This window comes from Pinus tabuliformis, chromosome 1_2, assembly GCF_031772625.1.
Source record: "Pinus tabuliformis cultivar Carrire ecotype Pingquan chromosome 1_2, CPIR1, whole genome shotgun sequence".
NCBI classification, from domain to species: Eukaryota; Viridiplantae; Streptophyta; class Pinopsida; order Pinales; family Pinaceae; genus Pinus; species Pinus tabuliformis.
The window spans coordinates 1244611177-1244683265 of NC_142298.1; the positions used below are offsets into that span (position 1 = coordinate 1244611177).

Below are 72089 nucleotides of genomic sequence, written 5' to 3' on the forward strand. Positions count from 1 at the left end.
ACACACTTTACCTAACTCTAACCTAACTCTATGCTAGACCAAGTTGAACTTAACTATATCCTATGTGTCGGAATATCCTAACAAAAATAGATGCAAAAAATGTCACAAAACTAGAAGCAAAACCTGTTGTAAAACCAAATGCATGCAAATCTTGGTGTAAAATATGATGCAAAATTTGGTGTAAAAAATGATAAAAAATTTGGCGCAAAAAATGACGCTTTAAAAATTGTACAATAGAGCTAGATTTAGCGTCAGGCTGCTCATCCCAATGGAGAGAAAAATACACTAAAATCTGATACTAAATCTGGTGTAAATTGCCTGTTTTGTTGTAGTGATTGTTTAAGAGGAAAACTACCATATGTTATAGTAAAACAACAACCCACCCCATTTTTGTAATTAATTCCTAATATAATAAAAGATGGGTAGAATTTTTTTTCCACATTTTCTTTATTTATTTCGTTTCTCGTATAAACCCACTCTAAGAACTCAAAAGTCCTAGCGTTCCCAATGTTTGTGTGAAGTATGTTTTTTATACCTATGGCTCATAATGATAGTGGCCAAAACTTAGCGAACCATATAAATGGTCTACCTTAGAATAACCACAAAAGAGATTATTTTACATAAACCATAGTACATACAATAAAATTCAACATAAAACAATGTGCTCTAATAAGTCAAATATTTGGTATGTCTCCAACTATGGCCCACACTCCATGTCACCCTCACACATTCCTAAACTCCTCATTTTTTGGTGTGTCTCCAACTATGGCCCACACTCCATGTCACCCTCGCACATTCCTAAACTCCTCATTTTTTGGTGTGTCTCCAACTATGGCCCACGCTCCATGTCACCCTAGCACATTCCTAAACTCCTCATTCAAAAGATGTAAGGTACATTTATTGTGGACATATATTTTCACAACATTTATCGTTATTTTATATGTTAAGTTTTCTCATCGTGGAATGTTTCCCCAGCGATTTCTAAAGGAGCTCGCTATGGTGATGCAACCATCCACGTAAGCTTATTATGTGGGTCCGTCCCTTTATCCAACCATGTAAATTCATTTCTCCCTTTCGGCCGAAGGTATGAACCCCCTAGGTTTATATAGAGTAGCCTCATTTTGTTTTCTCTTGGATTTTATTGTCCGGATGACGTGGGAAACATGTCAGAAAGATGAGTCAGAAAGATGTAGCCTCATTTTGTTTTCTCTTGGATTTTATTGTCCGGATGACGTGGGAAACATGTCAGAAAGATGAGTCAGAAAGATGAGTCAACACGCCTATTTATCAAATTTTATGAGTGCGCCCAATGTTTTAAATGCATGTCATTTTTTACTCTTTGCCTCAGATGCAAAAACAGTCTACAGGCGTATAATTTCATTTCCATAATTAATACAAATTTTCAAGATTTATTACTTGTACTATGCAACTATTAATGTGCCTCAAATTTCTAATTGTCATTATGGTCTCATTGTTACAGTTCCCTGTATCCACTAACGCTGCAAGAATTACAGAAATGGGAAAGCTACCAAAGAAGAAACAACCAGCACAGAAACCATCCAGGCCAATCCTTGAAGCAGCTGATGATAAGAATCTGAATGCATTCCTATTTTCAGATAGAGATATTATCATCGACGTTGGTATTTCTTCATGGAGAAGCATGTATAATATCCTCGAGGAGGAATTACAGGGCAAGGTAATCTCAAATGCACCCGATGAATAAGGAGCTAAAGGCAATCTTGATACATCTTATCGATATGCTACAAAATCCTGCTTACATAAAGTAGTTGTGCACCCAATAAAACTCCCATATACTGACATGATACACTAGGCCATTGAATTTACAGATACCTCTAGGCATATAATTCTCTATCCTAAAGGCACATTGGTTGGCTCTTCTAGGCTTAAAAATATACAGGTTATGTATAAATTTCCCAAATTTAATATTTCATATAATGTTTACGAGAAATTTTTAGGCGTAAATCACAAGATAAATCATTTGTTGACGTTTGGAATTGTGACTTCCAAGTTGCATGACTAATTATTTTACTAGTAGACCACATGTACAACTTGTGTAATTGACTCTTTAATCATATAGTTAATTGTTGTATATGTATTCATTTTATGAAAATGAAACCTTGATTCACTATGTAAAATGTATTATTAGGTTATCAATGAATAAGATTTTTCTTTTTACAATAATAGAATGTTAAGATGACATGTAGCCAATAAAAAAAAGTCATTAAAACATAACATAAATAAAATATGAACAAATAACTAAATAGAAAATCAATTAAACTAAAAGTTAGGACATTAATTAACACATTATGCAAGTTAGGGCTAGTGTAGAAGAGTAAAATAAAGTAAAAAGTGTAGAATTTACATAATATGAAAAGAAAACACACTTATTACAAATATTTAAAACAATAAAAAGAAATGAAGCACATTAATATAAAGGGAAAAGCAAAAGTAAAATTTGAGTAATAAAAGTGAAATTTAAACAATATTTGGAAATGTGAACCCAAATGCCATAAACCATTCAAGGGGGACTTGAATAGCAAGGAAAATTCTTTATTTTATTGCATTTTCTTATCCCGGTACAATCCAAGTACATTTCTGCAGAGTGGGATATGCATCAAAATGGGAAGGTGATTCACGGTCGTTTTAAAATAGTCAACAATAAGCGAGAATATTAGATCATGCACAACAATCACAAGGTCAATACAAAGTTTAATGGTCAAAATGAAGGAAATGCATTGAAATATATTAACCTTTGTTGGGATATAAACAAATGAAGATTGCAATCACTTTCGAGGAGACACTCGAAAGAGGGATCTTACAAACTGACATTGACATCGTACAAGAAAAAGTCAGTTGCACCAAGAAGGAAACTAGAAATAAAATAAAGAAACCTTACTACTAGTTTCCCTCAAACCCAAATGGGCGGCATCTAGGTATGAAAAGGATGGAATCCCTTATTCTAGGTAGACTTCTTCTTTCTTTTATAGATTTCTTGAGGAAAATGAATGGTCTCAATCCTCATTGCATGGTCATCAAATGGAAGCTTGGTGGTTACATTCATTGCATTTGTTTAGCAAATGTCCTCAATCTTTTAATCTTTATTGTGTTAGGCTCATAGTTTAATGTCTTCCCTTAATACATATTTGAAGCATTTTTATTTAATAAATTATATATATGTTCCCTTCTGCTGTGGGGGCATCTGTAATTCTCTTTATAAGAAGAGTCGGTTACTCAATGTGTGGTTTGTTAGGTTAGGATTTTATTTAATTGGCCATGTAATTAATTAAATTAGAAAATTTGTTGCAATAGTTGTAGTTTTAGCTCAATTTTCCCAAATGGATCTTTAGATCCTATATTCATGGATCTGATCCAAAACTATATAATTCATATATTTCGTTTGTTAATGAAAAAAAAATGAGAGAGAGGAGAAAGAGTTTTTATGCATGAACCTTTAGCTTCAAGAGCTTCTAACTCACTTAACAAGTCCTTCTTTAATCTATTTTATTCTTCCAGTTATGTAAACCCTATATTTAATTAACAACCGTGAGAGTCTACATACATATATGCATCATCGTCGGAGTGTTGTAGGAGGAGTAGGAAGGGAAATAGTTGTTTCAGTAGGGTCGAAAGAAGGAGCCAAGTAGAGAGATCAAAGAGTATAGACGAATGAAAGGATTCAGAGGATCGAATCTAAGAGAAGCCGACACTTAGCCATTTTGTTTTTCAGAGGATTCTATCAAGTGCCAGGGCTGAGATCGTGGATCTCGTAATAGAGAACCAACACTAGGAACATCAGAATCTCGTAACATTTTAACATTATAGTTTATTTAAAGGTTCTGAGACTATCAAGTGATGGTGACAGAAGATATTTTCGTTCCACAGACTTGTTAAGTGTTGGGAGTGTGATTCTTTATAACATTGAGTGGGCCATATGGGAGGTCAGAACCTTGAAGGTCTGTTTAAATTGAATCTAACAAAACTCTCGAGACCCGATATCCGGAAGGAACAAAGTCCCGAGATTGCGAGGAAGTGAAGGTTTAGAGATCACTAAGAGCCGAGGAACCGAGACCCGAGAGGAACAAAGATCAAAGATCTGAGATCTGAGATCCGAGAAGCCCCAACAATGTTTTTTCCCTATTCTATTGGAAATTTTCCACTGTGATTAAGTTTTCCATTGTGTTTTTAAAATGGCTTTTGATGGGGGAAGTTGGAGGAAGCACCTACTAAGCGGAACCAACTCAGAGAGGGACCAATTCTAAGAAAATATTAGTTAGATTTGCATCACCTTCTCTCTTTTTCTTTTTCTTTTTTTTATTTTTTTATTTTTTTATTTTATTTTACAACAAAATCCGAAGACACCTTACATTATAAATCTAATTAGTCAGATCACTAAACAAAGAAGGCACATTGGTGACAACAGTCTTAAGTTTTGTCATCAATCATAATTTCATCTGTGAATCCCTCAGAATTTATACTATCTCTAAAACCATGAAAAGTAAAGTGATCTAACTTGTGGGTAAGTGCATAATTAGTTTCAACTGTTCCATTTTCCATCACATCACTTATTATTATGCCTTCAACAAATAAATAAAATTGTGATCACCTAAAGTCCAAAATACTAGAATTGATAAAGTTGATCCTAATGACAGGAAATAGTGGACCAAAAAGGTTCCTCTTAAGTACGTTCATGTCATGCATCACATGGTCTACCAAAAGAGGCTCAATAAGATTACCGTCTCTCTTGTATGCCTATAACAAAGCAGATGCCCATAACAAAGCATTCATTAGATTCAAGTAACATGAATACTATTAAAAATTCTATCCCTGCAAAACCCCCTTCCAAAAGCAATTTGCTATGCCAAACACCAAAGTCATCAAGATGTGAAATAGTCATTTTTATGAAGAAAACAAAAGAAACGATTCAAGGAAGTTAACTAACATAAGATATTTTTGCCACATACCAACGGTTGTGTTTGAGTGTCAGTGCAAAGGTTTGAATTTAGGAGACTTTGCCTCGTTTTTTATTGGAATCCATAACAAGACCCTCAATGAAATTTATAGAGGATTATGTGACTACTTGGGTGATCTAACAATTTCCTTCTAGTAGACTACTTTGACATCAGTACACCTCTGACCACGGTAAGAAAATCCTCCTTTGACAGCATTGGCTTCTGCCTGATCCAGAACATCATCAAGTAAAATTCATGGATCTTTCCCACCTAGTTCCATCTGAAACGGAATCATGCCAAGCATTTCGGAAATTTTAATACCGGTGTAACGCATATTGAAACTAATACAGCCTATAATCGGATGTATTAAGAGAGAGTCTCCAAAGTTCAAACCCCTTTCCTGTAACACAACAGATAAGACCCTTCGGGAATCTAGACAAATGGAAGCAACATACCACGAGCAAGGCCACTACTGCTTCCTTGGCCAAGAATTCTCACAATAAGAAATGAGACCTTCGGACCTTGAAAGCTTTTGCGGGTGGATTTCAATCTTCTTAATGTCGTCATGTAGATATATTCCCATATACAAATAGATAGCTGGAGTCTTTTGAAAGTCGACTAGCTCCTTTGGGTTCAAGAAGGTTGAGAAAAACTAGGAGTATTTTGGACCGTCAAATTGAGTACAACAAGCGATAGAGAGATCAATTATCGACGTTACTTCTCTTGATTGAAGTATTCATCCCTTCTTTTAATCCAGTCCCTCGTTTAAACTTAAAAAAGATAATGCCTTAAGATAGTGCCCCACATGAAGGCATGCAAAATGATGGTCCACAAGGTTGTGAAACTGCATTTTCTCCCTTAGCTTACCATTCCGGTGGTCTATATTCTCCTGTTAGCACCAGATTATTCGATGATGATAGTGCACACGAGTGCTCTCGAACCTTGACTAGAAATCTCATATATTTGTATAATCTTGCGAGTTAGATGGATGTCACTTCTTGCGCAGTTAGCATTTCACATATAATTTTGTTTGTTTTTATTTTTGTTTAATAAAAATAAAATCCCACATGGATATTATTAGGCATAAAATCTTCTATATATATAACATCATTTGCAATTAAATTTAGAAGATGAGGAAAAAATTTGAAGGTCGAAGGTTTTCGAATTATGTATTCCCATGTTGGTAAGAGCATATGAGTAGATACTACCAGTTGCCACTATTTTATTTAACAACGAGGAGGTTACTACCAGTTACCATTATTTTATTCAACAATCATGAGGTTTGTCGATGCACTTTGATGCTTTGAATTGGATGTTTATATAGCATGTGCGAGTGCATAAGCTTTGACTTGGATGTTTATGTAGCACGTGGGAGTGCATAATTAGTATTGGTTTTTTTAGGTCAACTCCAACACGATATATAAACTTGTTATTCAATGGTTCACACATACATCAATAACAATTAATGGGCCAACGGATCACAAGATTTTTTATGACAACTCCAACGATACTAACTCACTCCAATACGATATAAACTTATTATTCAGTTGTTCACACATATAACAATTAATAATGGGCCAAAGGATCACAAGAGCCTTACGGGAGTGGATTTTATGTCGACTCCAACTATAATAACTCACTCCAATAAGATAAAAACTTGTTATTCAGTGGTTCACACATATATCAATAACAATTAATAATGGGCGAAAGGATCACAAGAGCCTTACGTGAGTGGAGGGCAGAGTCAAAATAAAATGTTTTGTATAATAGAGTTGGCAGAGTCAAAATAAAATGTTTTGCATAGCATAGTTTATGGTGTTGTTAACGGGTCAAAATGTACTCCAACACGAGATGAACTTGTTACTCAGTGGTTCACACATACATCAACAACAATTAATAATGGGTCAAAGGATCACAAGAGCCTTACGGGAGTGGAGGGCGGAGTCAAAATAAAATGTTTTGCATAACATAGTTTATGGTGTTGCTAACGGGTCGAAATGTATCACCAACGACTAAGGGGTCTTCCTGGTGTGAAGTCCCAATTAGACCTCACATTGTTTGGGATAGAAGCCCCATCCACAATGTGGGCCCGACTGCCACCATGGATGTTTCTGCTCTTGGTTAGCAAATGAGAAGGTGTCAGAGTGGGACAAGAATGAAATGCTCAGGCAGTGAAACAAAATCAACCCAAGGTTGACAAATTGCAAAAAGAGGTACAAATAGGTCTCAGCAATAATAAGAAAAGATATACCATGAAGGGGATTAGTGAACTAAAACCCCATCAGACATAATAAACAGTAACATGCGAGAAGTCAATTATTGCAAAGTAGTTCACAATAGGTCATCGACATGGAAAGGAAAAGGTAGACACGGATTCAAAAGTGAAACATACATGCAACCACTATGTATCAGTGCATAACATATTGCGTATATGAAAGCACACAAAATATGGTGAAGTACCAAACAACTAATACAACCACCATGAGTAACCATGGGAATCAATGCGAAAGATAAAGAACATCTTATTGATATCGCCACAACTTCAAATACATATCATGCAATTGGTCAAAACCCAATAGTGGCACATGGAATGTTAATACCATTGCTTGATGCCAAAACCCTAGTCCCACTGTAAATCCAGTCTACTAGTTGCCAAGAGTTGAGTGGCTTTAGCTCTCAAGCATGAATCAACTATCTATCCTGGCCTCAACTCAAGTGCTAAAGTCCCCCTTCTAAATGAAGCCTAAGGGAACATTTATAGAGATGAGGTGATTGTTCACCTGTCGTGACCCTTGGCCTTCTCTCATGACCTTTTAGCTACCCTCATGACTCTTGAGATTACCCACTTCTTTCTCAAGCCAAAATGATTGTTACATGGCCACATCAGTCCTAACATAGTGGCTAATATAATGGTGGGTGATATTTGTATTATGATGAAGGAGAGAGAGGGAAGGATGTAGAGGGTTATTGGAAACCCTATAATTCTTGTTTCCCATATGTTGCAATGATGCGAATGCTTGGTCCTTGAACCAGCTTGTTCTCTTGCCACTATGCTTCGCCCGCATTCCTCAATCCTCTGGTGATGTGCCTTGGGGTTTCTTGAGGGATTCTTGAAGCTTGTAAGGGACCATCTGGCTTGCTATGCAAGCTTCATGATAAACTCTAAATCTTCTATATAGACCAATATGTTGCTACCTTCCTTCTGCCTTGGAGCTAGCTTGACTTCAATATCTGTTGTTGACCAAGATCATGCATTTCCGCAACATCGATCCCTTGGGTCATTTTACCAACAAATTTGGATCAAGTGTCTGCATAAATGCCAAGGATTTGCTTTCACCACTTCAATCCTACACATGTACAAAATCATAAATTAAGCACCAAGAAAAAATGTACTTTGATTAAATATAAGAAATAAATATCACAATTAATAACAAGCCATAATTCTTAGCCTTGACATCTCTTATAATTTCATGGTCACAAATTTGTGCGTTGATACGCTCCATGTCTTGGCACCAAGGTGGCATCAATCGATTTTTTCCTTGATGGGTTAGATTATCATTGTTATATCACCTTTCACGCTCCTTATCATCCTCATCGTACATGTTGGGAACTATTGAATTACGTTGTTTTTAAACATTTGCAAAGATGCTAAGTAAATAACCGGTTGAAGCCTATATTTATAGTTTTAGGTCGTGCATGTGGGGTCGCATGGGTCGCAAGGCGTGATATAGGTTAGCATGCGACCTTTGCGATCCATGCGACCTATGTGGCTTGTGCGACCGTTGCAGCCTGTGCAACCTATGTGACCTGTGTGACCTGTGCGACTTATGCAACCCGTGTGACTCATGCAACCTGTGAGGCCTATGCAACCTGTATGACTTGTGTGACCTGTACGAGTTTTGTGACCTGTGCGACCTTTGCAACCCGTGAACCTATGTGACCTTTGCGACCTGTGCTATTTGTGTGACCTTTTCCACCTGTGTGACTTGTGTGACCTATGTGACTTGTGCGACATGTGCGACCTGTGTGACCATCGTGACCTATGTGACCTTTGTGACCTATGCTATCTGCGCGACCTATGTGACCTTTCCGACATGTGCGAGCTATGCGAATTATGCGACCTGTGTGACCTGTGCGACTTGTGCGACCTGTGCGACTTGTGTGACTTGTGTGACTTGTGCGACCTATGTGACATATGCAACTTGTGCGACCTGTGTGACCTATGCAACCTTAGTGACCTATGCGACCTTTGTGACCTATGCGACCTTTACGACCTATGCGACTTGTGTAACCTCTGCGACCTGTGTGACTTGTGTGACCCGTTGATTTGGCTAGGTCGCATGGGTCGCATGGTTCTCAAAAGAGAATGGAGTTGCGACTTGGCAACTAGAATGGCCTTTGTTTGGCTTATGAAAGAGACATCAAGATTTTCTAGACTTTTTTGGGGTTTCTCGGCTTCTGAGTAGGCTCTAAGGATGGGCAATAGCTACAGAAAAGGTGAAGGGGCTCCAAAATTTAGAAGAGTTGGAAAATTTTGGAGGGGTTGTGGCAACGATGTTGTGGGGAAAAATGCCTATGCAGGACGATCCTATCCACCTAAGGTGTGACAGTGCCTTAGCAACAAACAGAGACAGCTATTCTGGTTTCTTCCTTTATGAAATGTGAAAGAAGAGAGATAAATAGACTTACCAGTGTCTTCCGTTTGTCCCTCGATCCGGTCTTTCTTCTCTTTGGGAGTTCACAGCTACTTGCCTTCTCACTCGCCCAGCTTCAACAGGTTCATGCAAGATCACAAGAGAACAGCTACTTGCCTTCTTGCTTTTCCAGCTTCAACGGGTTCCTGCAAGATCACAAGAGAACAACTACTTGCGACAAGAGAAGAACACTACACAAAGACAGATATTCACATTCATAACTAGTTTAGGATTAGAAATAAACCAAATACACTAATGCAATCATACATCAAAGACACATCAGTATATAGGAGAAACCAAGATAGCTTTATTGATGAATAACAAGGTTCAGGAAGAGATACAAGCCAGAGGGCTCCAATCCAGCATCTCCTTCCCAACAAATGGAATTCCTATCTTCACCCCCTTCAAAGCATTAAGCACCCAATGATTCCAATCTCAAACCAACAGCAATTCTTTGCAATAACAAAATTCCAGCCTCTAGATCTCATGGAGGAGAGATCCATATATAGATGTTTGGAGAGAGGATGAGTCAGCTTGAGATCTGACTAGTGTCCTCTCCCTCTGTCAGTTCTTGATTCCACTTGGAGATTCTTGCTTCCACTTGGAGATTTGGAACCTCTTACTCATCACCAGTCGAATTCCCTGAGGCAAGTGTCATTTTGGAAGCTTCCTGGGTTTTGACACCTTGAGAAATGAGCTTACCACATGTCCACTCTCGTTCAGCGCAGGTAGCCAGTGTTCCCTTTGACATTCAACGCAGGTAGCCAGTGTTGGCTTTGACATTCAGCGCAAACAGCTAGTGTAGCCACTGAAATGATCTTGAATTGACTTGTTTTTGACCAGTTTCTGGTGGAGAACTTCTGTGAATTGCTGTGGTTTGTTAGCCTTGTTCCTCTAGGGGTAGGAACAACATGTTTAGGGACTTTGGATCCCTTATATTATGGACATTTCATGCTCAATGCTGTAAGGCACAAAAATGTCTATAACAATTGCCCCCTAAAGTATGAGGCCGTTTATCGAGTGAAATGCTTTATTAGGGGGATCCGAAGTTCATCCAATGCTGAGAGGAGACCTGTAATAAGATACAATACAATACATTATTTTCATACTGCTTTCATGATCTAGCTGAGGCGGGCATTCCCATGCTCAGCTTTATAAATTCATTTTTCTGTACATAGAACAGACAATCGTCTAGTGGTAGACTGATAATTTTGATGAAATTATCATCCTTTGAGTAGGATGATTATCTGCTGCAATGATGTACATGTCAATGTCTTTATTTTTCTTGAATATATATTGCAGCCCGGATGGATGAAACTAGATCTGGGGTCTTCAAACTCGTTCGATCTTCACTCTAAGTACAAGTCGATCCATGTGAGAAATGTTTTGAATTCGAACATGGAAAGACATCGCTTGATTACCGGTCAATGATGTAAACCGTTAACAAGCGCGAGAGGAATCACCGATAATGATAATGACCCTCAAGGTACTGCAGTACAATTCACGTGGTGTGAATAAAGGACTTGGCGTCGAACACCACGCAAAATCTTTCGGTAGAAGGTCATTGATGTATACCTGTCGTCGGAAGTGAGAAACTTGCCATTGAGGCATGCAAGCTTCAAAGTACTGAAGGGGTTGTTCCTAGATCATCTTCTTGGATAATGAGCTGATGTCGACAAGAAGCGATCCGTCAAAGGAGGGCCTTAATGAATCCCACATCAGTGACACGGAACGGAGCTAATGATTTTAATGGAGGTGAAAACGATCTGTGACATATGATTCAGGGTGGCGGTCATGAAAGGATGAAGGATAATGTATGGCAATGGATGGGACACGGTTGACTTTTCTGAACGACTTCTCTTGTACATATGGCGACATTGATGCGATGGATTGGTAGCATTACCCCAAATATGGATGGTATGGCGAGACCATGGATGTGACCGGTGAATGAAACAACCCAACCCGATTGTGGTACGGAGGAAAAGTGTCATGTTCAAGAGCGACTTGCTACCATCAAAGTTTTCTTGAGTTTCTCCTAATTTTTCCCCAGTCATTACTGACCAGTACCTCTTTATTTTTGTCAAGCTTGAGGAGGATAACATATGCTTGTTCTATAACCTGCCCTTCGGGCAAGCCCATCGCTATGTTTTAACGAGCCTAGTGATAGTGAAACTCGTTCTCGTCTAAAGACAAGTTTGTCGCTATTTAATGATTTTAACGAGTCTAACGACAAGGATAACTCGGTCCTTTTCATTTTTAGAGAGTCTGAAAAGGTACATAAAGTTAACTCCAAAAGTCCTTTTTCGTCATCTAATCCCTTAAGTCCGAAAAAGTATAAAACAATATAGAAGGGATGAGTTTTCAATAGTTTTAACGAGCCAAACAAAACAAGCGCTCGATCTTTTTGTGCAATAATCCCTCAGGTCCAAAAAGATTAAAATCTAGAGGAGGGATAGCTCTTCCTGTCCCTTTAACGAGCTGGAAGGCTAAGGACTCGGCAATATTTTCATATTTTACGAGTCAGTTGAAAAGAGCTTAAAGAAGACTTGTCTTTTGAGGAACGAGTGATAAACAGGGTTAGCAGCTGATTCCAGGTACAGGTTGGAATTTTCCAATCACGGCAGTGTCACAAGGATGGCTAGGTGAAATCACTCTTCGCAGTTGTTCCTCAAAATGGGTAAACAATCATATGGAGGTGAATGATCGGCCAAATGAAAAGTGGAGGTGACGGTGCAAACATGACCAAGGCTTTAATGGATGATGATATTACATTCACTGTGGTTATTTACCGGGATAGTTCATTTTTTAACGAGCTTAAACGCGGGTGGAAACATTTGCTCGATCTTATGTTTATTTTTTAACGAGCATGAACTATGCGCTAAAACTGCTCGGATCTTGCGTTTATTTTTTAACGAGCATGAACTGTGTGCTAAAACTGCTCGAATATACCAGTCATATGATAAGAGTGTCTCATTGAAGATGCTATTTTTTAGGGAGCTTAGATCTTACGTAAGCTTTGCTCCGGATCCTTTCGTTATGCAAGTTCGGAAACGACTAATCCTACGAGTTTAAAGGGTTAGAGGTCCTAAAAATTTAAAAAAATAAATAGCTGCCCCTTGCTTGCACTCCAAAAGGTTTGCATGCCCCCAGGTATAAAGTACGATTTCAAGGTTACCTCTACTTCTTTTCCTTCAAAACAATTTTTTTAAAGAGAGAGGCTTACCCTATACCCAAAGTTTTCCTGCCGAAGTAAACCAGGACGCATGCCCCCTGGGTTCCAGTCATATCCCTCTGAATTACTCGCGTTCATCGAGAGGATGGACCGTGGGTTGAGACATTTCTTGCATGAAGAGACCATTTAGGGATGGTATATGACTATTTGCGATGCGTGATCTGGGAAATGAAAGCTGGTCCACGAGCTTGACCACTCTTCCTTCGTGCGGAAAACACATTACTCTAAAGAGTGAGGAGACGATGGCTCCCATGCAATATATATAGTCTCGTCCAAGGAGTAGGTTATAATCCAAGGGTCCTTGAACGACCATCACGTTCATTTGAACGGTCTTCCCTTTCAATGTTATGGGCACATTGGGGAGGATCCCTAAAGGTCGACTGGTTCCTTTATCGAAGCTTGATAGATTTCTCATTTCAGGCAAAAGCGCTGGCGAACCAAGCGCTTTCCAAGCAATAGAGGAAAGGATACTCACAAATGCCCCCTCATCAATGATAGTGCCAGCCATTACCATTCTGTATATTTGAACGATAATTCTGAATGGTATGCTTGCTGGCAACCGGGGTCTGCCTAGTTGGTTCCAGTCGAACGAGACAACTAGGTTGCTTGGTGGTGGGATCGAATAGACGGCCGGATATGACTTTGACGAAGTTCCTTCCTGCGATAAAGGAATGGGCAAATTGCCCCCTTGTTCATTGGAGTCTGTGTTGATGAAGAGAATTTGGACGGTGTCGTCTTTATTCTCCTCTGTGATGGTATCATTCGAAGATAGAGCCTCTGAAGGCAAAACCGGGTCAACTGCCGTCTCAACCTTTTGACTTTCGTCAAGCATGGATCCAGACGGTTCATCTTCAATGATAGGTGCTTCGGCTGACCACTTGGGTGGGCCAGCCGGGTTCTCAACTAGTGAAGGACTTGGCAGGAGTTTTTGATATCCAGGAGGAAGTTGCGCTCGTAAAATCGGGCGATCTTCCAGAACTCTTTTAGCCTCGTCTAAGAAGGGACAACGGTGGATGGCATGGTCGCCTTCACACAGTTTGCAGGGAAATCTAGCTTTCCCTCTCTGTCCTAGGACTTCACTTTCACTTGTCGACGGTGAGCAGTCAACATGGCTATCAGAGGTTGATGCTACCGAATTGTGCAAACGGGGAGACCAGTCCCTTAGTATCCGAGGGATGCAGGGACAATCTCTGTGGAAGTGGTCTCCCTTGCATATGACACATGGCGATTTAGGCTTGGTCAGTGCTGTGTGTGGATTTTTGTCAGACGACACTCGTTTGCCCCCAGTCACTTTTGGCTCCTTCTTCTTCTTCTCTTTCTTCTTTTTTTCCTTCTTCTCCTTAGGAACTTGGTTTTTTGCTTTACCAGTTCCGTCAAGCGAAGAGGAAGGAGAAGAGGAAGAATTAGATGAAGTAGAAGGCTGGTGGGCGACTCTGGTCTGGTCTAACTGTTGACTCGACTGTTCAGGAATGGTGGTGTTCTGAACGACATTGGTTGAAAAGAGCCAGACCGACAGGCCAATTGTCAGTCCTGGAAGCGACAATGTGGCCATATGGGGCACACCAACATCTCCCCAAGAGGAGAAGGGACTAGGATTCCCACCAAGGGGAATTCCTTGGTTGGTGTGGTCCATTTTTTTCAACCTAAAGACCAACGCAGGAATAAAGGGTGATTGTTCCGTTTAAAATAAATTTTAACGATGCTTTAGACACAACTTGCTTTTTCAATTTTAAAGAGTCGAGAAAAAGCTAAAGATGACTCTAGTCTCCTTCGATGTTTTAACGAGCCCAAAGTGACAAATGCTCGGATGGACTTTTTCCGTTATAGAGTCTGAAAAAGGCCAAAAGGAACTGCTCTGGAGTTCTAGGCAGAGGGTGTGCCAAACTTTTCGCAAAACCGCAGAATACTTTTTAGGGTACGGGCGGTCAATATTCCTAAATGTTGTGTTCAGTGCATTGCGATCAGTAGGGCGGCCGACACGGCTTCCTAAGGATAAAGGTTTTATGCCTATAGGGGTCTCCCAATATATACGTGACGGTACGTGGGAGAACAATCCGTATTGGCGCTATCGTCCCTCAGGAGGAATCACCCACCATCCACGAGATCGATAGTCACCAGGCTTTACGACGCCGGAACACGTCTCTAGCCTAGACCTCTATGTTGTGCGTTATTTTGCAAAGCGTTGTTAAGTTAATTCAATTTATTTTAGGTTGATCTTTTTAGAAGTTTGCCTTTCAAGGTTCACCACGAGATGTATGATACAATTCCTAAATGCAGTCTAAAGATGATAAGCAAGCTTTATATCTTTTCAACTTTGAAAATCCTAGCTACTAAGGGAAAAGAAAGACACCATCTTTTCTCAAAGAGCAATCAACACACTCTAATGCACTTTTCCTAAATCAGACATGCAAACTATCAAGATGCAAATGCACAATGCAGGTGTTTGTTTTCTGCTTTCTTAGTATTGATGCCTACACATAAATATTTTTGTACAACTTTGAATTTGCTTTTAAATGACAAATACAAACAAGTTTACTTTTTCGAAATCAGAGAGGGTAGAAGAGATTACAACACTTAACGATTTTCGAAATGAATACTTGTTTCGACACTTAAAAGAGACAAACTCAAACCAATACGCAAGAGTAAATGTATAATCAATCTGCAAACAGCCAATGAACTCTCTTCTAAGATCACAATCAACAGATCTGAATCAAGGGCTACAGGATGACTATTTCACTTATGCAAAGGAAAACTACAAATGACGCCACAAACACTTAAAAACACTCACAGTCTTTTTGTACAAAAGGAGGCAGAATCTAAGCAGAGAAAAGGAGTTATCAGACTCGTACCTATGCTAGTTACAGGCTGCAAAAATCAGAGATCAAAACAAGGCAAAACAGAGCAGAGAACCCCAGCTGCACAAGGGCAAACTGGTTCAGCGCAACCTCAACACAGGGGTTTTGACATTCAGCGCAGGTAGCCTTCACGGGACCTGCGTTGAAATGCAGAATCCCTTCACTGGGTCTGCGCTGAAGGAGAAACTCTCGTTTCTCACTGGTTCTGGGTCATAGATTGCTATTTAATCCACTGTTTCAGGCCAAATAAAAGCAACAAGCAAGGTGCAATCAAAGGGATGCTTTGAGGGGGTACTAAGATCTATCACAAAGGATCATCAAATCATTTGTGAGTCCATTGTTCAATCATAGACAAGTCTAGTGATTGGATCAAAGCAGCAACTGTCTACTTTGCATCTGGGAATAGCCGATGCAGTTCGATTGTTGTTGTCGAGTCTATGAAACAAACAATGATAGAGACACAAATAAAATGACTAAACAGATCTCCCCAGCGGAGTCGCCAATTTGTTGTGGGGAAAAATGCCTATGCAAGACGATCCTATCCACCTAAGGTGTGACAGTGCCTTAGCAACAAACAGAGACAGCTATTCTGGTTTCTTCCTTTATGAAATGTGAAAGAAGAGAGATAAATAGACTTACCGGTGTCTTCCGTTTGTCCCTCGATCCGGTCTCTCTTCTCTTTGGGAGTTCACAGCTAGTTGCCTTCTCACTCGCCCAGCTTCAACAGGTTCATGCAAGATCACAAGAGAACAGCTACTTGCCTTCTTGCTTTTCCAGCTTCAACGGGTTCCTGCAAGATCACAAGAGAACAACTACTTGCGACAAGAGAAGAACACTACACAAAGACAGATATTCACATTCATAACTAGTTTAGGATTAGAAATAAACCAAATACACTAATGCAATCATACATCAAAGACACATCAGTATATAGGAGAAACCAAGATAGCTTTATTGATGAATAACAAGGTTCAGGAAGAGATACAAGCCAGAGGGCTCCAATCCAGCATCTCCTTCCCAACAAATGGAATTCCTATCTTCACCCCCTTCAAAGCATTAAGCACCCAATGATTCCAATCTCAAACCAACAGCAATTCTTTGCAATAACAAAATTCCAGCCTCTAGATCTCATGGAGGAGAGATCCATATATAGATGTTTGGAGAGAGGATGAGTCAGCTTGAGATCTGACTAGTGTCCTCTCCCTCTGTCAGTTCTTGATTCCACTTGGAGGTTCTTGCTTCCACTTGGAGATTTGGAACCTCTTACTCATCACCAGTCGAATTCCCTGAGGCAAGTGTCATTTTGGAAGCTTCCTGGGTTTTGACACCTTGAGAAATGAGCTTGCCACATGTCCACTCTCGTTCAGCGTAGGTAGCCAGTGTTCCTTTTGACATTCAACGCCGGTAGCTAGTGGTTGCTTTGACATTCAGCGCAAACAGCTAGTGTAGCCACTGAAATGATCCTGAATTGACTTGTTTTTGAGCAGTTTCTGGTGGAGAACTTCTGTGAATTGCTGTGGTTTGTTAGCCTTGTTCCTATAGGGGTAGGAACAACATGTTTAGGGACTTTGGATCCCTTAGATTATGGAAATTTCATGCTCAATGCTGTAATGCACAAAAATGTCTATAACAAACGACTACAACACTTGGCGATTGACTGGCAGAATTCAACATCTCGGACCACATCCCTACAATAGTTCGAGCCTGGATAATGATGCAAAGGAATATTGAACAGTTACTATCGGTACTTGTTACCTTGACATTTATAGATATGCCTTCTCTTTGTGTCTCAGCTAGATCACATTAGTCAGTAAATATCCAATTAGGAGTTCACAAATGCCAATAGGCGATGATGACGCAAAGAGCGAGCCATAGGGCTTATTATATTCAGAATTTTAAAATAAGTTTATGGTGTTGTTCCACTGCCAGTAAGCATGCACAATACCCCAGAGGAGTCACTCCACGAAATCACAAACATTGCTGCACTGCCACTGAGCCTAGTCAGTACCCCAACGGAGTCGTTCCATTACCTCTCTGCGGAGGAAGCCTTTCACAATTTTTTACCTTTATTTAACTTCATTTTCTTTTATGTCTGCATTTGCAATTACTACTCAATGTGCATTGCGTTAGGGCGGATGAGGGATCCTAACTTATTTTATGAGAAAGAGAGGTTGTTTCTTGTTTGAAAGAAACTAAAAGATATCCTAATTTATGTTTGCCTTCATGTCAAGCTTCCACATCTCATCTCCAGTTAACAAGTGAATAAAGAAAACAAGTCATTGAAACAATCAAGACCATGGAGAGCACAAGGTTCAGGTTAAGGGTATAGGTCATTCAAACTGATTAGGGTTCCCCATGAGAAATTTGTTCTTATATTCCATGTAAATGAATTAGACTCATAGGAAAGATATCTAGGACGAAACTTTGATAAATGGTTCTAAGAGAAGCTATCCATTAGCGTGACCATCACAACTTCACAAAATCATTAAGGCTAGGGTTTCTGATGACCAGGGAAGCTCTCCTAGGGTTTCAACCTATGCGAAGAGGTCAAAGCCATGCACTTTAAGGTTTAAGAAAGTGTAAAAAGGTGTGAGAAATCTATTCATAGTACCAAAGGCTTTTAGGCTCATTGATGCTCAATCAGGTGGTATGCAAAATAGAGGGAATTTCCAGGTTAGGTCCAAGGTGAGCGTATGTTAAGCAAGAAAAAATGTATGATGTAATGCAACAGACAAGGCTTATGATGCAATGTAATGCTATGTATAGAAGATATCAACTAATTGTAATTAAACGATCAAATCAATGCATATGTAGAGGTTTCATGGATGCCATGTAACAATAAACAAATGCAAGGACATGAGAGAAAAATAAACATGTAAGAAACTAACTTCCTATGGTAAGGAAAATGAAACATGAAAAATTTAAATCATAAAGCAACCTCTAATTAGCAAACCAATAAGAAAAAAACTAAAACCTAACTAGTATAAACCCTAAATCCTAATTTAACCATAGAGGAGGTCGGGTTATGTGAAATCAAACTTCCAATGCAGCCACCGCAACAGTTCCCGACCTATAAAACCAAAGATGACAACAATTAGAATTTGTGAAAAGAGTTGTGCGAAAAGTAAAATGCTTACTTGTAAAGCATGCACAACAGAAAGAAAATATCATCTACTTATAGGGAAATGTTCCAAAAAAGACCTTTCAAGGAAAATTGCAACCCAATGTTGGTAAACTGAATCAAAGGCGTGAAATTTATAGTCATCCAACCATGACATACATCTGTCCATGCTTAACCCTAAACCCAATGCAAGTAAGGCAAGGTGATGTCGGCTAGCAAAGGAATTTTCCTGATTAATCCGATCAGCAACCCTATCATGAGGTAGAGGATGATCAACCTAATGACTCTGAAAAGAGGTGCTTCTTCCAGGTGTAACTGAGATCCCTAAGGATTCAAACGTAGAAATCCTAATCTTAGGAACCCTAGTTCGAATTTTTTCATAGACTTCATCAAGGGCATGAGGACCTAACAAGGGCATGAGGACCTAACATAACCATCAGCAGAAGCTGATGGGCCTCATCATCCTGACCAATCTCTAAACCTTCAAACAAGATGCCATCAAACGTCAATAGCTTCCGCAAGGTTTGTAGGTGAATTCATATGGTTATCATTGGTTGTGACAGGACAACTACCAGTGAAAATATTGTGGATTGGATCCGATTCTGAATATTGATTGATTGACAGCTCAACCAATCAGTTTCTTTAGATTCCAAAAAATGAACTAAATAAATTGAAAGAGTCTCAGGCAGGGGAGAGGTCAAGCGATTGGCACCTTCCCATATAGGAGACTGTAAGACATCATCTGAGTATGTATGTTGACGGACTGTACTAGTTGGGAAACAATAAAAATTATTTTAGACAATGGCTAGAGCATTCCCTTCAGCAAATAAATTACGGTACAGAGGTTGATGCACATCAACTGAAAGGTGATGGAAATATTTTCTTAGAGAGACATCACTTGAATCACAGGCTTCCAAGATGAGCTCACATCTAACAAAATGATCTTGAGAGGAGTGTGATGTGAGAAAACCGTAGTTTCAGAAACCCTAATTTGACTTGGTTTAGGGGTCTCATCAAGAACATGAGAACCTGACATAACCATCAGCATAATCTGAAGTGCCTCAACTTCTCAATGAGTCCCAAAACATTCAAAAGGTGGATCAACAAATGCTGGTGGCTTCGTAGGATCAACAAATGGGTACGTAGGATAATCCCTAGAGGCGTGAGTGAATATATTTTAGGTATAATCAGAATTGCTGAAACCACCAGTTTGATCAAGTTGGGTGTCTGAAACATAAGGCTCCTCTTAGATTGAGAGTAAAGAGGGATTAATGAGAGAACCAACTTGATCTGCGTGAGATGCAAGGCCCTCTTTTCCACTTGTTAAAGACTGCAGGTGGAATAGATGAGGCATAAGAGATTCAAAATCAACATCCTTTGACTGTGAAACATCACCCTCATGTACGTGATTGCAATCAGCATGAGCAAGATAAAGATTTTAATGATTTTTCGGAACCGCTGGTGTAGTAGATCCATGGACTAAATCAGAGTATAATGGATGCACATGGTATATGAAGGGGCACCAATCAAACCCAAACTCGCATCCTGCCAATTTATATTCACCATAGGGGAAGATGGATTTCCAGGAATGATGTGGTCCATGGATTTGATGGGACTGACAACTTTACCTGAGACAAGATCAAGGCCATCATGGGCAGGTGAATGAGATCTAGGAATATAGTGAGACATGTTGAATCGTCTCAGTCTAGGTTCCATCAGTAGGAAGAGATGTTGTATAATTTTTAGATTCAATATCAAAAGGTCATACAATCAATTTAGAGTTGAGACCACCAGATTCATTTCCCATAAAGCACTTTTCATCGTCTAAACCATTTACGACCATAATATTATTATGTAACAGGTCAAGAGGAGGATGAGAAATCCCACAAGTAGTAATATCTTACTCGAAGGCTTGAGGTTGTTCCAGATTCAAAGAGAGAGGTGAAACAAGATTAGGCATAGAATCTGGACACTTTGTAATCTACAAATTATGACGTTACTCATGCGAAACAGGATTTTTTTCTAATTGAAAATGTTTTAAAGAAACGAGAACCAATAATTGAAAAGTTATATTCAAATATACCCATTCGATGTCTCTTTCAGGAAATTCAAAACAAATATGTACAAATCTAAAAGAAAAATACTCTAAAGATTCTTCAGGATTCATCCTAAGCTCCTTTATCCACTTTAACACATCTTGAAAATTGTACCTGTGAAATGCTTGTTGGAGCTCACTGATGAGTTGCTCAAATGAATGAATGGACATTGTTGGAAACTTGTGGCACCATTGCTTGACATGACCTTCAAGGGCAAGGGAGAAAAGCACACAAGCGAACTTATCATCATCCATCTCAAAAGATTCAAAAAACTCAAGGAAATAAAAAACGTGCTTGGTTATGGATTTTTCATCCTCACCGTCAGACCTTAATTGAGAAAAGTGGTAAAATTGTTCCTCGGGGATGGAAACTTGAAAAATGAACAAACCAAATAAACATCATGGGAGAAAAATTTGAGTCGGATCCATTTACAGATATGAGACTAAACTGCAGGCTCCAAGGGCTCAGCTTGTCATCTGGCCCTCCTTCTAGCGCCAATTTTGTTGACGAGTTGAAATGTACCACCAATGACTAAGGCGTCTCCCTGGTGTGAAGTCCCAATTAGACCTCACATCATTTGGGATAGGAGCCCCATCCGATATGTGGGTCTGGCTTCCACCATGAATGTTTTTGATATTGGCTATCAAATGAGAAGGTGTAAGAGTGGGACAAGAATGAAACACTTAGGCAGTGAAACAAAATTAGCCCAAGATTGACAAATTGCAGAAAGAGGTACAAACAAGTCTTAGCAACAATAATAAAATATATACCATGAAGGGGATTAGTGAACTAAAACCCCATTAGCCATAATAAACATTAACATTCCATAAGTCAATTGCAAAGTAGTTCACAATAGGTCACCAACATGGTAAGGAAAAAGTAGACACATATTCGAAAGCAAAACATACATGCAACCACTATGTATCAGTTCATAACATATTGTGTATATGAAAGCACACATACAAATATGGTGAAGTACTAGACAACTAAAACAACCACCATGAGTAAGCATCGGAATTGGTGCCAAAGATAAAGAACATCTAATTGATGTCGTTGCAGCTTCAAATACATATCATGCAATTGGTCAAAACCCAATAGTGGCACATGGGTTGTTCATACCATTGACTGATGCCAAAACCCTAGCCCCACTACAAATCCACTCTACTAGTTGCCAAGAGCTAAGTAGCTCTAGCTCCCAACCATAAATCAACTATCTATCCTGGCCTCAACTAAATTTCTAAATTCCCCCTTCTAAATGAGGTCCGAGGGAACATTTATAAAGATAAGGTGATTGTTCACCTACTGTGACCCTTGGCCTTCTCTCATAAACTTTTGGCTACCCTCACGACTCTTGAGATTACCCACTTGTTTCTTAGGTCAAAATGACTGTTACATGCCCACCTCAGTCCTAACATAGTGTTTGATATAATTATGTTTATATTTGTATTATGATGAAGGAGAGAGAGGAAAGGATGTAGAGGGTTATTGGAAACCTTAGAATGCTTGTTTCCTATATATCCTAATGATGTGGATGCTTTGTTCTTGAACCAACTTGTTCTATTGCCACTATGCTTCGCTCACATTCATCAATCCTCTAGTGATGTGCCTTGGGGTTTCTTGTGGGGTTCTTGAAGCATACAAGGGACCATCAGGATTGCTATGGAAGCTTCACAATAAACTCTAAATATTCTATATAGATCAATATCTTGCTACCTTCCTTCTGCCTTGGAGCTAGCTTGATTTCAATATCTGTTCTTGACCAAGATGATGCATTTCTGCAACATCGATCCCTTGCGTCATGTTACCAATAAATTCGGCTCAAGTGTTTGCATAAATGGTAGGGATCTGCCTTCACCACTTCAATCCTACACATGTACACAATCATAAATTAAGAATCAAGAAAAAATGTAATCTGATGAAATATAAGAAATAAATATCACAATTAATAACAAGGAAAAATTCTTAGCCTTGACATCTCTTGCAATTTCATGATCACAAATTTGTGTATTGAGACACTCCATGTCTTGGCACCAAGGTGGCATCAATTGTTTCTTTCCTTGAGTGGTTAGATTATCATTGTTATATCACCTTTCATGCTCCTTTTCATCCTCATCATACATGTTGGGCATTGTTGCATTGCGTTGTTTTTAAGCATTTACAAAGGTATTAAGTAAATGATCGGCTGAGGCCTATATTTATAGTTTTAGGTCATGCATGTGGGGTTGCATGGGTCGCAGGGTTTGATATAGGTCAGTGTGCCACCTTTATGACCCATGCAACCTATGTCACCAGTGCGATCTATGCGACCTGTGCGACCTATGCGACCTTTGCGTACCATGCAACCTTTGCGGCTTATGCGACCTATGCGACCTGTGCGACTTATGAAACCTGTGTGACTTATGCGACCTACGTGACCTTCATGACTTGTGCGACATTTGCGACCTATGCTATCTATGTGACCGATGTGACCTTTGCGACTTGTGCAACCTGTGCGACCTATGCGACTTGCGTGACCTATGTGACCTATGTGACTTCTGCAACCTTTGCAACCTGTGAGACCTTTGCGACCTATGTGACCTATGTGACCTATGCAACCTTTGTGACCTGTATTATATGTGTGACCTACTTTGCAACCTGTGTGACCTATGCAACTTATGTGACCTTTATGACCTGTACTATATGTGTGACCTATGTGACCTTTGCGACCTTTGTGACCTGTGCGACCTATGTGACCTTTGCGAAATTTGCGACCTGTGCTACCTATGAAAACTATGCAACTTGTGTGACCTATGAAATATTTGTGACCTATGCAACATTTGAAACCTATGCAACCTATGTGACTTGTGTGACCTTTGCGACCTGTGTGACTTGTTGATTTGGCTAGGTCGCATGGGTCGCATGGGTCTCAAAAGATAATGGATTTGTGACTTGGTGACTAGAATGGCCTTGGTTTGGCTTATGAAAGAGACATCAAGCTTTTCTAGACTTTTATGGGTTTCCCCAGCTTCCCAATAGACTCTAAGGATAGGCGGTATCTATAGAATAGGTGAAGGGGCTCTGAAATTTAGAAGTGTTGGAAATTTTTTTAGGTGTTGTTACAGTGGATACAACAGGTATTTAACACTTTAATAAGAACAAGAGGAAGAAAGATGTAGTTTGGTATCTAAAAAGTAGGAGTTAGTTTTCCCATTTAAGGTGAAGTGATAGGCCTTTTCGTTTTTCTATTTCATGGAGACTTATGATGGAAAAGTTAGGAAACACTAGTATAAATGGAGTTGAGGATAGAAAGCACTCACAATGGCTTGTGGAAATTTTTCAAATGTTGATGTACATAAAAAATTTCTAGTAATGGGTTGGAAATGGACGCCCACTAAACTATTACCCATCCATGTGTATCACAACGAACTCTGGGAACAGAATTATTTCAACCACTTCTACCAAATTTTCCATTGCATCATTATACCAATATTTGAGTCTATTTTAGTACAAACCCTCCCGAAATGTCTAAAGAAGCCATGGTTTTTCTCTTAAGGATTGGTGACTGGTTGTCAAGGACCTCATGCTCTACACATCTATATCCCTCCTTGACTACATTTCAAGGAGGTATCTTATCAAAGACGTGAGATAGGGAAAAAAAACTGAGTTACAAAAATCTTCAAAGAAACTTGGACCTAGTTCCTGTTATCACTCAAAAATTTCTTCTAAGTTGTCAGAAAAATAAAGGACATAGGTAACCACAAACCACCTTTGGAGATCAGTATCTAGCCTTCCTAATCTCAGAGAGGGCTCTCTCTTTTTTATTTAACTTTGTTTTAGTTAATGGGTTTTAGGCTAGTTATGATTGTGCTTGGGTTTTTCATTTGAATTTGGGTGGTGGGATCACTTACTTAGATGAACAAAGGGTTTATTTTACCATTGGGCTATGGGGTCAAAATGCCAGACAAGGAGGACTAGATCAAGTTCTAAAAATAGTGTCTACAGGGAAAGATAGAGGAGTTGATATAGATCTCGAAGGCTTGATGGTGAAATGGTTTCCAATTGGACCCAGGGAGCAGTTAAGGATTCCCTAAATTGGATTATGAAGAGAAATGAAAGAGGTCAACCAATATGGGAGAGCAATTAAGGGTTCTCAAATCCATATATCAAAGAAAGCCATATAAATGATTAACTATGAAAAATAGAGTGTACTTAAACAAATTCTGAGTTAAATTTCAAGTTAAATCATTCAAATTTAGACAACATTTAAATTTGTGAAACACATAAGAAAGTAAAAAAATCAGACAAAGAAGATACTTCACTGCAATAGCTCATCTCATGAATCCTGTAATGCAATATTTTTATTACTTTCTCCAATCTCTTGACTTGAAAATTGGTACAATAACCCTTAGGTTTTAAGATCAAAATAAATCTACAAATGTATAGAAATCCACACCAAATACTTCAATTTATGAAGTATTTATACAAAAATATTATACAAAATATCCCAAACTGTCTTGGGAACTAATCTAGGAGAAAGAAATATCTTCATGCAAGAAGATAGAGATAACTATTGAACTGTTGCTTGCTATCCTTGTTATTTAGGTTCTGCTGGCTTTGATCTTTTGATATTTTGCACTTTAATCTGCTTTGTTGTTTGGTCTTCACCCTGGATGTTATATTTACTTTGACCTTTCATCTGATACACTTTGACCTAGTTGACCTATCAATATCCTTTTACTGTGCCCTTTTACTTTTATTGTACATTTTACATTTTTACTGCGTATTTCTACAGTAAATCATTTAGTTTTTCCCATGTCTCGGCATCTGGTAATTGGATATTGAGCATCTTCCTGTAGATATCATCTGCCTCTATATACTTGGCAAAAGTAGGCTTGTTGACAAAAAGGTGTTTTACCTCATGCTGGAGGTAAAACAAATTCTCAAATGTTTGATACAATACTTTGCCAGTAGGTATGCCCTTCATGGATGAAGTATTTACTTGATCTCTGGCTACTTCCCTAATCTTCTTATTATAATCCTCTTGTGTCATTAATTTTTCGTTTATAACCAAGGGATTTGGTAAACCCTTTTGCCTCAAAACTTCGAATTTAACCATGAATCTATCAATGGCCAATTGCATGGTTTGGCACTTATCCTCTAAGTTCAACATCAAATTCCTCTTAGTGAGGACCTTTTTAACTTCTAAAATTGTACCTGTTCTATTAGATATCTCTAATTCCTAAAACTCATACTTTTTCTTGGAGTTGGGGAAGTGAATGATCCTTGCAACTTCCTCTGGCAAGTCTCCAAGTTCTGCCTTGACTCTTTGTATGGCTTCTGTAGCTTGCTTTATTAAATCAATTTGTTCAAAAATAACCTAGATGGATGGACAAATATCATTAACAGAGTCAATGATATTGGCCCATAGTTGCTCCTTAGCTTGACCTAGAGGTTCATTCAGTGTCAATTCCTTCTCCAGGCTTTTGATTCTTTCGGTCATCCTTGTGGACTTCTGCTATTCTTCTTTTTGCATGATTTGGGCCAGTTTGTAATATATTTCTAGGCTAATCAATTTCTCCTTAAGCTTGTTCATCTTAATGGTCTGAATGGAAATTTCTTCCATTTCTTTCACCAACCTGTTTGCTTCATCCCCTGTTGACCCTATTGTTGTTGATCCCGTTGCTGATGTAGTTGGTGTAGATGCTGGCAGTGTTGTGGCCATTGGAGTTGTGGGAGCCAAGGATGCTACCAAAGTTGAAGGAACAATAGTGGTAACTGTTGGGATGATAGTTGTAGGAGCATCATCAAGATTAGCTTGTTTGAGCTGAATCAAGTTATCCAATTCCTTTTCCATCTCCTTTGACTGATCGTTCAAGGGCATCACTAGGTCCATCATCTCTTCATGATTGGTTTGGATCTCCAAGACCTCCTTTGTCTATGGGTGTTGTAAATGTGGTAGCTTGATTTTTTTCTTGAGGGTTGCTATATCCTCATTTTTCTTTTTGATTAGCATTTCAACACCCTTAATGTCACTTGGATCATGTCCCAGTTCAATGACCAAGTCCTCCAATGACTTTATCCTATTGTCTTTGGTCTGTGAAGAGGCCTTCTCTAATTTGTATTGTGTCATCACATTATCCAATGAACCTTGCATCTTGTAGGCAACCATGACCTTTCTTATAAGGGTGGAGTAAATCATTTCTCCAGCCTATTTTTGGAACTCTATTTTGTCAATGGGATGAACATCCTTGCCCATCACCTCAAATTAGTCTTCTTATAGTCAGCCGAGGTCTTTGGTTGCTGTTGAGTGGGCTACAAACATGACACCTGCATCTTTCCTGCTTTAATGTCAAAGGCTAACATTAACCTGCTCTGATTGGCTGGTGTATGTTTGGAGTATTGGGCATATGTCTTTTCCTTCAACTTATCATTCCTCATCTTTATCTCTATGTACCTATCTTTGATGTCCATTTCTCTGTTAGCTAGCATAACAAAGGAATAAACCTCAAAATTGTGTTGTCATTCAATCAATTGAGTGTTGGAGGTTGATGGATGTTGTGTTTCACCTGATGAAACTATGTCTTTACTTCTTTGCCCCATTGTTTCAGTATTAGTTATTTCCACTGATTCAATGTTCTCCTCCTATTTAGACATAGGATTCAACTTGGGCCTTTTTCTGAGCTCAAATAGCTCATCTCTAGTCTCCATGGTAGAGCTGGATGCCTCTTCCCTGTTCCTATTTGGATTCTTCTCTTCATTGGCTGGGGTCTGTAACATTGGATGAACATTCATTGGTTCTCCTAGCTCTGGCACTTATAGGAAAGAGCTCTGGTCAAATTGTTTTTCAAAATCAATGAGAGTGTTCTCCGCATCCACAACTATGCTATCCATGTCAATCAATGTGTTTTCGAACCACTTAGATTGGTTGGAAAACTGTTCAATGTCAGGTCTTGGGAGGTGGATGTATGGTCCCAACTTGACCCTAAATCTTAGCTTATTTATAACACCATGAGGGTCATACCGCCACATGAAGTTGTTGTTGAACTTCATTTGCTATAGTATCTTGTTAGCCTTTGGTCTAGCCTCTATGTTATTGCAAATTAATGGACCCAATGGGTTCTTCATCTTAAATTGGGTTTTCTTCTAAGCAGATAGGAAGTGGACCTCATCAGAGTTGATGATTTGTCTGAAATACTCCAGTGAAAATACCCTCATAGGGAGGTATTTGGGCAACTTATAAGGGGCTAATTGGTAGACATAAACTCTTATTTCAGTGTGGTTCTGGTACAGGTACCAGTTTCCCACCTTGTTGTTCTTAGCCAACTGTAGAACTCCCTTGACTTCTTGGTTGATCCTAGGTTGAGTGTTATCAGTCAGCATGTTCATGACTGGGTATACAAATGAGTCTATGAAGTCTTTGTAGTTAAATGCTAGGTAAATGCTGTGGAAAAATTTTGGACCAAGGATGTCTAGTAGAACATTGATCTCTCTTTTCCCTTGGTATCCAACTTCTAGATACTTACAAGGAACTTGTCTACTTGGTAATATAAAAACATATGAAATAACATTGAAGAGTTTATGAGAGATTTTTCGGCCTAAATCACATGATATTTCATTTGTCGATGCGTTTCGAATCAACAGTGTGGTCATCATCAAGACAAGTTGAAGAATAGAATCTAGGTTGCATGTTAAATAGATAGAGCAGAACATCCAACAACTATAATTTTTGACCAGGCAACGACTATATTGACTAGGTAATGGCTATATTTGACTAGGAAACAACTAGTTGGACCGGACTCAGGGAAAAAAGGAGCATAACTGTATTACAAAATGAAAATTATAATAAGTTAAAGTTATGGATTTGAATAATTATTAAATTAATAGTTAGTTATACTATTATTCAATTAAAAGTTAATAGGATATATGAATTTACATAAAAGGTATTAACAATTCGATATTTATTTTAATTTTTATTATACATATACTTCTTCTCTGGTCTACTGCAAGTGTATGGACGGATTTATTCTTCTCTAGATATCATTAGGTTCTACCTGCAATTCTTGGATGATCTTCATCATTGGTACTCCCAAAGATGATGGAAAAACAACATCCATTCCATATACCAGCTGATAAGGAGATGTACCAATTGACTTTTTGGTAGTTAGTCTGTTTGCCCATAAGGCATTGACCAACTTTTTATTCCATGTCATTTTGTTGTCTTCTGGTAATTTCTTAATGATATTGACCAGGCTTTTGTTATAGGATTCTGCAAGTCCATTACCTTGAGGGTAATAGGTAGTGGAGTGGCCAAGGGTAATGTGGTATTTGTTACAGAAGTCTACCATCTTCTTGGACTTAAAATCAACTGCATTATGAGTAATGAGCTTTCAGGGGCATCCAAATCTTGATAGGACATTGTTTTTTAGGAAGGAGATACTGATAGAGTTTGTAGCTTGTCTAGAAGGGATGGCTTCTATCCATTTGGTAAAATAATCAGTGGCTGTCAAAATCCACTTATGATGGGTTGAGGAGGCTGGGTGTATTTCTCCAATGAAGTCTAACCCCCATTGTTGAAATGGCATTTTTATGGAGATGGTTTTGAGAGGTAAAGGTAAAAGCTTTCTTTTTCCCTCAAATATCTGGCACTTATGACATGAGGACACATGTTTCTTAACATCTACAAATAGGGTGGGTCAGTAAAAACCCACCCTTAGAATTTTGTCAGCAGTAGTCTTCCAATACAAGTGTCCTCCACAATCTCTGGCATGAAATTCTTGCATAATTTTATAAGCTTAATCTTTTAGTAAACAATTTAATAGAATACCACCATTGTCTTTCCAAAACAAAGAATTATCTATGATACAATATCTTAATGAATTCATTTTCAAAATCTATCTTTAGTTCTTGCTAAACCAGGAGGAGCTTATAAGTTCAGTAATACTAATATGATATCTTCATACCAAGGTGAATCAGTAAAAGGTTCACTGATCTGTGGAGTCACTATATCGTCCTAATCATCAAGGGCACCAATGAAATTTATATCTAGGGCCTGAAAATTTGATTCAGCCATGAGTTTGGCTAAACCTTGGCCTTTGATAAGTTTAGTGGGCTTTATTTCTATGTCATATTCCAAAATAGTGGAAATCCATTTGCCTCTCTTTCCTTCAGGCCCATTTTGTGTCAAAATGTCCTTTACTACTGAGTTTGGAACATAAGCAATGATGTGAGAATACAAAATGTACACTCTGAAGTCTTTAATAGCCTTTACTAAAGCTAATGCTTGTTTTTCCATAATGTTGTATTTGAGTGTGGCATCTCTTAAGGATTTACTAAAAAATTCAATTGGTTGTTCATATCCTTGGTCATTCTTTTGCAACAAGACTACTGCAATAGTGTGTTCTGAAGCAAAAGAAAAAATTATAAAATCTTTCTGGAAATCAGGACTTATAAGGACTGGAGTCTTGGTTAGGGCTTCCTTGATGGCTTCAAAGAATTGTTTGGCCTCCACTGTCCATTTAAGTGTTGATTCCTTTCTTAACATGTTATTTAGTTCTCTAATCAGTTCCGCTAAATTTGAAATGAATCTCCTAAGAAAATTTATCTTGCCTAAAAATGAATGTAACTCTTTAGAGTTTCTAGGTTGGGTGATGGTCAAAATGGCCTCTATTCTAGCATGATCTATTCTAATTCCATCTTTGGATATTATATGTCCCAACAGTTTACCCTCTTCTAGACCAAAGAGTGTCTTTTTGGGATTTAAGGAAATCCCAAATTTTTTGCATTTAATGAAAACTCTTCTCAGGTGATCTAGGTGTTCATTATCAGATTTAGAAAAGATTGTGATGTCATCATGGTAAACTACTAGGAAGTCATGGATCTCCTTGGAAAAAGCTATATCCATAGCTCTTTGAAATTTTTCTCTTGCGTTCATTAATCCAAAAGGCATCTTCAAATACATGAAGGTACCCCAAGGAGTAGTAAATGCAGTTTTGGCTTGGTCCTCTGGTTGAACTGAGATCTGGTTATATCCAGAAAATCCATCAAGCAGTGAAATTCTGGATGAGCCTACTACCTTCTGAAGGATATCATTCATTTTTGGTAGAGGATAGTTGTCTTTTAATGAGACCTTGTTTAAATTTCTGAAATCAACACAAAGTCTGGTTTCTCCAGTTTTCCTCCTAGTAGCGAGTAAGTTTGAAACCTAATCTGAATATCTAATGGGAGCTATAATTTGAGCATCATACATTCTCTTGACTTATTTCTCAATATATGGCATAAGAACTGGATTAATTCTTCTAACTTTCTGTTTAAAAGGCTTATGATCCTCTTTGATAGGTATCTTGTGTTGAATTATGTTGGTGTCATAAGACTTCAAGTCTTCATAACTCTAGGCAAAAACATCTTGAAACTCTTTAAACAAATTTATGTATTTAACCTTTTCCTCTTGAGGCAAGGCTTTTGACTTTTTAATGAGTTTTGGTTTTTCCTCAGTTCCTATGTTACATTCTTCTATATCTACATCATTGGAATCAAACAAATCTTCGAAGGGGCTAATCCCTTAGGAAAAAAATTACTTTAAGATTAATAATTTTAGGATCATCATTCATTATTTCTTCTATTTATACATTTTCTAAGTTATCTACTTCTAATCTATTGAAAGTAGTAGGTTTACCTATTTCTAAAATATTTACATATATCCCACTATCTATGTCATTTTCTATTGTACAGTATGTATCTATATTACAATTATGAAACTCACCTTTAGCACTCATGAAGTCATAAATTTGGGAATCCTGTGAGAAAATCTGCCAATACTTCAAATCATCTGGTATGACAGGTCTATGTCTTACTTCTACATTGTACTGATGGTTGGGCTAAAAGGGAAATTTGCAGGTACTGGCAAAAGTGGCCAAACTGTGGGCTCGCATATTCTGCTTTCTAGGAATGGCAACAAAGTTTGTTTCCATAAGGTCTTTGATCAAATCTAGGACAGTCTCTCTATATTGACTCAGTCTGGGATTGTTTACAGAGTATTCACCATTAATTTGTTTAATAATCAATTTTGAGTCTCCAAGTATAGAAACTCTCTTGGCTCCAAGTTTTCTAACCATTTGTAATCCTAATATTAGAGTTTCATACTCTGCCATGTTATTTGTGCATTTAAAATTTAACTTGAATGCATGACCTTCGGCATGATTATTCTCCATATTGTGGATCCACACTCCTGCACCTGCCCCTAACCTATTCACAGACCCATCAAAATCTAGATGCCATAGGGACTCATGAAACATGTTTTCACTATCAATTGTTTTGTATTTATGTTATTCAACTATGATTTCCTTTCGGTCATGGTCTGAATTGTACAAGATGAAAGAGTCCATATCAAAATGCATGCAGTATATAGAGAAATTTTGTGGTTTTTTAGCACTACTCACCATGTATTTCATCAAGGTCTCTCTATACAATTTTCTTTGTTGGCTAAAAATACATATGGTGGCATATGACATATCTAATTGCAAGGACCGTTGCAATTTCGCTCCCCATGAGCGAGATAACAACATTCCATATTTGGGTGGGATATCTGCAACTACTATGTCCATCACAATACTCTTTGCTAGGAATTGGACTAGAGTTGCACATAAATCTTTAATCAAACCAAGACATTTTATTAGGTAGAGTCTAAGGAAAACAGGTCCTTATATGGTCTAGTGATATCTAAGTTTAGTGTCTCCATGACTACTTTTGGCATCAAGCTATGGGATGCCCCTGAGTCTAGCATAGCATTATGTAATATTTTGACATGAATTTTCAAGCTAATGTAGAAAGGAGGGATTCCTCCTTGCTGATTAGTACCATTCACCTTAGGGCCAAACAATAGCTCAAGTTGACCATCGTTCAAATTGAATACATCTTCCCCTTCACCTATATTTAAATTTTTTGTGATTTGTTATCTATAGGATTCATTTTTCACTAGCTCAGTCAAAGGGACTAATATTTTCAATTCTTCTATTTCAGTCTTGAGGTTGAAAGGCAGTTGAGCTTTGTTTGTTTGGATGAGATCTTCTTTAACAAATGTAGTTTGTGTGTTTTTATCTTGTTTCTCAGTACTAGGCAATTCAGTCTGTGTTTCAGTTGTTTTTATTTGATTTCTCTTGTTTGTATTGTTTTGAGTAACAATCTTAGCTTGAGTTTTAGTGGAGGTTATATATACAATTTTTGGGGTAGAAGTCTCCTGTGTTCCCCTAGGAAGGATTTGTAAAATTTTAGTGACATGAGCTTTTGTTATCTTTTTAGTTTGGGTCTGGATTGATCTTTTAGTGGGAACTTCATTGTTCTTTTTACTTCTTATGCTATACTGTTTGTGAGCCTCATATATAACTGACTCATAACCCTGCTTAAAGTCAAAGGATTCCCCAGATTCTAATTGTAATTGTTGCAACATATACATTTCTTGTTCTTCTTGAGTAAGAAAAACAACATCTTCATTTTTTATTCCTGACAAGTTTATCTGGGTGTCATACTCTCCTTCATGACTTTGTGAACCCTTAGGATATTTTTCTTAGAAGGGAGGCCTAATTTGCTGATCTGGTATAGAATTCTTTCCAGCATTAGGATTCTTCATGAAGTTGGGGTTTCTTATTGGGGGTGGTTGTTGGTTCTCCCACTGAGTTTTTCTTTCCATGTTTTCTAATTTATCCATTATTCTCTCTACACTCTTTGCTAAACTATCTATTTTTCCATAAAAAGTGGAAGTTTCCTCTTTAATGACAACTCTATTTTCATTTCTCATTCTATCTTTCTTCGATAATAGGTTGGCCTCTACACTAACAACATTACTTTGTATTTGTTCCAAAGTTTTAGGGTTTCTTTCCCTTAACTAGTATGACATGTCAGTGTCAAAACCATTAGGGAATTTGACTAATGATAGGTCAGGTGGGGGCTTAATATTAGCTGGGATTGCATTGTAGATGCTATTGAACCTAGTCCAATAATCCTGAACTGACTCATTAGGAGCTCTTCTAGTGTTATCATATTCAGAAAGTATTTGCAGAGGGTTTTTCTTTCTTTCCCATCTATCAATGAATAATCTATGAAAAGCAGCTAAATATACAATATGATTAGATGGTAGAGATTTGAACCATTTTTTAACATTCCCAATTAATGTTTGGGCAAACAACCTGATTTGGACATCAGATTCATCTATCCCATGCAACTCAAAATAGGCAATCATTTTGTTCACATGTTGTTGGGCAGTGTACTGACCAGTAGCATCAAACAAAAAGATTTTGCTATGATAATCTTGGGGCATGGCATGAAGTTTTGCAGGTAAAACTAGAGGTGCATATCAGTCTGCCATGACTTAGATTCCGGCTTGAATAGGGGGTAAAGTGTCGGTACTTGAGGAAGGGCTTGAAACAGATGGAGATGAACTAGATGAGGATGAGGAGTTTGGTTGGATAGGAAGTTGATGAATGATTGGACTGTGGTGGATACAATGGGTGACATGGTGGTAAATGAAGGTGTATCTATAGTGTTTGAAGGTTGTGTAGAAATTTCAGAGGCATCAACAGTGAGGGCAGCTAGTTCAACATATTGTTGAAGGTAAGCATCATCTATATGGCTTATCAATGTAGAGGTTAAAGCTCCTAAATTACCAAAAGTGTCCAATACAAGTTTATCTAAATTTGGATGGATAGGCACATTTTTTGATTCATTGAATTGAATAAAATTAGGGTATAACATAGTTTCATGAATTGCATTCTCTAATTTAGTTATAACAATGAGAGATCAAATGACAAATCAAATAGAATTTCCTCTAATGTTGATAATTCTTTAGGGAGTGACTTTTCTTTAACTAACTTGCAACTACTTGCTTGAGTTTCTACCTTTTTTTTTTTTCTTAAAATCTTGTTTGGGTCATCAACTATATTAGTAGGGGTTGGATCTAGATTTAACGTGGTATGTGAGTCTTCTTGGGAACCAAAATTTTTATTTTTTATTTGCTTTTTATGAAACTTTTCAAGAAAAACTTCTAAAAATGACCTTAAGGGGTCAAGATGAAATTTAAGGTTTCCTTAAAGTTTTATCAGGTTGAGGATCGAGTCCCCAGTATGGTCGCCAATTATGTTATGTTAGGCCCCTATACTACTAGTGTAACCCTATATTGTTATTAGTACAAACCCCTTATTATATTGTTGTACCCATGTAGTCCCCATATTGTTACTATTGTGCCCCATAGAAGCCCACTATTGTTATTATTATGCCCTTACATTATTATTGTTATGTCGGCTCTGATTATATTATGACCCCTTAGACTCCTATATATAGAAAGGAGGTATTTTCATTTGTATCATTCAAGAATTGTTCATTTGTGTAATGTAAAGGAGGTTTCCCCCTCGAAGAGGCTGAATTCTAAGGCGTTGATCTATCTTTTCTATCTTTTTGTGAGTTGGTTTCATAACATTTGGTATCAGAGCTTTGGATTCTATGGTTTTGCTGCTCCAAATAGGTCGTTGTAGAATTATCACTATAACTCTTTTTCTGCGACGTTTCAGAAGCAAAAAAAAAAAAACCCATTTGAGACGAAATCATGCTGAACCTTGGGTCTGAATATCAGAGCTTTTCGCACTATATTTGTGGAGATATGATCTGAGCAAGTTGGCCTTTTTGCAGACTCCTGAATTATATTCCAAATAGGTGACCTTGGGAAAATTGTCATAATTTTTGTTTTGAGCATCAGATTGCAATTTCGTAAGAAGTTACAAAAAGAAGACGGATTTTAGTTTCCTATATATATATTTTTAGACTCGAAGGTCAAAATAGTGACACGTGGTAGTTCATATAAGTTTGCTCTTCTGAAAAGGTATATAATCAGGTTATCTTAGGAGATTGTGCATAACTCTTTCTTGGAGAATCTAAATTTGATCAGACTAGTGGCATTGGAAAGAGGACATAGAGTGATACTATAGATCACAATTTCAGAATTGGAAGAATTGAAACTATAGAGTTATAGTCATTTCAAGATCGAGCTCCTAAAATCAAGAAAAGGCAATATGAGGAAGTTTGATGGCAAGGATCTGGTAAACTGGATAATTCAAATGGAGAAATATTTTGTTCTACATGGTGTACCATTGTTACAAAAGGTATGTATTACATCTTCATATTTAGGACCAGATCAATTTTTATGGTATAAAGGGCTTTGTTTTTGTAAACAACTTGTTACGTGGTCAATTCTCATAGACGGAAATGATAGCACATTATGAGGATACAAAGAGCAACACCACAACAATTGGAAAGAGTAAAAGGGCTTTGTGACATAGTGGAAAGTAAAATAATGGCAACAAGGAAGTCTACGCCTCACAACTATAAATATGGAAGTGTTTTTTCTCCTAACCTTCCACAACCTACAAGGGTTACACCACAACAATTGGAAGAAAAAAAAGAAAAATGGCTTTGTTACAATTGTGATAGCAAATGCACTAAAGGTCATAAGTGTGCTGAGAAGAAATTATTTTACATAGAGTATGAAGAGGAGGAAGAAAAGGATCAAGAAACATCAAAAGAAGAGGATACACGCCAGGACCCAACCCTAGAGAAAGAAGAAATGAATCAGACCATATCTTGTAAAGCATTGGCAAGAATTACCACTCCTCAAACTCTTAATATAGAAGGACATATCAAGAAGAAAAAGGTGCAAGAAGTGAAAGATCACATCGAGAAAGAAGAAATTAATCCAACCTTATCTTGTAATTCATTGGTCGGAATTACCACTCCTCAGACTATCAAGATAGAAGGACATATCAAGAAGAAAAATGTTCAAGAAGTGAAAGATCACATCGAGCATCAAGAAATGAATCTGACCATATCTTGTAAAGGATTGGAAGAAATTACCACTCCTCAAACTCTAAACATAGAAGGACATATCAAGAAGAAAAAAGTTCAAGCAGTGAAAGATCTCATCGAGCATCAACAACAAGTTCTCCAACTTTTAAAGGATAATGCCACTTTGGTGCAAAATAGAATGAAATAACAGGTATATCAACATTGTAGTGAAAAATGTTTTGATGTAGGTGATTGGGTATTTTTATTGCTACATCTCAAGTAAGCTATTTATGAGAAGGAAATGTTGGAAATACTACATGCACTTAAAAAATGGTGACCTTACGGAATGGGAAGACACTTCAAGGTAAAAATGGATCATGATAGTCTTAAATACATTTTAGAACAACTATTATCTTTAGAATAATAGAAAAAATGTGTCACAAATATGTTGGGTTATGAATTTGACATCATCTATAGAAAATGGAAGCAAAATTTTGTTGTAGATGCACTCTCAAGAAAGGATGAGGATGTGGAAGCATTGTTTTGTGCTATTTCTATTATCCAACTAGATTGGATAAATGAAGCAAGGGATGAATGGAAGAAGGATGAAGAAGTATGGCCACTTATTTAAAAGTTGCAAAAGATCCCAATTCAAACAATATTCCCAGAAATTGAAGAGGAAGGAAAAATTATATTGGAACCTGGAGTAGTTAGAGAAACAAGAACCCGATAGCTACAAAATCGATCAATTTCAGAGTATCTCATCAAGTGGAAGAACTTACCCACTGAAGATTCCACATGTGAGGACAAGAATTTTATACAGAAGCATCAATAACTACTCAAGCGTTGAGGACAACACTTTTTGAAGGAGAGGGGCATGTTAGGCCCCTATACTACTAGTGTAACCCCTTATTGTTATTAGTACAACCCCCTTATTATATTGATGTACCCATGTAGTGCCCATATTGTTACCATTGTGCCCCATAGAAGCCCACTATTGTTATTATTGTTCCCTTACATTATTATTGTTATGTTGGCTCTAATTATATTATGACCCCTTAGGCTCCTATATATAGAAAGGACGTCTTCTCATTTGTATCATCCAAGAATTGTTCATTTGTGTAATGTAAAGGAGGTTGCCCCCTCGAAGAGGCTGAATTCTAAGGCATTAAACTATCTTTTCTATCTTTTTGTGAGTTGGTTTCATAACATGTTATCACTCCAAAATTTCTTATAAGTTGTCAGAAAATAAATGATAGAGGTAACCACAAACCAACTTTGGAGATCAGGATCTAGCCTTCCTAATCTCAGACATGGCTCTCTCTTTTTTATTTAACTTTGTTTTAGTTAATTGGTTTTATGCTAGTTATGATTGTGCTTTAGTTTTTGATTTGAATTTGGGTGGTTGGATCAATTACTTAGATGAATAGAGGGTTTATTTTACCATTGGGCTATGGTGTAAAAATGACAGACAAACAGGACTATATCAAGTTCTTAAAATAGCCTCTATAGGGCAAGATAGAGGAGTTACTATAGATCTCGAAGGCTTGATGGTGAAATGGTTTCCAATTGGACCCAGGGAGCAGTTAAGCATTCCCTAAATTGGATTATGAAGAGAAATGAAAGAGGTCAACCAATATGGGAGAGAAATTAAGGGTTCTCAAATCGAGATATCAGAGAAAGCCATATAAATGATTAACTATGCAAAACAGAGTGTACTTAAACAAAATTTGAGTTAAATTTCCAGTTAATTCATTCAAATTTAGAGAACATTTAAGTTTATGAAACATATAAGAAAGTAACAAAATCAAACAAAGAAGATACTTCACTGCAATAGCTCACCTCATTAATCCCGTAGTGCAATATTTTTATTACTTTCTCCAGTCCGTTGACTTGAAAATAGGTACAATAACCCATAGGTTTTAAGATCAAAATAACTCTACAAATGTATAGAAATCCACACCCAATACTTCGATTTATGAAGTATTTATACAAAAATATTATACAAAATATCCCAAACTGTCTTGGGAACTAATCTAGGAGAAAGAAATATCTTCATGCAAGAAGATAGAGACAGTTATTGAATTGTTGCTTGTTGTCCCTGTTATTTAGGTTCTGTTGGCTTTGATATTTTGATATTTTGCACTTTAATCTGCCTTGTTGTTTGGTCTTCAAGCTGGATGTTCTATTTACTCTGACCTTTCATCTGATACACTTTGATCTGATACACGTTGACCTGCCTAACCTGTCAATATCCTGTTACTGTTCCCTTTTACTTTTACTGTACATTTTACATTTTGATTGAGTATTTCTACAGTAAATCATTTAGTTTTTCCAATGTCTCAGCATCTGGTAGTTTGATATTGAGCATCTTCTTGTAAATCTCATCTGCCTTTATATACTTGGCAAAAGTAGGCTTGTTGACAAAAAGGTATTTTACCTCATGCTGGAGGTAAAGCAATTTCTCAAATGTTTGATACAATACTTTTCCAGTGCGTATGCCCTTCATGGATGAAGTATTTACCCGATCTTTGGCTACTTCCCTAATATTCTTATTATAATCCTTTTGTGTCATTAATTTGTTGTTTATAACCAAGGGATTTGGTAAACCCTTTTGCTTCAAAACTTCGAATTTAACCATGAATCTGTCAATGGCCAGTTGCATGGTTTGGTACTTATCCTCTAAGTTCAACATCAAATTCCTCTTAGTGAGGACCTTTTTAACTTCCAAAATTGTACCTTTTATGTCAGGTATCTCTAATTACTGCATCTCATACTTGTTCTTGGAGTTGAGGAAGTGAATGATCCTTGTAGCTTCCTCTGGCATGTCTCCAAGTTCATCCTTGACTCTTGGTATGGCTTCTGTAGCTTGCTTTCTTAAATCAATTTGTTCAAAAATAACCTAGATGGATGGCCAAATATCATTGACAGATTCAATGATATTGGCCCATAGTTTCTCCTTAGCTTGACCTAGAGGTTCATTCAATGTCAATTCCTTCTCCAGGCTTTTGATTCTTTCGGTCATCCTTGTGGACTTTTGCTATTCTTCTTTGTGCATGATTTGGGCTAGTTTGTAATCTATTTCCAGGCTGGTCACTTTCTCCATAAGCTTGGTCATCTCAGTGGTCTGAATGGACATTTCCTCCATTGCTTCGACCAATCTGTTTGCTTCATCACCTATTGACCTTGTTGCTATTGATTCGGTTGCTAATGTAGTTGGTGTAGATGCTGGCAGTGCTGTGGCCATTGGAGCTGTGGGAGCCAAGGATGCTGCCAAAGTAGCAGGTACAACGGTGGTAACTGTTGGGATGACAGTTGGAGGAGCATCATCCAGACTAGCTTGTTTGAGCTAAATCAAGCTATCCAATTCTTTTTCCATCTCATTTAACTGATCGTTCAACTACAGTTCTAGGTCCATCATCTCTTCATGATTAGTTTAGCTCTCCAGGACCTCCTTTGTCTGTGGGTGTTGTAAATGTTGCAGCTTGAGTTGTTTATTGAGGGCTACTATATCTTCATTTTTCCTTTTGATCAACATTTCAACAACCTTAATGTCAATTGGATCATGGCCTGGTTGAACGAAAAAGTCGTCCAATGACTTTATCGAATTCTCTTTGACCTGTGAAGAGGCATTCTCCAATTTGTACTAGGTTGTCACATTATCCAGTGAATCCTGTAGCTTGTGGGTAGCCATGGCCTTTCCTGTAAGGATGGAGTAAATCATTTCTCCAACCTGTTTGTGGAACTCTATTTGGTTAATGGGTAGAATGGCCATCACCTCAAAATTAGTCTTCTTATAGTCAGTCAAGGTCTTTGGTTGCTATATAGTGGGTTGCAAAAATGACACCTACATCTTTCCTGCTTTAATGTCAAAGGCTGACATTAACCTAGTTTAATTGGCTGGTGTATGTTTGAAGTATTGGGCATATGTCTCTACCTTCAACTTCTCATTCCTCGTCTTTATCTCTTTGTACCTATCTTTGATGTCCTTTCTCTGTCAGTTGGCTTGACAAAGGAAGAAATCTCAACATTGTGTTGTCTTTCAATCAATTGAGTGTTGGAGGTTGATGGCTCCCATGTTTCACCTGATGCAGATGTGTCTTTTATTCTCTACCCTGTGATGCAGGAAAGTGTTCCCTCTGTGGACAGAGGCAACCCCTCTAGCCCTAGAGTGGTTCTAGTCACAAACAAGGACAGATCAACAATAGCTTTCCTTAAACAGTCATAATTGGAGGCCTACCTCAACCGGTGGTTGATGGAGTTCTGTTGCGCTGCTCCAGCTTCCGTTTCCTTCTCCTTGACGAGTGATCAACCTAAAACAATGCAAAGGAAATACAACAAAGCAAACCGGAAAAACAACAATGATCTATTTACTCACAAAGTCAAGAAGTCATGAGCTATCAAGTAAATTACATACAAGACATAGGAAAACATCATTTATTGTATTAATAATGAAATAAGAGCAAGCTTACAACCAAAGTCTTGATGTCGCAAGCCTTCTCAAAGGAATCCAGCCAGCATGTTCCTCAAGCATTCACTCTTCGAAGATGGATCTCCCAACATACAAGTCTCTCTCACTCATACGTTTTGCACACAATTAAGGGCACTTCACAACCTTCCACAAGCTATCAACAATCCCACACTTGTCACACTCACACCAGCTATCTAGCAAACTCACAAACACTAACAACACTACTCAATCCAAGAATTTACAAACTAGCCAACTATCCAACTATCCAAACTAGCAGTGCATAGCAATGGTGAGAGTTTAAATAGGAGAAGGAGTCTCCATGAAAGGTGGAAGAGTGAGCTTATCCCCAAGGAAGGTAGCACAAATGATGGAATAGCCATACCAAAGGAGGAAAGGTGACGCAAACTATGCCAACAACCAGGTCTAGAGTCATCCAAAAGGTTGACTGTTTGAACAAATTCGCCCAATCTGGATCATCACGGGTGCATAACTGAGCTTTAGTGCTAACATCGCTAGTGAGCAATGTAGCCAGTCAGATCATCGCTAAAGATAATAAGTAACCTCGCATTGGAGCATGAAATTGGACCATCATGGGAATCAGATGTACTTCCGCACTGAAAGCGTGGCTGGCCTGTTTATGAGCATCGTTCAACGTGTATATTTAGTCCATAGTCGCGATGAGGCAGATAACTTAGGAAAAGTGGGTCATTTCGCAACACAAGAAAGAATTTTTTCAATATGAGCATGTTTGACTTGGACACATGACACAGTAGAAGGATAGGGGTGAAGGCAGTGACAAATTACTGTGTAACAGATGCCCCCTAAAGTATGAAGCTCGAGAGAGTGGGAGGAGTGAAATTATTTACGAAACTAACTGAGTTGGAACACCATCTGGAGGAACTTGCACGCAAGTACAACTGATATCTCTGATAATGAAATACATGTAGTCTAGGCATGGGAGTAGCCATCCAAAAGACATATGAACTAGGTCTGTCGTATGGATGCAGCCATCTAGCTAATAAGACCATGATAGTGATAAAGGTATGGTTACAGCCATCCATGAAGACTCAAGTATGGTCGCAGCCTTCCATCAATGGGTCATGTAATCATGAACCAATCCACGCAGCCCGAATATGTGTAATCTGAGTTTGGGGTCTTGAACCTATCTGATCATAGTACAAATTCTAGCATGCGAATAGATGTGCTGAGGTCAAGCATGATAGAAAATCGCTTGATTACCGGTCTATGATGAAAACCGTTAACAAGCATGAGAGAAACCATCAATAATGCTAATGGTTCTGAAGGTACTGTTTAGCACAATCCACGAAGTGTGAAGAAGGGGCTGAAGTCGAACACTCGTGGAATCACCCAATCGACAACCAATGATGAAAGTCAATCGTCAAGTGTGAAGAACTTGCCATTGAGGCATGCAAACTCTAAGGTACCAAAGGGGATCTCTAGATCAATCTCTTGGATAATGAGCTGATGTCGACAGGAGATGAACCATCACAGGACGGCCATAATGTTTCCCCCATCAATGACGTGAGATAAGGAACAAGAGATAGATGGTGAAACAGAGTATCAGAGGAGGAGGCATGGGTGTAAACTGCAGAAGGATTATACTCTTGAACATGTCGGCGACACGACTCTGGAGGGTGGCAGCATTCAGGTACCAAGGGATCAGAGGCTTAATGGAGACAGCATGAATCAGATGGAATGAGACTAAATGGCAACCCAAACCCGTGGAAGGCAAAATGATGATGTATGGATGTCCCAACTCGACAAGAAGCAAAAGTTTCGATGTTCTTTAGTGACTAATTGCCAATGATGACTTCCAAATTTTCCCCCACCATTGTTGGCGAGTACCCCTATTATTTTTGAAAACAAGCTTGAAGGGGATAGCATATGCTTGTAATATAAGTTCGAATGTCGGTTGAATCCAACCTAGTAATAGTTTAAAGAGCCCTAGGGAGGAGAAGCTTGAGTCTCATGATGGTGATGAGTCCAATGTTGTTAGGGTTTAACAAGTTTGAAATAGCTAAAACTTGGAGTCTTTTTCATGTTTAGAGAGTTTTAAAAAGACAAGGAAAAGAAAACTCCAAGGGGGTGTTTTTTCATAGATTTGTGTCTCTTAAGCCCGAAAAAGTATAAAACGATACACGAAAGAACCGCTTGACCATTACGATCAAGGAGTACTTTTCGTGATTAGTGACCTCAACCCAAAAAAGTAGAAAAGAGATCGAAATCACATCGTTTCGTAACCGATAACGAGCTTTAAATGAGAAAGGCCCGACAATCTTTTTTTGTTTACACGGTCGGAAAAGAGCTTAAAGTTGACCACCTCTTGTTTCCTTTAATGATTCAAGAGGAATAACTCAGCTATCTTTTCATCTTTAAACAGTTAGAAAAGAGCTGAAAGTAGACCTCCATTTTTATTTTCTTTAACGAGTCGAAAAGGGAAAAATACTCAGCAATATTTTCATCTTTTACGAGTCAGAAAAGAGCTTAAAATAGACTTGTCCTAGAGGAACGAGTGGTATAAAGGGTAGCAACTGGTTTCGATAATGGTGGAATTACTTAAAACATGTAATGGTCAAGAGGCTGGCTAATAAAACCACTCATCGCTACAATTCCTCAGGAAAGGAAAAACAACCAAGTGAAAGCATATGATTGGCGAAAGAGATGGTGACGATGGAATGAGAAAACCAAGGCTCATCTAGCAGAATTTAGTGGATAAAAACGACAATCACGAGATGTAAATCGGGTATGGGTTCATTTTTACACAATCTTGAACCATGGAGAACTATGCTTGGATTTTGTTTCATGTTTACACAAGCTTGAAATGAAAAACTATGCTTGTTATAAGTTCACATGCCCCCAGCATAATGATGCAAATCGAGGTACATGCCCCCCAAGCTTCATTGCATTCATCGAGGTGGATGGAATGATGGTTCATTTCGAGATCTTGGAAAGACTCGACTCAAATTTTACAATATCTTAATCGAAGATTCGATTTGGACAGGGAGTTGTTTCATTTTTTTTAATGAGGTTGACACAGTAAAAAAGAACTATCCTCATAACCCTTGTTTCATTTTTTAACGAGCTTGACACAAGATCGGGAACTATGCTCGTACCTCCTTGTTTCATTTTTTAACAAGCTTGACACAAGATTAGGAACTATGCTCGACACCCTTGGTTTCATTTTTAATGAGGTTGACACATGAACAAACTATCCTCGGGACACCTACTCATGGAACATACAAGAACATGGCTCCCAAGAGTTCTTCGTGGGATGGAAGAACTATGCTCTGGGAGGAATACATGTCATGATGCACCAAAGATAGATCGGGTTCCAATGCCCCCAGTACATGATGTACGCGACCATCTACATAATCATCAGCAGATGCAGAGACGGAATGGGTAGCCACATAATTGACCTGTGGCAAGGAAGGCACTGCTTGCGAGCAAGAACCGATAGCGGACGACGGCTGCACAGGAGGCACCAGAGGACTAAAGAACTATAATTGATCTACGGTCACCATTCTTCCATTGTGTGGAAAACAAACCACATGGAAAAGTGAAGAAACGAGGGCCTTCATGGCATAAACATAGTCACGACCAAGGAGAAGACTGAAATCTAAATCACCTTGGACAACCATGATGTCTATATAGACGGTTTTGCCCCCCAAAGTAACAGGAAGCTTTAGGAGGATCCCTAAATGTTGACTGGTTCCTTCGTCAAATGCCAACAAATTCTACGTGACTGGCACAAGCTGTGGGGAGCCCAAAGCTTGCCAAGTAGTGGAAGGCATAAGACTGACAGACGCACCCTCATCCAAGATAGTGCCAGGTATTGCCTTATCATAGGCATGTACTGTAATCTGGAAAGGCATATAGGATGGAAGGCGGAAGGCAGTAAAATGACTCCAGTTAAAGGAAACGAATGAACTACTTGGTGGGGGAATCGTATGATTGTCCCCCTGCTCTACATGAACCGAAGAAGGACTCTCATGATCAGCAGGGATAGGAGGGTCATTTTCATACTCTGGAGAATCTGATGAGATGAGGAGAATATGAGCATGATGCTCTTTTGAAACAGAGTGATCAATAGGTGGTGAACCCAAGTTGACACTCTCTCCGACCAATGGTTGGTCTAGAATAGGCTTAGCATAGCCAGGCTCGGAAAGAGGGGGATGGACAAGAGAAGAATATAAGTCAATCTGTTTGTCGACGGGGAGAGGGTTTGAAGAGAGCCTCTGATGTAGGAAAGTGTTCCCTCTGTAGACAGAGGCAACCCCTCTAGCCCTAGAGTGGGTCTAGTCACAAACAAGGGTAGATCAACAATAGCTTTCCTTAAACAGTCATAGTTGGAGGCCTAACTCAACCAGTGGTCGATGGAGTTCTGTTGCACTGTTCCAGCTTCCGTTTCCTTCTCCTTGATGAGTGATCAACCTGAAACAATGCAAAGGAAATACAACAAAGCACATAACCGGAAAACAACAATGATCTATTTACTCACAAAGTCAAGAAGTCATGAGCTATCAAGTAAATTACATACAAGACATAGGAAAACATCATTGATTGTATTAATAATGAAATAAGAGAAAGCTTACAATCAAAGTCTTGACATCGCAAGCCTTCTCAGAGGAATTCCTCCAGCATGTTCCTCAAGCATTCACTCTTTGAAGATGGATCTCCCAACATACAAGTCTCTCCCACTCATAAGTTTTGCACACAATTAAGGGCACTTCACAACCTTCCACAAGCTATCAACAATCCCACACTTGTCACACTCACACCAGCTATCTAGCAAACTCACAAACACTAACAACACTACTCAATCCAAGAATTTACAAACTAGCCAACTATCCAACTATCCAAACTAGTAGTGCATAGCAATGGTGAGAGTTTGAATAGGAGAAGGAGTCTACATGAAAGGTGGAAGAGTGAGCTTATCCCCAAGGAAGGTAGCACAAATGATGGAACAGCCATACCAGAGGAGGAAAGGCGACACAAACTATGCCAACAACTAGGTCTAGAGTCATCCAGAAGGCTGACTGTTGGAACAAATTCGCCCAATCTGGATCATCACTGGTGCATAACTAAGCTTTAGCGCTGACATCACTAGTGAGCAATGTAGCCAGTTAGATCATCGCTAAAGATAATAAGTAACCTTGTGCTAGAGCATGAAATCAGACCATCGCGGGAATAAGATGTACTTCTGCGCTGAAAGTGCGACTGGACTATTTATGAGCATTATTCAGCGTGTATATTTAGTCCATAGTCACGATGAGGCAGATAACTTAGGAAAAGTGGGTCATTTGGCAACACAAGAGAGCATTTGTTCAATATGAGCATGTTTGACTTGGACACATGACACAACAGAAGGAATGGGGTGAAGGTAGTGACAAATTACTGTGTAACATGCCCCATTGTTTCAGTTTCATTTATTTCCCATGATTCAATGTTCTCCTCTTGTTTAGACACAAGATTCAACTTGAGCCTTTTTCTGAGCTCAAACAGCTCATCTGTAGTCTCCATGGCAGAGCTGGATGCCTCTTCCCTATTCCTCTTTGAATTATTCTCTTCATTGGTTGGGGTCTATAACACAGGATGAACATTCATTGGTTCTCCTGGCTCTGGCACCTGCAGGAAAGAGCTTTGGTCACATTGTTTTTCGTGATCAATGAGTGTGTTCTCCACAACCACAACTGTGCTATCCATGTCAATCAATGTGTTTTCTAACCACCCAGATTGGTTGGAAAACTGTTCAATGTTAGGTCTTGGGTGGTGGATGTAGGGTGCCAACTTGACCCTGAGTCTTAGCTTATTTATAACACCATGAGGGTCATACTGCCACATGAAGTTGTTGCTGAATTTCATTTGTTGTAGTATCTCGTCAGCCTCTAGTCTAGCCTCTTTGTTATTGCAAATGAATGGTCCCAATTGGTTCTTCACCTTAAATTCAGTTTTCTTCCTATCAGATAGGAAGTGGACCTAATCAGAGTTAATGATTTTTCCGAAATACTCCAGTGAAAATATCCTCATAGGTAGATATTTGGGCAACTTATAAGGGGATAATTGGCAAACATGAACTCTAATTTCAATCTGGTTCTCGTACAGGTACCAATCTCTGACATTTCTATTCTTAGCCAACCGTAGCACTCTCTTGATTTTCTTGGCTGATCCTAGGTTGAGTGTTACTAGTCAGCATGTTCATGACTGGGTATACAATTGATTCTATGAAGTCTTTGTATGTAAATGCAGTGGGAAATTTCTTGACCAAGGGTGTCCAATAGACCACTGATCTCTCTTTTCCCTTGGTATCCAACTTCTGGATACTTACATGGAACTTGTTTGCTTTGCAATATAAAAGCATATGCAACAACACTCAAGAGTATTTGAAAACTCTTTCATTGGGCAGTCTGTTGAATTTCTCATGCATTCTATCTGTAATGAACTGAGCATAATTATACATGATAGCAGGAGACTTGCCTCAAGTAAAATTGGATACGAAGGCTAAGATGACCTCATCCACTTGCTCATTTAAAGTGTATCCTAGGATACATGAGAGCATGGTGAATATGTGTCTGCCAGTCTCTAAAAAAATGGTGGCAGCATAGGGTGGGGCATCTGTAGGAGTATGGTGGCCTTCAATGATGAAAGTCTAGAAGATTTTCCTTATCTTAACTAGGTCTAGGGCGATATAGAGGTCCAGTAGGTCTTCAATGGATAGAGGGGTATGATTTTGGCTAGGTTGGACTTGAAGCATTTGGTTGATGGATGCTGGCGTAATGGTCAATAAGAGCTATTGATTTGGGGCAACAATAGCTCTTTAGCTAGAGATATAGCAAGCATGACAAAAGTGTATAATATCAAGGAATCTATGGACTTCTAGGAATAGGTATTTGGGTAAATTGGATTCCCAAAGGTGGATGTCATTGGCATGGTTTAGGAATATGTCCTTACTCTAGCAATGGAGCCTCATGACGTTGGTTGGGGTAGCAGTGCCTTTTATTTCGAAATCCCAGTCTGCTAATTCGAAATGGTCAATTTCCAGGTGAGGGGTTGACATAGGTCTCACTTCCAAAGAGTTGTGCAAAGCCATTTTTAGATGGAAATGTGTGAATAAGACTTATACAGGCTGTGGGAGTGAGGTTTCAGTAAGTCTGGTACTGAGAGAGGGTAATTTAGTTTGCAAAAGAGGGGTTTGGGTATTCAGGTGGAAATACCCTCAATTAGGAAAATGTATCAATTAATTTCAATTAATTGATCTTTAAATTGACTGTACATTTTCAAATTGAGAGGGTCATTCTGGTTTTTTCTCAAAATACTTGGAAATTCGTGGTTCAGGCTGTAAACTGGTTTCGATGGTGATTGTAGAGGGTACGATTTCTTTAGCTATATAGTGGATGCTTGAATTGGGCATCCGGAGCATGTTTGGGAGATAAACAATGGTCAATTTCGATTGAAGAGGTTCAAGGTGGTGCAGGAAGGCTTAGGTAGCATTCACAGTGAAAACGAGTGAAAAGAGTCAAGATGGGCTTCCTTAGCCTTTTTACCGATAATGGCTTGGCGTGGAATTCACAAATGAACAGTGAGTGGTTTTGGATTTTGGTAGGGAGGTGGTTCTAGGGGCCATCGCATCTCTTTTGGCAGGTGGGTGGTATTTCCTTGAGAGCACGTGATTTCACCTCGAGCTGCCACATAACTGAATGGGGCCCGAGCAAAACTGCGAATCTCGTGTTGTCTCGGGCTGGTAAAGATCAGAGAGGGTATGAGCATGATATGGATGCGTGTAGTTAGATATGGGGGTGAGAGATCTAACAGATTTTGTGTCATGAAGCTGCATGGAGGGAAATCAGAGTGAATATTTGCGGGGCCCTGGGGATTAATTACAACTAACTGTAATTAATTAATGAATAAAGTGGGGGTTAAAAATATAATGAGCGGGTTAATGGAGTGGGACCAGGGTTAAATGTGGCGAGGTTTTATTTAACCGCACCAAGAGTGGTGGGTTAATAGGTTTATGTCGTGGACATATAAATCAGGGAATTAATTAAATAATGCCGTGGGGGGAGGAGATAAAACTTAGGATAAAGGGTTTTTTATGGGTTTTTAGGGAAGTTAATAAAGGGGAATGTGATTTTTTCAATGGGGAGTGGGTTTCACACTAGGGAAAAGGGGCTTTAGGTAGAGGAATGAGTTTTGGAGGGTTATTTTCCAGGAAAATGTGTGAAACCAAGGAGTAAGGGTCAAAATGAAGGGAAATTGGTACTTTCATAAGACATGATGGGATAATGGGGAAATTAGTAAGTATGTAATGGTGGTGAAATGAAATGAGGGGAAGTTAATCAAGTAAGCTTGTGAACATATTTTCACTCTCCTAAATGCTCTTTCACACTAAAACATAGGATAAGCATGATAAATGTGCTTATGATTTAACAACCTTGTACGTCTGCAACCTTTCTTCTACCTACCCTTTACTTATTCTAACTTTTTTTCCTCATTTTAATGGGTGCATTTAAGCTAGCAGACACTTTATTTCCTTTTCCTTTGACAAGAAAATTATTTATTTCTAACCTTATAACTTCCAATGGCTCAGATTAAGCTTATGAGCACATTTTTATTTCTCTACCTAACTACTGATCTACCAAGGTTAAACAGTTTGGCTAGATCTTTATTCTCTATTTATAAACATGGAAGTTAAAGCATGAATTAGTCAATATTAAACTATTTGACTATCATGGGTTGTGGCATTTATGACAAGCTACACACAACCATTATTTTCCACATAAAAGTAAAAGTAGTGGCACTTGAATTTGCACACTTTCATGACCTTTTTTTGTTTGGGGTTCATATTTTTCACTTTTTTTATCTTTTCTTTTTCTTTTTGTCATTTGATTATTCTTTTAGGGCATACCCTCTTTACATTTTTAAATTTTTAATATGGAAAACATTTTGCAGAAAGCAAAAGTATGTACAGTATTACAAGACTAACCATAGCCAATTCAAAATTATGAATCCTATTATTATTGGACCCTAATAGTTCCTAGTTTAAATAGGCATTTATTCTCTTCAAAAATTTCAACATACTGAAAAAAAAAATTGCCTACCTTTCACCCACTTAAGTTAGCCACCATTCCCTTAAAGTTGCATGATACTTATGGTGAAATTAGTAGAGTGACCACCAATGTAGGCATAAGGAAATATGTACATGAGACATTGTTACATAGTATTTTGTCACACCTCCTATTCACTTCTTGTTCCATATCCTGAAGTGCCAAAACATTGACAGCTCTACAACATATCCATCATGATATACAAACCAAAACCTCCCTTAATAATCAAAGGAAAGCTTCCATGAATCCATTCTGAATAAGGTTATCTAAAAAACTAAATTTTAGCATCAATGTGTTGTTCTACACTACCAGCTCGTGCCGATGGCATGTTGCACTATTCTACCCTAGTTCTGCCAACACGGGTTTTGATATGAAAACCCATATTGAACCTCTTCTGGTTGGTTTTCTCAAACTGGAGGAGAAGCTTTGTCCATTAGAAACTTCGAGAACAACGAGCTAGATATTGGTTTTTGTTGATATGGTCGAGATCTCCCATTTGGTCGTCTTGATCTTATCATCATGGGCTTTCCCATTGAGATGTGGGTCATCCTCCCTCTTTTAAGGATCCCTAACTCCCTCTCCCTTCCTATAAATTCACTCCCTTCCATCCCCAAATGGTTGTTCATTGATTGTTGCATCCCTATGCTGAGATTATGCTTACATGCTACCCATTCTAGCTTGGAGAAGGAGTGCTTGAAGAGTCTTTTCTTGGACTTGGATATCCACCAAAAGGAGGTCTCCAACATCAAGGCATAGGTTATATGCTTCCCTTTCTAGTTCATTAATATATACATCTGATGTTCACATTCCATAATTGTGTAAATGTTTATGCTATTAGCTTAATACTCCTCGATCTATTAAGTAATTTATGTTTGATGTATGGCTTATATGCTCTTGTATTTTGCATAGCTCTTTTATCTTCCTTTCATGTACTCAGATGTGAAGAAAAATTAAGGAACGGGGCTTGGAGTGAAAAAATCAAAGTCATCTCAAAAGGATTGAGTGATTAGCATCAGAATGAGGTAGGTTTCTCCTTCTCTCTATATTTGGTAAACATAAACTAGGAAAGTTTATGTTAGTTTCTTTGGTTTGTTATTTAATTATGATGATTTCTTTTGTAGGGCTAATTCTTACCAGGAACTTTGCAGGAAATCTAAAAGACTATCCCGAGACAATTATCAACAATTTTTTGGATTCATAGATGGAAGGTGGGCTTCACTACCATTAATTTTGCATCAAGCAATATGCGAATCAATAGAAACATAGCCTTCAACTCCTGCAACGAAAGGAGCTTCCATTAAAAAAGAACCAGTACAAGAAAAAAAGATAATTTTTTTAATTTCCATAGAATTACTTAAAATTACAATCCTAGAAAGAACACATGCCTTTATTATAATTCAACAGTGGGAAGTGTTTGTTAAAATAAGTTTAGAAGATCCCTAGCAGGTATTTAGTGTGTCATCAATGGAATAAAATCATGTACATGCTAAAGTGGAAACATAATTGGCATCCCCACTTCCGAGTATTTCTGAAATTCGTTCAGGTTATCCCAAAGTCACTATACAAACTCCTATCAGTTCATTTTCTAGTAAAGAGTAGGTTGAAATATCACAAAGATCTATGACTCTAATTAAAATAGAGAACATATTATCTATTGAAGTCTTTTTCAACTATGAGAAAAAATTTGTTGTCAAAAGGAGTAAGAAGAAGAAAAATGTTGCAAAATCACCAATCTTGTTAGCAACCCCTTTAGAAGTAATTGGATCACGATTGGAACCAATTCTACGTAAACTGGTGCATATGCTAATTGCAATCTTGATGCAGATTCCAGGCTAAAATATTTCATTCATGAATAGGACGATAGAATCAATAATTGGAACAATTGAAATAGAGTCTGTCTCAAGAAAAACATCAAATGAAAATAAAAGTAAAGCTCAAACAAGTAGAAATTGTGCAAGCGCAAAATATTCATCAAGCTAATACCCAATAAAATGATTCTCAACTAAAATAATTGCAATCAAAATTCCAACAAGTGGAAGATAGCATGATAGAATTAGCATAGTTTAAACATGAGGCCTTCATTATCAACCAACAATTTATTCATGAGTAGGAATTATGTTGTGATAAGTTGAATTCAATACCAGTTCAAGAAAGGTTAGCTAATTCCTATCTCAACGACATGGTTGACATGGAGATAAAGAGAAAACAAACTGAGCTACTATCTTGGAAAAAAAAATAGAAAATATATTTTCCAAGACTACCCAGGATTAGTGAAATGTATAAGACCACAATCCTCAAGGCATGGAAAGCTCATGAACACTCTTCTAAAGAAATAGTTTTGGCATCACAATAAATTTGTACTCCATTAATGCATTTCATCACTAAATGCCTCAAAGAAACCATGTTGGTATCTCAGAGGAGAAACTTCAAAACGCTGAAATATTAAGGAAGAAGGAAAAAAATTAACAAATTTGAGTCTAATAACGAAATTGATCAAATATTAAAGGTATATATAGAGATAATCTGGGAATTCATGGTTAAAAAACATAGTTATATTCATATTATCAAAATGATGAATAACCAGATTTATGAAGTGTTACCAGTGGTTGAAGCTCATTTGTACAACTATGAATTCAATGTTAGACATAACAATCCTTCAGAGATGGCATAGGTTATAGAAGTCTACAGTCATTGGAAAACAATAAATGGTTATTTTTTGTCAGTATCTCCAATGAGCTAAGGATTTATTCTAGTCCACGTATTAAAAAAAAAAACTATTTTACTATATTTACTTTTTAGTGTTGAGGAAAACTAGGATGAATATCTTCCTTCTAGTTGTAATATTAATGTTACTCTCTAGTCATGTATCAGGGGTTCTAAATTTTGACAATAAAGCATGTGATACACCATTGTACTTTGTTTTTCTTAATATATTGGTTGAACCATCTATGTTTTCATGTTTCAAAAGAGAAAGGCAATCTTGGTACTATTACTTTGATTTGTTTTCCTTATTATTTCATTTAAATCATTTAAGCATGTTTATGTTTTAATGTTGGGTGGTTAAATAGATTACTATTAACCTATTGCTTTATTTAATTTGAAGCATAAAAACTTCGAGAATTATATGTGAATGTTATCAATGAATTAATTCATTTAACTATTTAAATTAAATAATATTTTCATTTACAGTCAGATAAATTCAACAAAATAACAATCAATCTATCTTTCTTGTCATTTATTTATCTTTATTTTGAAATATTAAATGATACATGGGTTATTTATAAATATATATAGCTTAGATATAGTTATTTTATTACTATTTTTATTAGGTCATATTATTTGGTTTACAAAATATATTTCTTTTACTATATCTAATTCTACCCAAACCATAAGCCTCCATTTGTTGGAGAAAATCATAGTGGGTAACTAGACCCATTCAACTAGTTGAAATCACCATCCAATACCAATAAGAGTCTAATTGAGGCTTTGACAGGGTGGTTTCTTAAATATTGATCTAAGTCAATTCTATCCATCAACATTTTTGGCACTAGAAGTAAGGCCATCTAACTATGAATGGAAAGAATATCTGATAGGAAAAACACAAGCCTTTCTAAGATATCAACGTTTCCCTCATATTCTCCTACAACTTCCAGATCCCCTTTAAGATCAACACCTTTAAGGTCTGAAGTTCCACACCTTGAACCTTCATGCTCTCAATCATCTCAAAATTTATCTCCTCTTCCTCATTCATAAAACTCAATTAGAAGATCTACTAGTGATCCTTCTATTCTACAACCCCTTCCTAAAAATATTACTACTCATCAATGTCCTCATCGATCCATAAAAATCCAGAGAATTATGCAGAGCATTGAAGACGTTAAAATTGCAGGAGAGTCTTCTCAAGTTAAATAATTTCAAGGAAGTGTTTCTTCTTCATTACAAAACCTTACTATTTTAACCAAGGATCAGAGTGAGAAATTAGAAGTCAAACCTTTTAAATTTTCACTCAAAATGCAAAAGCATAAGAAGATCATCTTTTATTTTCATTCAAGAACTAGTGACAATAATACTCCTACTTCTCTTCCTCTTACATCTATTATCACTATACCACAATAACAAAGTCAATAGTCTATTCCTAATTGATCCCATTGTTTTCACTTTAGCCAGTGACATCTCCCCCTCTTACATTTTCAGTTAGTTCATTCGCTACTATTCTCACTAGTATTGGACCTATCCCTACAACTATTGTTCCACCAATGGCTCGAAGATCCAGGTCAACAACATCCCTTACCTAAAGATCCTAAACAGTGTTTACGTAAGTTTAACCCTAAGAATAATGAACCTCCAGAAGATTGTATTAATAATTCCATGTTAGTTATTAATCTAAAGGATGTTCTTGAAAAAGATGTTTCATGCAAATTTTTTTGTCATACTTTGAAAGTCGATTTGCCTCTTGGTATTTTTCTTTACCAACTAATTTATTAATATTTGGGATACTTTTCAAGATCAGTTCTTAAAGAAATTTTTTGTTAATAAATAACCAGCTTTATTAATAGTTGAATTATCCAATATAAAGATGGGTACCGAGGAAATAATCAAAGGTTTAATAAAATTTTGAAGAAAATACAAAATTCTTCAAAAACGGTTGATGATGCTCAAATTGACTTTTATACTAGAGCTTTGCCTACTTTTACAACAATGTTCATCAAATGAGCAGCTAAGGACACTCTAGAACAAATCATCAGAAGCAATGGATATTGAGAAAGAAATGCTCAGGATAGCTAAATGTTGGGCGCAGGATCCTCCAAGGGATGTTTTGGGGCTTAAAGCCCAGATTCTAACTAAATCCGATGTAAAGACTCTGTGTTTTATGGACGCGGAGTGTGAACTTGTAAATGAGTCATAGGGTTGTCTGCCCTCATTTTTGTAAATGTAACGTTGGCTTTAGAGATCTACCCATGGTCCACGGACGATGGGATTGTATAAATAGAGTGAGGATCCAAGTTGTAAATCACAGAATCAGTTGATGAATGAAGGATGAATAATTGCGTCATATCTAAGTGTAGAGTCAAGTCTTGGGTCGTAGAGTAGGAGAAGGCTTTGTAGCTGCATGCGCAGAGGCCTAGTAGTCTGCAGCTGAGTGCACGGACCCCTGCAGCTGAGTGCGCAAGGAAGGTTGAGTATGTAACTGATAGAAGCATTAATAAAGAGAAGTTTTATACCATTCCTGTGTATTTATTTACTATTTTTTGCATTGAATCTATGGGGTATAAATTACATTTCTATTGTTTATATGATGCATGAACATATATGATTGTGTTGATTAAGTGAATATAAGATAAAGTATCTGTTTACATGAAGTTAACTAACAGTTATAAGGATATAAGTAAGATCTGCGGTGTAACTAGAGGAAATAGTGCAGATCGTTGCCTTAGAAACATGAAAGCACCTCAACCCCTGGTTAGGGTTGTGCGAAGGCGATTATAACAGATCCTGAAGGCCTCATAGGTTAGGGTAGTTTGCGAAGTAAACTGTGCGAAGATATTTACAGTTGGACTAAATTAACCCCTCAGAAATCTCAAGGGTGCAAAAACTTGGTTCCATCATCCCCCCATATTGCTTCGGGTGAGACCTCAGTTTGCACTCCATGGGATGTTGCCAAATGGGTCAGTAGTGTAGGGATTTGTTTGGCTAATTAAATCCAAACCTGGGTTAGGCCCCCTCAAGCCAACAAATGGTTCAGTTGTTGGGACTAGAATCTGCATAAAGATGTATGTTGTCTATCATTGGAATCCTACTAAGAATGAAATTGAAGTTTGGTTGGATTGGAGAATTCTCGAGTCCACGGCGCAAGGGAACAAGAATCTGCAACTCACAGAAGAAGAGTGGTTAGACTGCTACCTGTACACATAGATCCACGAAATCTTCTTCGCATCATTCCCTACTGAGCTATACGAGTGGATCGTGAAGCTAGAAGATAACCAAGGAAGGTGGAAACTTGACAATCCTATTATGTGGACCTGAGAGTTGGTGCGCAGATCGGAAGAATTAGAGGATAAGATTGTGCACACTTTTGATCACTGGCCTGATCGGATTATAGGAGGATTCATTACCGAGTTCGTGGTAGATACTTCAATCAACTATAGTGAAGCAGAGCAACGCTTTCTTAAAGGATCGCGAGGTAAGTACATAAAGTTTCTGAATACTTAGATTAAAATGTTATTCTGTGAAAAGAGGGTTATGTAATTACCTTGATGTTTGGACCTACACGAGGTTCCAAATAACCTAAAAAAATGAAGGAAGTAAGGGACTAGAGAATAACCCTTTGATTTCACCTCTGCGAGGGGATGAGGTAGAGGTCGCGAAGGTCTCTCCGCAAAGTGTGATCCATTTGATAAGACAAAGGATTCCACATATACCACCCCCACCCACATCGCCACTAGCTTCATCACCTTCACCTCCATCTTCACCTGTACCACCTCTGCCACCACCGCGAGTGAATTTGGCAAGCACGATAAAGTTGCTTGTGTTCAAGGGAGTAGGAAATGAGGATCCGGACCAATTTTGGTTCATGATAAGAGCCGTATGGGAAGCACAGGGAGTTACAGTTGAAAATATAAAGAAAGCAACATTGGTTAGTGCCCTCTAGGACCGTGCACTGACCTAGTATATTAAGAATTCTAACGACAATCCGAATGTGGGAATCACAGATATCCAAATTGCGCTAAATAAGGAATTTAGCAGGCCGAAGTCAGAGGCATAGTCAATCATTGGATTCAAAGATATCACAATGCTACTAGGCGAGTCTCATTGGGAGTTGGATCAGAGGCTGAAGTGCATAATTCATGAAGCTAATATGAATCTGATGGATGGACAACACTGTGAATGGTTTGTATCATCGCTAATGCCACATCTAAGGAGCGCGATATCATAGTAGAAGTTAACGATTCAGACATAGGCCTTAGAGATCGTGATGAGGCTACATGAGACCTCGATGCAGGATCCTAACTTGGGAGTTCAGCAGATCTACGCACAATTGAAAAAATTATGCCTTGAGATGCAGAGTCTGAAATAGGACAGGATAGCTCGACCAGAAGTTTGCAAAGAAGTGTGGTGCGTAAAATGAAAGGGTTAGGGTCATGATAAGGACCACTGCCCAGTGCTCGCGAATTACCTCGCGAGAGGAGGACTGATGCCATTAAGATCAGAAGCACAAGAAAGACCTAGCACAGTGCCCTCTTTGTGATGCACGATTTGTTAAATAGGAGGGAAACATGCTATGGACAACTGCCATTTGTTACAAAAGTATACACAAAATTTGTGCTAATTGTTCTGTAACTTTTATCGGTCAGTGGGACATGATGAGAGAACTTGTAGAAGCCATGAGTTAATGCTGGATAAAACTCCCACCTACAGGGTTCAGGCCGAAACACGACCCCTAGAGCCAAATACAGGACTGGTACAAATAGGATTTCAGGGGCGCGGATGGGGCCGAGGTGGAGGAGGACCTGGAAGGGGACGCAGACAACTGATATGCTACAATTGTGGATTGTACAAACCCAACACGTCCATCATTTCTATATTGTACCTTGTTTGATCATGAGACAGAATATTGTCCTATGCTGATAACTGGGATATGTGACAAGGGAGTGCTACCGCCTCCCTCGCCTCAAAACCTGCAGACGATGAGGTCTAAGCCGTGTGAGGAAGATCTAAATATGAAAATTATGCTCCGAAGTGGAATCTTGACGGGAGATGATAAAGGAAAAAACCCAAAGATAGTACATGGGTTCGTAAGGCTCCGACGAAAGAAGCAGAGTTTGATTTGGAGCGTGCTAAGGAAACCTTCATGGAAGCTAAGAAGAGTTTCACTGATGCCTCCAGTTCAGGAAGCAAAGATAGACTGGAGCTAGAAATGCACCCATCTATTTTTACGATGTTCCTGGAAACATGCACGAAACTACTGCATGACAGTAAGGCTATAAAGGGACTACAGGAACTCATTAATAGATGCACTGGGACCATGCCAAGAGAACCACGTGTAATCCAGAAGATTGGAAAGCATGCGACGAGGATGGGAAGAGAAATGAGATTAACAGCGTAGATTGGATAGTATTAGATGGACCAAGTAATTTTGGATTTAGGATTGGACACGAACATTTTTCCAAAGTATACATGGGAGCGCATGGTGAGGCCTACGCTACAATAGTCTCCTATTCAGTTGTGAATGGCAAACCAGTAGAAGATAATACCTATGGGAACATTGTAGGGAATCACTTTGGATATTGAGGGAGAGAGAGCACTAGCATACTTTGAAGTAATAGATATTGTTGATTACAGAAATCCCTACCTCGCGCTCTTATGAATTGATTAATCTGAAGAAGCGCAAGATGATTTTTGAAAAGAAGTCTTTGCGTGTAGCTATACCCTTGGACCCTACTGAAGGATCACGCTATATCAAGTTGGTGTACGACTCTGAAAGTGACGATGATTTGGACTGCGTCTACAAAATAACAGCGTGAGAGAAATATTGGGTAAATCCCATTGCGGACGGATGGATCTCATGGGAGCACGAAATCTCTTGTACGTTGGATTCTGATGAGGAGATAGAGCGATGGTAGAACCAGTTACACAAGGTAACCATGTTGAACTGTAATATGATGAGAAGATCATTGTGTTGTGTATCGTAGGAACTGAGGGATCTACCTACTTATGATGGGTTAAGTAAGGTAGATACTTTCCTAGATAAGTTTGAAAGGGAGGTAACAGAAAAAGCAACGTTTCCAAGCCTTGAATTGGGTACTGCATGCTACACCTGCGAGGTGGTTGGGTATGCACAAAGGGATATTTGAAGACTAGCATGAATGCAAAAGAATTATGTGCACATGTTTTGGGAAGCCTACGATGCGACTAACAAATAAGTATGATGGACGGGATGATCTGCGCACGTATCTGGCTAGGTGGATGCCGACCTATCGAAAACAACCTACATGGATATGCATGAACTCTACGATGAGAGGTATGGTCCATAAACTTGTGTTGAGGGGGCAGAAGTGTAGTTGGATCTTAAGGTTAGATAGACAGTAGGTGGAAAGAAAATTGCGCAAAAGGATATCCACGTGGAAGCAGTTGATAAGGTGTGCAACACCCTGAACAAGGTAAGCAATGTGTAGCAAAATGGTTGGGACCTGCGCGTACTCAGACATATGCCTTTTTGGTTGGTTAATATAATAGAGGTCATAATACCTATGAAGTCTATCGAGTCTATTCTGTGCATAGTGACGCTTGCAGAGGTAATGGATTGCGGAGCCTTGGAACAAAGGCTCGCACCGTTATAAGAGTGCAAGGACGAGCGGTTGGGACTTGATGAGGAGATCCAGCAGGGTGATCTTAGGCTCTAAGAACTCATGAATGAAAGAGTTAGGTTGAGTGAGAAAAGCGCCATGGAAGAAGTGGAAGTCAAGAAGCTTGAGGAAGGAATAAAGAAGGACTTTCTTGATAGAAAGACCGTAGTGATAAAGCATGATGAGCTAGATTACATTGACAGACTTTGGGACCACCGTTGAAAGTTTCTCATTTTTCTGCATTGGATGGGAACGTATGTTATTAAGGATATCACAGAGGGAAGAGCAGTACAATTGGAGAAGTTAAATAGCGAACTCTTCCTAGGGAAACTAAATGGCAGTCGGTTGAAGCCGTACATAAGTGGCCCAGCTAACTGACTATAACCAGAAAGCATAGTTTTGGTGCTCTAGGTAGTTGAAAGGAGGCGTAGGACTATAAAATACTCTACTTGGGAGCTGAATGATGCTAGGACTGCATGCAGGAGCGAAGTGTCACAGGGTCTGCGACAGCGCAAGGGTAGCTGTATTGTCGCGCGGGTTAGCTGGGAAGTGACTGTTGCAGTCACTTTTCACGATGTGATGCTTGGTTTGAGGCCAAATGGAGTAGGTGACATGCATTTATTTTAGGCCCTATACTACTAGTGTAACCCCTTATTGTTATTAGTACAACCCCCTTATTATATTGACGTACCCATGTAGTGCCCATATTGTTACTATTGTGCCCCATAGAAGCCCACTATTGTTATGTCGGCTCTGATTATATTATGACCCCTTAGACTCCTATATATATAAAGGAGGTATTTTCATTTGTATCATCCAAGAATCATTCATTTATGTAATGTAAAGGAGGTTGGCCCCTCGAAGATGCTGAATTCTAAGGCGTTGATCTCTATTTTCTATCTTTTTGTGAGCTGGTTTCATAACATTGGTATTAGATCTTTCGATTCTAGGGTTTTGCAGCTCCAAATAGGTCATCATGGAATTTTTGCTATAAATTTTTTTCTGCGATGTTTCAGAATCGAAAACAAAAACCGAAATCGCACTAAACCTTGGCTCTGAATTTCAGAGCTTTTCGCACAACATTTACGGAGATATGATTTGAGGAAATTGGTCTTTTTGTAGACTCCTGAATTACATTCCAAACAGGTGACCTGGGGAAAATCATCATAACTTTCTCTCTGAGCATCATATTGAAATTTTGTAAGAAGGTACAAAAACTGGACAGACTGTAGTTTCTTGTATATATTTTTTAGAGCCACAGGTCGAAACAGTGACACGTGGCATGTCGTACAAGTTTTCTCTACTGAACTAGTCTATAATCAGGTCACTGTGGGAGATTTGGCATAACTCTTCCTTGGAGAATCCAATTTGGATCAGACTGGTGGCATTGGAAAGAGGACAGAGAGGGCCACTTCAAATTGCAATTTTAGAAGTGGATGATCCGAAAGTACAAAGTTACATTTGTTTCAAGATCGAGCTCCTAAAATCAAGAAAAAGCAAGATGAGGAAGTTTGATGGCAAGGATCCGGTAAATTGGATACTTCAGATGGAGTAATATTTTGATCTACATGGTGTACCACTATTACAAAAGGTATGTATTGCATCTTCATATTTAGAATCGGATCAATTTTTATGGTATAAAGGGATTTATTCTCGTAAACAACTTGTTACGTGGTCAATTTTCACGGAGGAAATGATAGCACATTATGAGGATACAAAGAGAAACACCTTCTTTAGAGCAACACCACAATAATTGGAAAGAGTAAAAGGGCTTTGTGAAATAGTGGAAGGTAAAATTATGGCAAAAAGGAAGTCTACTCCTCACAGCTATAAATATGGAAGTGTTGTTTCTCCTATCCTTCCACAACCTACAAGGGTTACACCACAACAATTGGAAGAAAAAAGAGAAAAAGGGATTTGTTACAATTGTGATAGAAAATGCACTGAAGGTCATAAGTGTGCTGAGAAGAAATTATTTTACATAGAGTATGAAGAGGAGGAAGAAAAGATCAATAAACATCAAAATAAGAGGATATACGCCAGGACCCAACCCTAGAGAAAGAAGAAATGAATCAGACCATGTCTTATAAAGCATTGGCAAGAATTACCACGCATCAAACTCTCAAGATAGAAGGACATATCAAGAAGAAAAAGGTGCAAGAAGTGAAAGATCACATCAAGAAAGAAGAAATGAATCCAACCATATCTTGTAATTCATTGCTCGGAATTACCACTCCTCAAACTATCAAGATAGAAGGGCATATCAAGAAGAAAAATGTTCAAGAAGTGAAAGATCACATCGAGCATCAAGAAATGAATCCGACCATATCTTGTAAAGGACTGGAAGAAATTACCACTCCTCAAACTCTAAACATAGAAGGACATATCAATAAGAAGAAGATTCAAGCTGTGAAAGATCACATCAAGCATCAACAACAAGTTCTCCAACTTTTAAAGGATAGCGCCACTTTGGTGAAAAATCGAATGAAACAACAGGTAGATCAACATCGTAGTGAAAAATGTTTTGATGTAGGTGATTGGGTATTTTTACTGATACATCTCAAGTAAGCTATTTATGAGAAGGAAATGTTGGCAATACTATATGCACTTAGGAAATGGCGACCTTACCGAATGGGAAGACACTTCAAGGTAAAAATGGATCATGATAGTCTTAAATACTTTTTAGAACAACTATTATCTTTAGAAGAACAAAAGAAATGGCTCACAAATATGTTGGGTTATGACTTTGACATCATCCATAGAAAAGGGAAGCAAAATTTTGTTGCAAATGCACTCTCAAGAAAGGATGAGGATGTGGAAGCATTGTTTTCTGCTATTTTTATTATCCAACTAGATTGGATAAACGAAGCAAGGGATGAATGGAAGAAGGACGAAGAAGTATGGCCACTCATTCAAAAGTTGTAGAATATCCCTATTCAAACAATATTGCCAAAACTTGAAGAGGAAGGAAAAATCATATTGGAACCTAGAGCAGACACAGAAACAAGAATCTGACAGCTATGAAATCGATCAATTTCAAAGTATCTCATCAAGTGGAAGAACTTACCCACTGAAGATTCCACATGGGAGGACAAGAATTTTATACAGAAGCATCAAGAACTACTCAACTGTTGAGGACAACACTTTTTGAAGGAGAGGGGCATGTTAGGCCCTATACTACTAGTGTAACCCCTTATTGTTATTAGTACAACCCCCTTATTATATTGATGTACCCATGTAGTGCCCATATTGTTACTATTGTGCCCCATAGAAGCCCACTATTGTTATTATTGTGCCCTTACATTATTATTGTTATGTCGGCTTTGATTATATTATGACCCCTTGGACTCCTATATATAGAAAGGAGGTCTTTTCATTTGTATCATCCAAGAATTGTTCATTTATGTAATATAAAGGAGGTTGTCCCCTCGAAGAGGCTGAATTCTAAGGTGTTGATCTATCTTTTATATCTTTTGGTGAGTTAGTTTCATAACAATTTAAGGCAAACTTTATGCGTTAGATTTGGGAAAATCTGTCGCCAAGGGAGCATTAATGGACTAGAGTTGGGGGGAACGGTCGAATTCGAATTCAAAAGGCACTATAAATTGCAAAGGGCTTCCCAACAAACAACACTTGGCCATTTGAGAATTGAGCTATTGCGCATCCTGAGATTTAGTAACTCTGATCTATTCAATTCTTTGAACTCGAAGGCATTATTTGAGCACTTACCTGAACCGTTGAGAGATTTGTGGAAAAACACTATGACCACGCTAGAGGAAGCCATGGATATCAGCAAGATGACCACTGAAGAGGTCACACAGGCCATGACAATAGGAGACACCCCAGAAAGCATCGTGATAGTTGCAGAAATCCATAAATTGTCGTGCATGCCGAGGCCCAAGAAAGACAAGCAACCCATGTTACCGGTGCATGTATCCCCTAGAAGCCTGCTGAGAAATAAGTTGACCATGCATAAAAAGGGGAAAATGGTTAATGTGGAAACTAGTGATGAGGAGGAAGACCTTGAGGAAATCCTGGTCAGAGAGGAGGAGGACGAAGAAATGAAGGAAGAAACCCAGGGTGCAGACCCTCTGATCAGGTTGCACACGTATGTTCCTCCGCGAAAAGGGAAAGAAAGGGTGCCTAAGGACCTATACGAGAGCAAAATCTCTCTGTAGACTTCGCTGCTCCTCGATGATATCATTTTTGAAAGAGCACACTTAGTACAAGTGCTGGTTCGAAAGTTTGAAGATTAGGATCTCACGGACCATGAGAAATTCCCACACTTGGAAACCACATAGTTCATGTGGCCAAAGAAAAACATTGCGACAGGACTCATAGAGTTGGAGCCACACAAGTGGTTGCATGGAGTAGAGAAAGCGGGATTGTTAAACCTACTCTGGGTGACACATTACCATTGCACCCCAGTAACTATTTTTTTCATCAGGCAGTTGCTCTGCTTGGCGCATGATGGGTGTTTATGGTTGGAGGATCCCATCCCCATCACAGACCACCTAATCCACAAAACTACCTCAAGCCCTTGTAAGGCGGAGGACCCAACAAATATTTCAGAGAGTAAGAGCAATGACTTTGCCATCACAGAGACCATGAAGGAAAAATTCAAGTTGGAGAAAAATAAGATAGGGTACACGATCTCTAGTATCAACAATAAAGTAGTCAGAGTTGCCACACAGATACTGGCTGGCAAGGTTATGTGGAAGTTTCATACAGATGAGGAGCCCGCGCCAATGATAGCACTTGCCGCGAAGTGCACGGAGGGGGTCTAGTTTAACTGGTTTGAGTACTTGTGCAAGGAGTTCCTGGAGAATTGTCACGAGGCACAGTAATAGGGGAAGAATTTCCAATATGCATGGCTTCTGCTGTCCATAGTGCTACTGGCTTGGCGATTTCCTAAGGACATCTAGTTGCCCACAATTGTGGGGGATCTTCTGTAAGTAGTGAAGTACGCTTCACTGTGGGCCACTAAAGATGCGCAAAGTTTCCAAGACAGTAAGATATTATGCGTGTTCATGGAGATGAACATCAGAATCAGGATTAATTGCAAGCCGCGGTTATTTCCCACTATCTATAATAGCCTACAAAGCTTTGGGGAGTTCAATGCGGACTTCCATCATGTGTATATCAGGGCATGCAAGGACCCCAAGAAGAAGTGGAATGAGCTCCCATACCTGGCCATGGGTAATGTCATATTTACCATACTTAAGTTGTGGTCGCCTGAGTGGTGTGCTCCAGCCATATCCCCATTGGAAACGAAGAAGTCGACTACACAATCGAAGAAGAAGGATGCGAAACTATGGATGGAACAATTGGCAGAGAAGAGAATAAAAGTGGCAGCAGTAGCAAAGGCACAGGAGGTGCGAGATGCTGTGAAGGCAGCAAGAGAACATCAGAAGGTAGCTGCAGAACAGCAATAGGTAGTAGAGAAGGAGAGAGAGGGCCATAAGTCGTCGTCGCCTGAGGAAGAACCCGAGACAGAGGAACGTGGCGCGGACCCATAGACAACATCTACAAAGTTAAAGTGCTAGTGCTCGAGAGAGTAGGTGGGCCCGCGGAAGAAGTCAAAAGCCTCCAAGACCTCTTTCGACCTGATCACCCTCACTGAGGGGGATCTGCATGACATAGTGGAGACGGTGTGCGACATCACCGTGGAGGCCCTCCACTAGTTCATGGAGGAAAATCAGATGGCATTGGGGACCCTCTGGGCACAGATATAGGTGTTGCAGGTGCGCACTCCTTAGGCTGGTACACTATTGACCACCTTCGTAGTAGGAATGGTCGCAGACGAGGAAATGTTGTGTGCCCACATGACCAATACTATAGTGCTACCAGAGGGGGCACTAGTTATTAGAAAATGAGGTCGACAGGCCTATGGTCAGTGCAATAAAATGAGTGGGGATCAACATGGTTGTGCTCCCTCGGGAGACGCTCTATCTTCTGCAGGATGGAGTAACTACATAACTGCGGGCTAGGGAGGGTCGCGCGCTACATGTGTTGAGTGAAAAATGAATTAACATGGAAAAAGTAAGCCTAAGACGTCATGAGGTCATAACACAGAATAGGAAGCTAGTGCAGGTGGTTGAAGAGGCCTACTAGATGGTCCTTGAGTTGGCCATCCCAGCAGAGGCGCACATCTGGGGGTTAATAGCAGGGGTGCACGAGGCGCAAGAAGAAATGGCTAATATTCAGCTGGAGCTGAACATTCAGATAGCTAAGCTGTAGTTGAAGGAGAAACCTTCAACTCTACCATAGGTGAGGGAACAACGCACCAGTGCCATCACAATGGGAATAGAGGAGATTGGTAGTGTAGTGAAGGACTGCACCAAACTTTTGGAAGAGTCATTTGAGGTCCTCACCACTCTACAGGAGGATCCGAACATACGGGACTTAAAAACAAAGGCATGTGACTTGCAACAAAGATATGATGATATAAAAGGGATCGTGTAGATGGTGGCCCTTACATAAACACTCGCGCGGATGCAACAGGAAAAAGTGCTCAAAGAGCAGGTACATGTGGCGCAACATAAGGAAGTGGTGTTGAAGGTGCGCGTCCAACCATGGATTGATGAGGCCTTCATCATTATATCCTTGATCGAAACCAACCTCACACAGATGCAGGGAATGCAAGAGCAGATGCAAGGAAGCAGTTCAGATACCGCGGCCTCTGAACAATGTGTGCAGGAGGTACAACAAGCAGCTGCTTAGTGCGCTGTCGATCTTGAAGCAGTTTGAGCAGAGTTGGGAGGTCTCCACGCAAAGATCTCCGCACCAAGAAAGTGAATTGAGGGTGAGTCACAATGTTTGTGTTGGGGGCTTGTTGGGCACGAGATTCCCCAAGGGAAGTTTTGGGGCTTAAAGCCTAGATTTTGACTAAATCCGATGTAAATACTCTGCGTTTTGTGGGTACAGAGTGCGAACTTGTAAATGAGTTATAAGGTTGTCTGCCCTCAATTTTGTAAATGTAATGTTGGCTTTAGAGATCTACCCATGGTCTGCAGACCATGGGATTGTATAAATAGAGCGTGGCTCTAAGTTGTAAATCACAGAATCAATTGATGAATGAAGAATGAAGAATGGAGTCTTATCTAAGTGTAGAGTCGAGTTTTGGGTCATAGAGTAGGAGAAGGCTTTGCAGCTGAGTGCGTAGAGGCCTAGTAGTCTGCAACTGAGTGTGAAGACCCCTACAGCTGAGTGCGTAGGGCAGGTTGAGTCTGTAACTGATAGAAGCATTAATAAAGAGAAGTTTTATACCATTCCTGTGTATTTATTTACTGTTCTCTGCATTGAATGTATTGGGTATAAATTACATTTTTGTTGTTTATATGATGCATGAACATATATGATTGTGTTGATTAAGTGAATATAAGATAAAGTATCTGTTTAAGTGAAGTTAACTAATAGTTATAAGGAAATAAGTAAGATCTGTGGCCTAACTTGGGGAAATAGCGCAGATCGCTGCCTTAGCAGCACGAAAGCACCTCAACCCCTGGTTAGGGCTACACAAAGGTGATTATAACATATCACAAAGGCCTCGTAGGTCAGGGCATTGCGTGAATTAAACTGCACGAAGGTATTCACAGTTGGACAAAATCGACCCCCCAAACATCTCAAGGGTGCAGAAACTTGGTTCGAGCATCCCCCCATACTGCTTCAGGTGAGACCTCAATCTGCGCTCCACGAGCCGTTGCTGAAAGGGCCAGTAATGTAGGGATTTGTTTGGATAATTAACTTCGAACTTGGGTCAAGCCCCCTCAAGCCAACACTCAAAAATGTATTGTTGAAGAAAATAAACCCTCTTCTCAACCAACAAAAAGGGTTACTTCCAAGGTAGAAAATAGAGAAAAGGATGCTTTTAACATGGAAGGATTGCAAAACATCCTTAAAGCCTTAGCTAATAAAGTTCTTGATTTAAAGAGGAGCTAGTTGATGAGTATTCTTCAAAAATACCTTTTCAACCATTTCTTAAGAGAAATCAATAAACTCCTCCTGCTACCAATTTCAAATATAGAAGAAGAGTAAGAAATTAAGGAATTAGAACAAGTTTAAGAAGAACTTGAAACCTCAGACACAAATTCAACATGGGATGTTGTAGGTCCTTTATCATATGAATAAGAATATGTTCTTATAGCAACAAGAAGGAGCAAAACCACCACTACAAGTACATCAACTCCTACTACTTCTAGTCTAGGTAGTCTTGTAAACAAAGACTCAATGCAAGATAGGTCAACTTCAAAGACCTTTATTGTTTTTGATGCTATTGATTATAATATCATTGAATACATGAAAAATAATAAGGCCAATATATATTTGTATGAGGTTATCAAATTACAACTCTAACGCAAAATATTACTTAATGCTTTAAATGATATTTCTAAAAATTAGTTACCATATACTACTATTATTACTATGGGTAAAACTAAAACTCAACAAAATTCCTCTTTAGATAAAAATGAATCAAGTTTATGCTATTTTAATTGGTGAAAAATCCAATTCTCATACCCCTCATTTTTATTGAATTCTGAAATCTTTAATAAAAATGTTGTCTAGTTGATTATGTTATCACTCAGGTTGTTCCCAAAAGTTGTAAGAAATGGAATATGGCCGAGGTAACCACAGACCAATATTTTAGATGCAGATTCTAGCTTATCTACATCTAGAGATGGCTCTCTCTTTATGATTTAGCTTTATTTGAAGTGTGTTAGGCTAGTTATGAAGTAAAAGGGTTTTGTTTTGAGTTTGGTCGGTAGGATTCAGTAGAATAGTGAGGTAAACCTGAAAAGTTTCAGTCCATTGGGCATGATGGATTCAAAGAAAGACAGCTTCCTGGATTCGGTTTCTAAATAGAGGATGGCATCACAGAGCAAGGTACTCAAACATGGAACAATTTAAAGGCTAAAATCAGATGGAATGGAGTCAAATGGGTGAAGGGAAATCAAGAATCCTTCATCATATTTGATAGAGGGAAAATGGTTGAATACTGGTAAGGAGCAATTAAGAATTCCTTAGCAAATAGTCAAGATGAAAGAATCAAGGGAAATAGGAGCAATTAAGAATTTGTTGTTTATACTAATTTTGAAGAAAACATAGAAAATAGTAAAGATTGAAGACAGAGTGCAGTCAAAAAAATTCTGAATTATTCTTTTTCTTTACCATTGAGATCATGAAATATAAGTGAAATAATAAACGTAGAAACTATAAAACACAAGTTAGAAGGGACTTATTGATCCATAAAATGATTCAAGAATTCTATAACGGGTTCTTAGCATCAATTCCTCATCTAGTAAGCTTCACAACAAATGGTTCCAATGGCCTTTTATTCCAAAAAATTTCAGTATTACAGTAAAAACTATGAACATCCACCAACCCCAAATACTTCGTTTGGGGGGGTATTTATACAAAATATCTGAAGGAGATAATATCTAGTGATGATTAATGCTTCTTTTACAAAGATAGAGACAAACGGTCTCGGAAACAGGGAAACAATAAATTGATGTTGTGTTGGCCACTCCCTCTTTATTGAATGTACTGGAGGTAGTTTCTATAAGTCAGTTTACAACTGTCCTCCACTGGTATTCTACGTTGGCTGCCCCGTCATTGCCTGGACATTCCTTAGCCCTGATCTGATATACTTTGACCGGTATGACTCTCATTTATTTCTGTCCTTCGCATTATGGTAAATGGCCTAAAACTTTCAATTCACCAAGGTACCAAAGATAAGTTTATAGAATTTCTAACATACTTTGCCACCACTCCGGTCCTGGTAATTTATGTCTCTGGAGATTCCTTAAAGTTTCGTCAGTCTCTGTGTATCTGAAGAAATTAGGTGGGATAGTAAACAGATGCTTTACCTTGTGCTCAATGTAGAATAAATTTTCTAGGCTGTCGTAGAGGGCCTAGCCAGATGGAAGTGCTTTTTCTACTAAAGCACTTGTTGATGAAGTGATTTGATCAACAGTATATTTATTCAATTTATCTACATAGTCTCTGTGTTTCATCAGACAATCATTACTTCCTAAAGGACTTGGCAAACCTTTTTTATGCAAGACTGTAAACTTTTCTGTGAAAGAATTAATCTCTACCTGCATGTCCTAGCATCTCCTTTCCAAATTTTGCATTAGATTTCTCATGGTTAGAACTCTCTTGATTTCTAGAATGGTGCCTGTTTTGTCTCTAATTTCTAGTGCTTCCAGTTCTTCGCTGGTCTTGGTGTTAAAAAAATGTATCAGCTGGTTAGCTTGTTCAGGCATTTGTCCCAATAAAGCTCTTGCCTTTCGAATCTCCACTTGGGCCGCTATTATTAAGCCAATCTGCTCACAAATGACTTGGATAGACCTCCACACATCACTAAGGGATTGATTGATATTGGTCCAGAAAATTCCTCTGATTTTTGCTAGAGGCTTATCCAGAGAGAGATCCTTTTCTAATGCTCTCACTTTGTTCTCTAATGTTTTGACCTCCCTTGTTTTCTCTGCCACATTCATCTTGGATTTATCATAATTCTTTTCCACCTTTGCCAATTGGTTGTTCACTAGTTTCAATTCCAACACCTGCAGTTTTAATTCTTCCATAGCTCTTATCAGTTCCTCTGTACTCATATTGCTACTGCTGCTTGGTGCTACTGCTCTTGATGCCTAGATAGTGGGAGGAAATGCTATTATAAGTGTGGAGGGGGCAGTAGTGACTGCATGGATTTCTTCAGGTGGCTGGGAGGTCGAATCTCCCTACTTTTCCTTTAGGGCTTTTCCTAGTGCCTACTCAGTATCGGTTAATCTTTCATTGAGTTTCATAAGCAGGTCCATCATATCCTCTTCGGATTTCTGTTGTACAACTTCTGTAGTTTGTGGGTGCATGGAGGGAGGCAGTTTCAACTATTTTCTTAGGGCAGCAATGTCCTCTTCCTTTTTCTTCATCAGTGCCTTTATGCCTTTGGCATCTTTGGGATCATGTCCCAGTTCAATGATAATTTCCTCCAAGGATTTGATCCTATTTTCCATTGCTAGAGAAGAAGATTTCTCTAAATCTAACTGAGCAAAGGTATTATTCAAGGAGTCTTGTAATTTATGGGCTAGATAGCTTTATCAGCCAATGTGGAGTATACCATTTCTCCAGCCTGTTTGTGCAGCTCAATCTGGTCCAAGGGATGAATATCCTCGGCTAAGACCTCCAAATTTGTCCTGATGTAGTCAAATGCTGATTGTGGTTGTTGCGCCTTGGGCTTAAAGTAACTCATTATCATCTTTCCTTCTTTTATATCATATGCTGAAATTAATATTTGCTATTTTGTGGTGGCCATATTAAGATATTGGTTGTAAATTTGAAGCCTTAGTGGATTGCTCCTAACCTTTATCTCAGTGAATGTCCTTTTGATGTCAGAGGGTTGTTTGCCTGGTGGCCTGGTAGATGACACTTCAACACTATGCTGCCTTTCTAGCTCTTGCCTATGTGAGCTAGTTGATGTCTCTATTACTGGGGAAGTCTGCTGGCTGGTTACCCTCTCACCTCTTAGACTGTCAGTGGTTTCCTCAATAATTTCATCCTCTAATAGAGGATTCAATCTTTGCCTTTTTGCTCCCAGTTGTTCAGCAGGTCCACTGATAGTTGTGGCATCTTCTCTGTCTCTCTTCTTTCCCTTTTCCTCATTTAGATGAGTTTGTAATACAAGGATTTCTGGTGCTATAGTTTGGGCAGGAGGAATTTGTGCTTGTTCCTTCTCTTTGGATCCTCTTGGGTGATCAGTCATTATTGGTTGTTCTGTTGTTTCCACCTCTTTGCCCTTTGAAGTCCCTGTGACCGATGTGCTGGTTCTCTGTGCAAGCTGCTGAGAAGTTCCAGTAGAGGACATCCCAAATCCTGTTCGTTGAGGCCACTTGAAAAATACTTGTCCAAAAGAGTCTAGGTCAAGGGTTTTTTCAAGATTTTTCATAGCTTTTTCCATCTTTTCTTGCTCACTAATTTATTCAATTAAGGTCCCTTGTATCCATTCATCCTGATTTTCATACTGTTCTATTTCTGGGATGCTATGATGAACATAAACTGACAGCTTGTTTCTTACTCTTCTGTCACTTATAAAACTATTTGGGTCATGTGGAACCCACTCAAAACTATTCTTGAATTTAAGGTGGTTTTCTAGTATGTTCTCAGCATCTTTCCATGCATCCCTAGAATGGATGACATAAGGGCCCAACTGGTTTTTGATTCTCAGCTACGCCTTCTTCTTTACATTACAAAAGTGGGTTAAGTCTGAACAGATGAGCTGTCTGAAATATTCTAATGCAAATAGCCTCATAGGCACATACCTAGGCAACTTGAATGGGCATAATTCACATCCATATATTCTAATTTCAGTGTGATTCTGGTAGAGGTAC

The 72089-nt window shown here is 38.6% G+C and overlaps 1 pseudogene; it reads right to left on the minus strand.

The window, feature by feature from the left end:
• Window positions 1-4394: 4394 nt before the first annotated feature.
• Window positions 4395-39434, minus strand: LOC149210756 (NADP-dependent glyceraldehyde-3-phosphate dehydrogenase pseudogene; annotated as a pseudogene).
• Between the last annotated feature and the right edge of the window lie 32655 nt (window positions 39435-72089).